General features: G+C 37.6%; 1 long non-coding RNA gene and 1 pseudogene across 2 annotated transcripts; one reads left to right on the top strand and one right to left on the bottom strand.

Moving 5' to 3' along the window:
• The first annotated feature begins 35346 nt into the window (after positions 1-35346).
• Positions 35347-40416, top strand: LOC132302918 (uncharacterized). Of its 2 annotated transcripts, XR_009480984.1 has the most exons (3): positions 35347-38531; positions 38612-39462; positions 39566-40416. It is a non-coding gene; the product is annotated as an uncharacterized LOC132302918 (long non-coding RNA). The 2 variants fall into 2 exon arrangements; XR_009480983.1 differs by having other exon boundaries at positions 38612-40416.
• A 23067-nt stretch (positions 40417-63483) lies between these two features.
• LOC132305752 (small nucleolar RNA R71) lies at positions 63484-63581 on the bottom strand (annotated as a pseudogene).
• Between the last annotated feature and the right edge of the window lie 8508 nt (positions 63582-72089).

Raw genomic sequence — 72089 nt, 5'->3', positions numbered from 1 at the left:
TCCCTTAATTTCTGATTTCCTTCTTTATGAGTTGGTTGGTGTTGTTCTTTTGGAGCAGTAGCCTCAGTTTTTGAAGGGTTTGGTAGACATCTTGTCTAGAAAAAGAAGAGAGGGAGCTTGTATACCATATGTCATATATTTTTGCAAGATTTGGGGGAAAAGAAGGAGGAGAGGATAGAGTTTTGTGTGGCTACAAAGTGGAGCTCGAAAATAGGAGTTTCCTCCAAGCTTCTTCCTTCTTCTAGGGCATCCATGGGTAACTAACTCTTCCTCTAGGGAGGTGATGAAGCCCTCCCTTGTAAGCATGTTCTAGCTTAGTTCTATTTTGGGGATTATAATGTATAATCTATGGTATTTTCATGATCTAGAGCACTTCATTTCTTGTAATGGATCTAAATGTATATAAATGATTTATTTGAATTAATTATCTGTATCAGATAGCTCTTTCTTCTAATCATATTGCTTGCACTCTCATAGTCACAATGGTAGTGAGATCATGGAATGGTTTTATTGGCATAAAGTTGCAGGGCCTTGATAGTCCATGGCTTAGGTTCTCCCTTTGATGGTCTATTCTTGATCTCTAGCTTTGTGTGCTTTCTTCATTTAATTTAGGGCTTGATATCCTTGACTTCGTAAGCATGTTTTAGACTACACCTTAGTTTAGGTAGCTGAATATGTGAGCCTTTGATGGTTTATTCTTGCCTTTTTATTTAATGAATCTCTTGAGAATATTGTAGCAACCAAGTGTTGCTACATATCATGGCCATTTCATATGATGTTTTCCCTTCAATTAGTTCTAATCTAGCATGTGTATAGGGGTGAAAGCAGATTCACTTCCCTAGTCCTCTTTACTCGTATTTTATCTCTTTTAATTCTCGCAAGCTTTTATTTTATGAACTTCACATTCTTAGTTTTAGTGACAATCCAACAAATCCTCTATAAACCCCCTTATCATTCTAAAAAAAAGATTTTAGACACTTAGGTTGCCATAGACTAGCAGTCCTAGTGGTTTAACCTACCCGACCAATAACCCTATTTTACAATGATTTGTGCTATTGCAAAGGTTGATGTATGATTGACAACCGATCAATTTTTGGCGCCATTGCCGGGGAATGCAAACGGTTTAGCAATAGAAGTTCTAGGGTTAACTTTGGTTTAATTGTTAATATTGTGATTTGTGAATATTTCTTGTGTGGTTTTGACCATCTTTGTGTTATAAGTTATTTGTGAGATTATAGGGACTTGATGCTCGCCGAGGGAACGCTAACAAATTTGTAAGTCTAGAGGACTCCAGGTAAGTCTCTTGACCTTCTAGTTTTGAAATTGTGAATATCTCGCATGTGTTTAACTTAGTGTTACTTAGTTGTGAAGCCCTTGTTGAGGCTATTGTCTTGTTTATTTTCAATTGCAAAGCATCGGTCCTTATCGTGGCCATTTAATTTCTGTCTTGATAATTGAGGAGAAAGGGACCATCATATGTGGAGTTGATGATGATGAATTGTTGTGTTGATTGCATTACGTGTTGTTGATGTTTAGCTGTAGATCACTTTCCCTACCCACAATTGACTCGCTCATTGACATAAATTCACTTGAAAGAACTCTTAAACGAAACCTTAGGGAATCTTCTCATATAAGAGAACTTGAAATTGAATTTAATACAATGGTGGATACTGAAAGAAATCCGGGGAATGTGGGGGTTAATAATGATAGGGCTGGAATTCCAAATGTAGAGCCAATGACCCTCAGAGACCATTTTATCCCTACCACCTATGCTTCACCCTCATACATAGTGATGCCAAACATAGATGCGGCTCAATATGAGATCAAATCTAGTACCATTCAAATGCTTCTATCCTTCCATGGATTTGATAATGAAGATCCATATAAACATCTTAATGAGTTCCTTGAGATCTGTTCAACCATCAGGTTGCGAGGTTTCCCTAAAAATGCACTCCATTTGCATCTTTTCCCATTTTACTTAAAAGATAGGGCAAAGTATTGGTTGAACTCCCTTGCTGCAAATTCCATCACTTCTTGGGCTCAATTACAGCAAGAATTCCTCAAGAAGTACTATCCAGTGAGTAAAACCAACCAAATAAGGCGTTCCATTCTCAGCTTTTCTCAAATTGATGGAGAACAACTCCATGAGACTTGGGAAAGGTTACAAGATCTTCTTAGGAAATGTCCGCATCATCTGATTCCAAAATGGCAATTGGTGCAAGCTTTCTATGCCAGTTTAACTGAACCACATGGTTGACTCATCGTGTAGAGGGATGTTCATGTCTAAGAATGCGGATGAGGCTTGGACCCTACTTGAGAATTTAAGTGAAAATTCATTACAACATAATTCTCGTAGGGCGCCGACCTCAACCAATGCAAAGAACCCCACTTCCTGTCAACCAAAAACATTGAGGGAAGAATCATCTCAAGTGGATGCCATAGCTCATAAATTTTATCAGTTGATGGCACCACATCTCTCCCCCTCTTTGTCTCAAAATTCGGCAAATGCGGTTTGCGCATCATGTACTAGTCCATTCCATCTCTTGGAAGATTGCCCCACACTAGAGTAACTTTCTAATCCTAATCAAGAGCAAGCAAATGCGATGTTCTCGAGACCCGGGAATAATCCATATTCCAATACTTACAATCCGGGATGGAGAGATCATCCAAATTTCTCGTGGAGGCAACAAGCCCCACAAAATTCTCAATTCCAAAATCTGGGGCTTCAAAATCAGCCCCCTTCTCAATTTCAAAATAGGCAATTCCCAGCCTCTTCAAGTTACCGTCCTCCGTATAATCCAAATGTCTCTAATCAACCTACTGTGTTTCCAACCGATGAAATCTTGGCTGCAAACAAGCAAATGATGGAATCTTTAAATAAGCAAATGATGGATTCCAATAAGCAACTCTTGACATCTTTGCAGCCCACTCTCCAGATGGTTCACTCTCATACTCAGTCCATAGCTAAGCTTGAAAATCAAGTAAGTAATAGCTAACTCCATGAATCAATTGCTCCAAAAGGATAAGGGTAAGCTTCCCACTCAACCATTTGAAAATCCTAGAGGGATGCATATGATTGATGAATCCCCTCCTCCGAGTGGGCCGAGTCATGAACATGTTCAAGCAATCACCACCCTTAGGAGTGGTCGAGTTGTTGACAACGAGGTTAATGGAAACAAGGATGAGAAAAATTCTTCTTCAAAAAATCCAAATCCAAGTACCAACTCTTCTAATCCAAATCCTACTCATAAAAATCCCAAGCTTGTCACCCTAAATGTGGGAACTTCTTATGAGCCAAAAGCTCCGTTTCCTCAACGTCTCCAAGAGTCAACACATTTTGGGAACAAGAATTGTAAAATTAATGATATGTGGGAAATTTTCAAGCAAGTGAAGATCAACTTGCCTCTCTTGGATGTTATCAAGCAAATCCATCCCTATGCAAAATTTCTTAAGGATTTGTGCACTCAAAAGTGCACTTCCAAAAATCATTTGCCAAAGAAAGTGAGGTTAACTGAGAATGTTAGTGCTATCATTCAGCACAGCACTCCTCCTAAGTATAAGGATCTGGGTGCCCCGACAATCTCGTGTGTCATTGGTGATAACAAGATAGAGAGGGCCCTCCTTGACTTAGGAGCTAGTGTGAATTTAATTCCATACTCGGTTTACTTACAGCTTGGTTTGGGAGATCTTAAGCCAACTTCTGTGGTCTTGTAACTTGCCGATAGATCGGTCAAGCATCCACGAGGCATTCTTGAGGATGTCATAATCAAAGTGGACAAATTCTACTTCCCGGTAGACTTTGTGGTTCTTGACACGGAACCGGTCCATGACCCAAAGAAGCATATTCCCGTAATCCTCGGTAGGCCATTCTTAGCTACGGCTAATGCTTCCATTAATTGCCGAACTCGGGTGATGGACATTGCCTTTGGGAACATGCAAGTCAAACTCCATATCTTTCATGCAACACAACATCCCTCCAACGAGGATGATTGTTTTCTTGTTGATGTCATCGATGAAGTGGTTGAAGAATCTCTCCCCTTTATCCTAACCAAGGATACCCTTGAAACTTGCATGTCTCATTTTGACTTCTCAAACTTTGATATTGATCAATCCATCCAAGAAGTCAATTCTTTACTTGATGTTAGTGCTATCATAGATACTCCTCCTTGGAAAATTCCAAAAGAACCGCTTCCTTAAATCTCCACTACTCCTTCGGTCCTGTCATTGAAATCTTCTCCACAACTTGAGCTAAAGCCACTCCTGCCTCACCTTAAGTATGTGTTTCTTGGTACAAATCAAATTCTTCCAGTCATCATTGCCTCGAATCTTCTTAAGGACCAAGAAACCAACCTTTTAGCAGTACTTCAAGAGCATAAAGAAGCTATTGGCTGGGCAGTGGTTGATTTGAAAGGAATCGACCCCTCTATTTGTATGCATCGCATTCATATGGAGGATGACGCAAAGCCTACTAGAGAGGTTCAGCGCTGGTTGAATCCTAATATGAAGGAAATGGTCATGAAAGAAGTGATCAAATTACTAGATGCAGGAATCATCTACCCTATCTCCGATAGCAAGTGGGTAAGCCCCACGCAAATTATCCCCAAGAAATCCGACCTCACCGTTGTTGAAAATTCAGCGGGTGAGCTCGTGCCGCAACGAACCACCACTGGGTGGCGTGTGTGCATTGACTACCGAAAACTCAACTCTTCAACTAGGAAGGATCATTTTCCACTCCCATTCATTGATCAAATCCTAGAATTGCTAGCCGGCCAAAGCTACTATTGTTTTCTTGACGGTTATTCCGGCTATAACCAAGTGGCAATCGCTCCCCAAGATCAAGAGAAAACAACCTTCACATGTCCCTTTGGAACTTTTGCTTATCGATGCATGCCTTTTGGGCTATGCAATGCTCCGGCAACATTTCAAAGGTGCATGATGTCCATATTTTCTGATATGGTTGAAAACTTCTTGGAAGTTTTCATGGACGATTTCTCCGTCTTTGGCTCCTCCTTCGACTCATGCCTTCATAATTTATCTCTTGTACTCCAAAGATACAAAGAGACAAATCTCATTCTAAGTTGGGAGAAAAGCCATTTTATGGTCCAAGACATGTCATTTCTAGGACATGTCATTTCTAAAAGGGGAATTGAGGTAGACAAGGCCAAAGTAGAGTTGATCTCTAATCTTCCTCTTCCGAATTCCGTCCGTCAAGGCCGCTCCTTCCTTGGCCATGCCGGATACTAACGTCGCTTCATAAAAGATTTTAGCAAAATTTCTTGGCCCTTGTGTAATCTTCTTGCCAAGGATGTTCCATTCAATTTTGATGAAGCCTGCATGGAAGCTTTCATTAAACTCCGCACTCTCCTCTCATCCACCCCAATCATGAGACCGTCAAATTGGTCTCTTCCTTTTGAGATCATGTGTAATACATCCAATTATGCATTAGGCGCGGTTTTGGGCCAACGTGTGGAAAAACTTCCATACGTCATCTATTATGCTAGCAAGACTCTCTCCGATGCTCAGTTAAATTACACTACCACTGAAAAAGAATTGCTAGCTGTGGTGTATGCCTTGGATAAATTTCGCTCCTATCTTCTTGGCTTCAAGGTCATAGTCTTTTCGGATCATGCCGCTCTTAGGCACTTGCTCATGAAAAAAGAGACCAAACCCTGCCTAATTCGATGGATACTCCTACTTCAAGAGTTTGACATTGAAATCCGAGACAAAAAGGGGACTGACAATGTTTTCGCAGACCATCTTTCTCGCTTACTCATTAAAAAATCTTCTGAATTTGAGGCAGTCCATGATTCCTTTCCTGATGAGTAACTTTTTCAGATTTCTCATTTAAGTCTCCCATGGTTTGCGGACATTATGAACTGCCTAGCGGTAGGAAAAATTCTGTCCAATTGGTCTAAATAAGAGAAAGACCGGTTCTTTTCCCAAGTTAAGCATTTCTTTTGGGAAGATCCGAAATTATTCAAATATTGCCCGGACCAAATCATCCAGCGATACATCCCCAAAATTGAAACCACAAGTGTTCTAAATTTCTGCCATACTCTTGCTTGTGGAGGACACTTTAGTGCCAAAAAGACCGCTGACAAAGTCCTTCAAAGCGGATTTTATTGGACTTCCTTGTTTCAGAATGCATACAATTTCTGTAAATCATGTGAGCGATGTCAAAGGCTCGGATCCATGTCTCGAAGAGACATGATGCCCCTCACTCCTATCTTAATCATAGAAATTTTTTATGTGTGGGGGATCGACTTCATAGGACTATTTCCATCTTCTTATGGCTATGAGTACATCCTTGTAGCGGTGGATTCTGTTTCCAAGTGGGTTGAAGCCGAAGCTACCAAAACCAGTGATCATAAAGTAGTGATCAACTTCATTTAGTCCAATATTTTTAGTCGTTTTGGCACGCCTCGAGCAATCATTAGTGACGGTGGATCTCATTTCCGAAATCATTACCTTAAATCCGTCCTCTCCAAGTACTCCGTCCTTCACAAGGTTGCCACACCTTACCATCCTCAAATGAGTGGTTAAGTGGAAGTATCTATTCAGGAGATTAAGCACATCTTGGAAAAAACGGTTCGACCGGACCACAAAGGTTGGTCATTAAGACTAAACGATGCGCTTTAGGCTTACCGGATGGCTTACAAGACGCCCATTGGCATGTCGCCATATCGGCTTGTCTTTGGAAAAGCTTGTCATCTCCCAGTCGAATTAGAACACCATGCTTTTTGGGCCATAAAAAGGCTAAACTTTGATCTCAAACAAGCCGGTGCTACTCGTAAATTGCAGCTTAACGAACTTGAGGAAATTCAAAATGATGCATATGAAAGAGCCAAAATCTATAAGGCAAAGACTAAAGCTTTTTATGACAAGCACATTGTCAACAAGTCTTTCACCCCTGGACAAAAAGTTTGGTTTTTCAATTCTAGATTGAGACTCTTTCCCGGTAAACTCCGTTCGCGGTGGGATGGTCCTTATATCATCACATCCGTCTTTCTTCATGGTGCAGTTGAGCTCCAAGATCCTACTGATGGATTTCTCTCTAAGGTTAATGGCCAATGGCTTAAGCCTTACATTGACGGCATAGTCCCAATCCGCAAAGTCGAGAAATTCCTCTTGACGGACCCAATTTACGAGGATTAATGCATGATCTTGCTTCGCCTAGCTACGGACTTTAAATTTAGCAACCAAGGGAAGAAATTCTTTCTATTTCCATGCTTCCCTAATTTTCAATTGCCTGAGCCTTGAAATTTTCTGGGAAATGGCTAAGGAAAGCCAAAAACTTAACCTTGTCCGGAACTTTCTTAAATTATGTTCCCAAAAATTCAAACTAGATTTTCTTAGGCTTTCTGAAATTCTTGCTTTCATCTCCGGAAATTTTTAGCTCTATCCGGCAATTTCCTTAGAACTTCGAAATGGTACTCTTATGTATAAGCTTTTATTTCCAGAATGCACTGGTTGTTCGTGGTTTCCCAAGTCTATCCTAACATTTAAGTCCTACATTGGCACACTCTCTAACCTCGTTGCCATTACCGTGCAGCAAAGATTACAATCCAAGTACTCATAGGACTTAGAAAAGTTTTGTACTGTAGTTCGAGCGCTCGCGATTTTTCTTTGAGCGCTAGAAAGTTCCAAAATGCTCACTGCCAAGTCTTCGAGCGCTCGAAACATTGTCTTCGAGCGCTCGTTGATCCATATTCTACTACTGTCCATTCTTCGAGCACTCGTATGAATAATTGAGCGCTCGTGTGTTGAACTCAAGGCTTTCTCGCCCTCCCAGAAGCCACATGAGCACTCGTGAAGTAGTCTTTGAGTGCTCGTGACTACTGATTCCCTCATTGGGCCATCTTCGAGCGCTCGGAGAGTCTCCTTCGAGCGCTCGTGCCTTGCATCTCACGTCCCAAAGCCTTTTGCCCGGTCTTCGAGCACTCGAAGTCCCTTCTTCGAGCGCTCGTGCTAATTCATCCCCCTTTAAAACCAACTTTCCCTCTCCTAGTTTTTCAATTTCACTCATTCACTCCCCTTACCCCCTCGACCTCACTCTTTCATTCCTCTCCTAACCTTCCCTCTCCCCCATTCATGCACCCATCCCCTATAAATACCCACTACTTCCATTCTCCCTCTTCATTCCTCACATCCTTCATTCTCCCTCTTCATTCCTCACATCCTTCATTATCTCCATTCTCTTCTCAAGGTACATTTCTCCCTTCTTTTCTTTTCCTTTTTGCTTTTTATTGTTTTCATTTTGAGGAGTTTAGGCATTGAATTTTTGGAGGTTTGGATCTTGATTGATGTTGTTGCTCTAGGCTAGAGAGCATTTTTGTCCAAAACTTTTTGAGTTTTGTCATGCATTACTCTCACTCTCACCCTCCCTCTCTATTGGTGCCCGCCAGGTGCTCGATGAAATTCCCTATCCACGTCCGCCTCTCCAAATGTCTCATGCCGAACCTTCTCGCCGTCCTAGGCCCTCTGCGGATCCCCCCGCTGTTAATCGTGAGCAACCCCGAGAACCTTGGCTCACGAAAAAGATCAACTATGAGCTTCTCTTTCCACTCATGGATGTCTTTGCCACTCTTCCCACCACTTCTTGGGCTGTCGCGGAATTAGCTAACCGGCGCATTCAACACATTTGCAAGCCCGTTGCAAAGATTGCCTATCCCCGTATGATGCGACTCTTCTACCAGAATCTCACTTGTCATGAAGAGCTGCCCATCTCTCTCACCACATCCATTGATGGTCTCCCTTATTCCTTTACCTTGGCTGATATTGTGGAGGTCTCTGGCTGTCCTCTGGAGTGCCCCGATAATATTGTGAATCATGAGAATCTTCCTTTATATGAGGAGCCTGATAATCTAACCGTGGAGCAAGTTGTTGCCGCCATTTGTAACGTGGATGATCCTTATCGACCCCGGAGCTATACACTAAAATCCACCATCCCTGAGCGCATGTGGTTCTTTGACTCCGTACATAAGCACAATATCTGCCCCTTGGTGTACAGCACTGAGCGTTGAGGTTTGATGTTACAGGCTTTGTATGCCCTGGACCAAGGCTAATGGATCTCTATTCCGGAGCTCATTTGGTGCCAATTTATGCGGTTCTGGGACGACTGCCTTAACGCACAGTATCAACGAGGTCAAGCTTTGGCTTTGCCATTGCTTTTCTTCATCACTAAGCTTCTGAAGCACAAAGGCTTCATTGTTCCTCCCCATGAAGAAAAGGGAAAAAAGATTCAAACTTTTACCATCCGACATTAGAACAATGTTCTTGGCCATTCTCGGCCCCATTAGCCCGCTGCTCCTCCATTCCCCCACTCTCCATCTCCTCCTTTTTCATAGGATAATCCCATGGCTGAGGATTCTGACTGGGAAGCACCCCCTATTGACTCTCAGTAGGACCCTGCTTTTTTGCGCACTGGCATTGCCGATATCCATACTCAGATGGATCGTTTTGAGCATACCTTGGTGGACTACACTAGGACAGTCCGAGAGGACTACTTGCGTATGGAGGAAGACCGTCATGTTGCAACTGAGGACCATCGTGTGGCATAGGATGAAAGGCGTGAAACTCAATCCCTCCTCAATGCCATCCTTGCCCGTTTCCCCCTGGCCCGTAGCTAGTTTCCCGTTCGTGATTTGTCTTTTGTTTCACATGTTTATGTTTCTATTTTCTGTTTCTGTTCTAATTTTTAAACATGGGAATGTGTTATGCATTAGTTGATCTGGTTAGACATGATAGAATTTCAGTTCCTTTTGTAATCATGTCCACCTGCTTTTGAATGAAAATTCCCTCTTTTCTTTTATTGTTTGTTAATTATTTTCTTTTAATGTTTCATTATTATTTCTGTCTTTTGTATTCCCATCTGTTTTTCTCAGTATTCCCTTGCAGGTTGCACCATTCAAGTTTGGGGGCCTGTTTTTGTTGGACTTCACATGGGAGCTTTTTGTCACCTCGCCATGCGCTGTCCTCCTTTTCTTGGTATTTTTGTTCTTGTTATTCTCTTTAATTTTCAGTAGATGTTAGTTGTTGTCCCACATTGAGGACAATGTGTTATTCAAGTTTTGGGGTGCAATATTGCATTTTTGGTAGTACATTTTTGTAAAGCAATGATAGTGTAATTTGAAACTTGTCGGAGATGAAGCTCATGTTTAATACCTTGTGTATAGAGCAATTGTTGAGTTTGGAAAATAAAGAAAATTTGAAATGATCATGTGGATGCAATTTAGTCTGTATAAATGTTTCAATTAGATTCTCGTTGGATTTTATACTCTTTTATGCTTCACAATGCACAGATGCACACCGAAAACTTAACTGTGAGGCATGCAACTTGATTGACCTTGATCTTGACCTAGTTAAACTGATTTGATGAACCTAATAGATGGATACCTTTGGCATGATATATATATATATATATGTGTGTAAAGAAAAAAAAAAGAAAAAAAAAAAAGAGAAGAAGATAGTGACCAGTTTGAGTTTGTAGCCTTTCCAACTTGAGTTATTAAGCCCAAGGAATGTCTCTACACTTAGCACCCTAAAGCCATCTGGTTTGGGAGTTGTTGGCCTAATGTTTGCTACATGGGTTAGTTAGAAAGCTTAAAAGACTTAGGCATTGCACGGTCATTTAAAAAATATAATAAACATGGTCCGTTGGAGTTCGTAGCCTTGCCAATTTAAGCTATTAAGCCCTAAGAGTGTTTCTACACTCAACACCCTAAAGCCATCTGGTTTGGGAGTTGTTGGCCTAACGTTTGTTACATGGGTTGGTTAGAAAGCTTAAGGGACTTCGTCATTGCACAACCATAATATGTATCATTTTGAGTTTTAATAAATTTTCAGCAAGGAACAAAAGTTGTATTGTAAATAAATTCATGCCTTAGTGACTTCATTTAAAAGGGAATTCGATGATGTGAAGACTTGTGTCTTGAAATTGGAAAGAGAAGGTTAAAGCCACATGTTGGGAAATCCGGTTCACTTTCACTGAAGCTAAAGTTGATTTCTAATCAAGAGATAGCAATTGAGTTATTTATATAGACTATGATGCTGTTGCATGGATTTTTAAGCATGTTTAACCATTTATTTTTGTACTAAGGCTTCATATATGCAAGGTAGTTTGCCTAATGATCCCATCTCCGGTCTTTTGTCTGTTTCAAGTTATATTTGAGCTATGCATGTTTTCCATTTCACCATAGTTGATATTTTTGGGAAGCAATCCAATGGTTGTCATTCGTTGAGTTTGTCATTTTGGTTTTTGCTATGGGACTAGCAAAATGTAAGTTTGGGGGTGTGATAAGCGCCGAATATTGCATATTCAAGCGCCTTTATTTGTATTAGTTAAATCCATTTATGGTTTATATGTATAGATTTTCTCCAAGTTCTGTGTTTCTATGAATTTTCAGATTGTATTCCAATTTGGAAATAAAATGGAAGTTTTGAGGCCTTATGTAAAGAGCAATCCTGGCTTTTGCATCCGGAGATTTCCAAGAAGAATCCGCAAAAATAGGTCCATGAAGCCCTTCTACAATGAAAAAAGAGCAAGTGATTCTCAATAGGCCAATGATAAATCCATATAGAAGAAGTTCAAAGCGGAAGTAAGAGAAGATGCAATCTGAGGCATCTTCGAGCGCTCGAAACATCACCTTCAAGCGCTCGTGCCGCACATATGAGAAATCCACGTGAGCTACTCCATGTCATACGAGCGCTCGAAGTATCTTCGAGTGCTCCAAATTGAGACAGAATGTTCCATGTTACCTTCGAGCGCTCGTACTGCAATCTTCGAGCGCTCAAAGGAACATTGCAGACCCACTTGTGCCTTGATTCCCTCTTTTATGAGTTGGTTAGAGTTGTTCTTTTGGAGCAGTATCCTCGATTTTTGAAGGGTTTGGTAGACATCTTGTCTAAAAAGAGAAGAGATGGAGCTTGTAGACCATATGTTATATATTTTTGCAAGATTTGGGGGAAAAGAAGGAGGAGAGGATAGAGTTTTGTGTGGCTACAAAGTGGAGCTCGAAAATGGGAGTTTCCTCCAAGCTTCTTCTTTCCTCTAGGGCATCCATGGGTAACTAACTCTTCCTTTAGGGGGGTAATAAAGCCCTCCCTTGTAAGTATATTCTAGCTTAGTTCTATTTTGGGGATTACAATATATAATCTATAGTTTTTTCATGGTCTAGAGCACTTCATTTCTTGTAATGGATCTAAATGTATATAAATGATTTATTTGAATTAATTATCTGTATCAGATGGCTCTTTCTTCTAATCATATTGCTTGCACTCTCATAGTAACAATGGTAGTGAGATCATGGAATGGTTTTATTGGCATAAAGTTATAGGGCCTTGATAGTCCATGGCTTAGGTTCTCCCTTTGATCATCTATTCTTCATCTCTAGCCTTGTGTGCTTTCTTCATTTAATTTAGGGCTTGATAATCCTTGACTTTGTGAGCATGTTTTAGACTACACCTTAGTTTAGGTAGCTGAATATGTGAGCCTTTGATGGTTTATTCTTGCCTTTCTATTTAATGAATCTCTTGAGAATATTGTAGCAACCAAGTGTTGTTACATATCATGGTCATTTCATATGATGTTTTCCCCTTAATTAGTTCTAATCTAGCATGTGTATAGGGGTGGAGGCAGATTCACTTCCCTAGTCCTCTTTACTCATATTTTATCTCTTTTAATTCTCGCAAGCTTTTATTTTATGTACTTCACATTCTTAGTTTTAGTGACAATCTCGCAAATCCTCTATAAACCCCCTTATCATTCTAAAAAAAAGATTCTAGACACTTAGGTTGCCATAGACTAGCAGTCCCAGTGGTTCGACCTACCCAACCAATAGCCCTATTTTACAATGATTTGTGCTATTGCAAAGGTTGATGTATGATTGATAACCGATCAAGCACTTGAATGGCATTGCGACCGAGAAGTGAGTCAGATACACTTAATGTGGTTCCTTGGCCTCTTCAACCATTTTTGCTCTCAAAGATAGTCATCTTTTGCTTTATAAAACACGTGAATACCACCATGATGGAACAACAAACAAAGTTTGAAGCTCGATCGATGTTGTTTGTGAGAAGGACTCAATCTTATACTTTGTAGAATTCTAAAAAAAAAAAAAAAAAAAAAAAAAAAAAAAAAAAAAAAAAGGAAAAAAAAAGAAAGACAAAGTGAAAAGGTAAAAATCAGAAAAGACAAAACAGAAAAAAGACAATATATATATATATATATACTGATTATTTGCTCGGGACAAGTCAGAGGCTACAATCTAATAAGTCTTCAGAGACTATTGGAATTGTTCTCAAACCCTATAACATTGGTGGTATATATAGGACACAAAATGCCTCCTATTTGTATTTGAATTTGTTTAATTCGATTCAAATTAGAAAGGGATTACAAAATACCTCCTATTTGTATTAGGATTTGTATAATTCGATTCAAATTGGAAAGGGATTACAAAATACCTCCTATTTGTATTAGAATTTGTAGAATTCAATTCAAATTGGAAAGGGAAATCTTACAATCCAAAGTTAGATAGAAAAGCAAAAGAGGAAATCTTACAATCTAAAGTTAGATAAAAAAGCGAAAGAGGAAATCTTACAATCCAAAGTTGGATGGGAAAGCAAAAAAAAAAAAAAAATTACAATTCAAAGACCAAGTTGGATACTTCAAGTCCCACAAATAAGAGACAAGTCCGGTCAAACGTGGAACTCGAAGTGGGGGCAATTTGTAGACACTAAATTTTTAATGGACTTTTGTTTTGACAAATTGACCCATCAAATATGGGTCTAATGTTTAATTAAATTATTTAATTGGCCCAAACTTGGTCCACTTAAATTATTAATTAGCCTAGCCCAGATGATTAAATGAAAATATAATTATTCCTAATAAAATATATTTGGAATAATTATTTTTATGGATAATTATCATAATATAGCCAGCCCAGCCCAGTTATGATTTTGTCCTTATCAGGAGAGGACACGTGTCATCATCCTATTAATCCAAAAAGCTTATAAATAGAGGCATGGAGAAAAGAGGAAGAGGGTCCAGAAATTGAGAGTCTCAGAAATCTAAAGGTTCAAAAATTAGAGAATCAAACATCCAAAGGTCTAGAAATTGAGAGAATCAGAAATCCAGAGGGAACAAAAATTAGGCATTCTAGAAATCTAGAATTCCAGAGTAAAATACAGAAGCTCTGCCAACATTCATCCCCAACACCCAATCCTTGAAGAAGAAGAGCAACAAGCAAAACCAAAGCCGTGCCGTTCTTCCACAAATTCAATATATTCTTTGACGACGAAGAACAACAAGCACATCCAATCCAAAGTCATGTCGTTCTTCCTCAAATTCAACAAAAAACAACAAGCACATCAAAACTGTGCCATTCTTTCTCAAATTCAACAAAGAATAACAAACACATCAAAATTGTGCCATTCTTTCCATGCGATTCAATAAGTTTGAAGAATCACCAAACAACACTGTTCAAGATCAAGCTTCTTCAGCTCTTGATCAGAAATCATCAGCGATCTTCCTCAACTACAAATACTTGAAAAAGATTGTCAACAACCCAATTCAAGATCAAGTTTTAACAGCAATCCAACCAACAAAGGAAATTGAATCAGATGATATTTTCTTTATTTTGTAAAGAATATCTCAGAGGATTATGCTTGAATTTTCATAAATTAATATATTATTGTTTGCGCCATCTTTCGTTCTTTATTTGCATACTGTGAAATTTGTATGTACAGAAGTAACTCCATCAATTCCTCTGGAAATACATCAAGGAATTCCTCAACAACTATCGGAAAAACATGACCCAAATTCCTATCTTCCTTGACTAATAAACTAGCTAAGCAAGACTTGTGGCAACTCCAGTTACCGAAGCAGTAAATAATCGTAGGGTGAGAATCACTCCGATCTCCAATAAAATGAAAACAATCTCTTTTGGGAATGCAAACAGACACCCTCCCTTGGAAGCAGTCGATCGTAGCCCAAAAGAATGACAACTAGTCCATCTCGAGAATGACATCAAAAACCGTCATATCGAGAAGGATGAAATCGAACTCCAAAGTCTGCCCAGCTATCTGAATAGAACAACCCCGACAAACTATATCCAAAGAAATTGGACCTCCAACTGGCGTGTCAACACAAAAGGAACTGTCCCAAAAGGTAACCTCCAAACCCAATGAATATGCAAATGATGATGAAATGAAAGAATGAGATACACCCTTGTCAATCAAAACTCTAGCCCAAGAACTTAACACTGAAAAGATACCTCGAACAACCTAAGTCCCCGTGGAACCATCCTTCTGTGGAAGAGTATAGACTCGACCCTGAGCCCCTGAACTCTGTTATACACTGCCCTGATGGCTTGACTGGTGAGTGGAAGTGCTAGGAGTACAGCCTCTGGCTGGATACGTGCTAATTGAAACAACTGGCTGTGGTGTCTAAGGAACTCTAAATCCTAATTGTACCACTGTGGATTATGCTGGTACTATCTGAGAACCTGTGCCACTAGCTGTCTTACACTGTAATTGTGGACACTCTCTCTTGATGCGGCCTCGTTGTTTATAGTAATGGCAAACTCCCTGTCCGCCCCTCGAGGAAGCTAAAAGTTGACTGGCCTAAGGATGGAGTTGTGGACAACAAGGCTTGATATGCCCTGCTGCTGGCAATGGTGACAAACCACTCCCCAAGCAAACCCCGAAGATAAGGGAACCGTAGGTGCAGAACAAATCTGTTGTTGCAGACCCTATGGGTGATTATTGTCTCCGCCTCTAGCCTTCTTCGATGGACCCCATATAAAGAAGCCTCACCACAAAATGGTCTTCCCGTACCTCTGATCCTCAACTAGTCCCTATCCTCTACCTCCACTAGCATAGCCCGTTGAATAACTTCTCTGTAAGTCCTCAAGTCCAGAAGTGAAACTCGTGGCCTGATATTAAGATGTAAACCATCCTGAAACTTCATAGCCCTTGTTTCGTCTGTCGCTACCATGTCCTTGGCGTAACGAGAAAGAGAAGTAAGCTGTGTCTCATAGTCAATGACACTTATGGTGCCCTGGTAGAGACCTGCAAACTGAATCCTCATCTCTTGCCTCATAGGCCTCGAAAAGAAATGCTTGAAGAAGGGTCCTCTGAACTCAGTGTAACAACCGGAACCCTAGGGTCCGAACCGCTAACCGGGTCCTTACCTGAACCCGAGGTCATCTAAGGGCATTACCGTACATTCCTACGTTAATACATAACCTGTATCTCATCCCAAGGTTCACAACACTCTAAACTCCAACTTCACAGGGGAAACACAAGTGTAGATGGAAAGGATAGAGTTGGCAGGCTGACAGCCATATGTCCGCTGGCTGAAACTGTATGGTCGGTTGGTTGACTAAAATGGTCAATCGGCCGAAACGATGGGGAAAAATGCACATTGTCGGTCAGCTGACAGAACTTGCCTGCCGACCGACGGGCCCTAAAATGCTACTATCTATAGACTAAAACCTCAACCAATCGGACTCGTTGTAAGCCAAACCTGATATACCACCTGTCCCTAATTCACGGCAAACAATATATAAAATTCCATAATCAACATTATTAACAAACTTTTCAAAATCATCTATCATCATCCTATGCATTCCCAAATATATACAAACATAGCTAATACATGTATCAATGGCCATCAACTTACCATGATTCATGATTACAATTACAGGCCACAAATATACAAAGTTGTATACGTCTTAGTAAGGTTATACAAAACATGAGACTTAAATATAAAAGGAGACAAAATGATCATCTAAAATTTATCTAAGCCTATGGTGGAACATCATTCGCCACTTCCTTTCCGAGACCTAAAAAATATAATAATATGATGGGGTAAACATAACCGCTTAGTAGGAGGTATCTAAGACACACCTCTTAATGACCCCATGAAACCACATAAAATATAGAATAAAGAGAGTACGGGATCATGCCATAGGGGAAAACACAACAACAACAACAATAACAACAACTACAATATAGGCCATCCAACCATATAAATACAATGCATGCCAATGTAATACAATGACATGCTAATGTCGCTCCCCATTTTTAAAACATTTTCATTTCACCATTCCAAACCGTTAATGCAACCCGACCTATAGCAGCTCTATGGTGCCACTAGAAAAGGATTGGCTAGCTATCCCCGACCACATGGCATCTCCAAGGCGTTGTTTCAGGCGTAGGTAGCTCAACCACGCTAGGGTCTCTCCCTAGTTCCCTCTAGTTCACATTAACGCTATAGACCACTAGACAATTCCTAGGCGCCCAAGTTTTCGCAAACCACTTTTTAAAATATTTTTCCAAAATGATTTTTCATTTCATTTCAAAACAAATTTCATTTTTTCTTGCCTAATGCAATGCACAAATACTTCATGTTTTCAATATCATGCCAATAATAAATTTTTACCCATTACATTCGATTCAACAATATAGCATGCTTGTATAAAATATTCTAAAGGGCACATTATACTTTCACATAATTATAATTCAGCATTTTAAACACGTAAGGCAAGAAATAAACTCACATAACATGCTTCTTCACATTTTAACAATTAGCACATAGGTATTCTCAACATATTAATACGTTGAAAATTATATAACATAAAATTCATATTAAATAAAATTCCAACACAATCAAGCATGCTTATACATCATAGTCAAGAAATAATTCACATTGGCACATAAAACCCTCACTACCATAAGCAAAATAATAAAATCAAGGATGCTTAGAATCAATTTAAAGAGAGAAATTCATTAAAATCAAAGAAATTTTGTATTAGAACACCCCTACCTTAATTATAGAAGAAAAATCCCAAAATAGCTCCAAAATCGAAAATTCAAAGTGGTCCAAACAGGACTTTGTTTCGATCAAAATGAAGTCCTCTTCGTGCTAGTCGACTTTGCCTTCAGTGGCAAAGTCAAATTCCTAATGGTTAAGACTAGATCTAAGCTTGTTTGTGTGAGGAAAAGAAAAAGAAAAAAGGAAAAAAGGAAAATAAAAAGGGAAATAAAATTACAGGAAAGAGAAAGAGATTATGGCTCCATCAGATATAGTGATGATATATATATATATATATATATATATATATATATATATACACACACACACACACACACATACATATTAACTTATTACAAGTGGGGTCTACCAAATTAAAAAAATCACCTTTTTATTTTTTATATACATACACTTAACACACCACAACCACATGTCTAAACATATAGTCACATGAACATGCATCAACTGCGGGAGGTCCTAGGTAGACATTAAATCAGATAGTGCTTTCTTTGACTGAGATACTTAGTTATCGTAAAGTGAGGTCAAGATGCCCTGGTTGGCTTTCATTACTTACGTCAAGTACATCAAATGCCCAGACAATGCTCTAGCTACTATGAGCTTACTAGATCATCCAACCCTAGTCTAGTATAGGCAAGCCAGCCAAGACTAACCTTTGAATGTTTGACTAGTAGGTGCAAATAATGTTGCTGCCAATCAAGTCTAACACCAACCAGTGACCGATGCATCCACTTATCTTTAAATACATCATCTCCTTTTTCTAACTTTCTTAAAACACATTAGTCAACATTTGACCTTCATGTCTCATTTAAATTGATAATTAGAACTTAAATTAAGTTCCCCCAAAACTTTGGGTGATTAGCACACTTGCTCCACTATTGGGGGCAATATGATTGAATCTCACCTTTAAAGGAAAGAAAACAATGAAGTAAGGTGCCAATTATGGCCTTATGCACATAAATATTATGACGACCCTAGATTTTTCAACCCAGTGTGTCCTGTGATGAACCAAAAGAATGACCCAATAACGGATCCGAAATGTGGAAACGAAGGAAACTAAGTGGCCACTAGAGATGTACGTCATCCCTAAGGCATCAAAATGACTCCCCATGGCATGATCAAATTGCATTATATGCTATTGTGTGATGATGTGAACATACACGCAAGTGTAAAATAGTATTTTAAACATGCTACAATGGCCCATGGCCTTATTACAACTCATTTACAACATTTGACATGTCAGACCTCCAAGTTAGAAAAATTACATTTCGTAGACAAATCATGAACATGCTAACACTTGCATGTGAACAAGAATGTTTCTAAAGAAGCTCAACTCAGCAAATCACCCAAGCAATTGCAATCTCCAATCTTGTATCATGTACCTGAAATATACCCCAGTATCGTAGGGGTGAGTAACATAAAGCTACTCGTAGGAAATGAGCATGCATCGACCTACGTTTTACAAGTGTACATGATTTAATCATTGTGGTTCATTCCACCTAACGTCTATGTTAAAGGTGAGACTCAGGGAGCATCTTAGCTACCTAAGATCATTTCTAGCATAAAACACATCCTTTATGCAATTTCAACAACACAAGAGCATGCTACACATAGCAACAAGATATAACATGCTTACACAAAGCAACCAGATAGAAACATACTTACACAAAGCAACTAGATATAGATTCTCAAAGTTATCAACTTGAAATCTAAATGCTAAATCAACTAAATATAGCAATTTAGTATGGATGTACTTAACAATATCAAATCGCCAATAGCCAAAACTACAGTCACAATATAAACATGATTGATAACTTGGAATTGAATGCGAAAACAAATAGTGGAAGACTTGGACATCATGTCTCGGATTAAACCAAGAACAAATTGGTTATTCCGGGCATTAACCCGTTGGGAAGACCACCCTAGTGTGCATGATCTCAATTGGAGAGAGCTCATACCTCCCGCACTAAAGCCGAACTTTAGCCATATCATAGTAACAATGTCTCAAGACTCCAAAATAATCAAATAAGTTCACAACTTATATGTAATTTGTATAATGCAATAAGTCACCTTCCATGCACAAGTAGATTGTATCCACACAACACATGCTCTAAATTCACAACTACTATAGGATGACAATATCGAATCTTCAAAGTGCGATTCGTTACACGCTATAACAATATAATCCAATATTGAAAACATAAACTCAGAAATTCATTATAAGTCAAAAGTCATGCTTTAAACATACTATCAATGTCAAATACATGAGTTAATCAATAATACCATAGAAACGAAATTTAATCTATAAACTAATTAAATTCCCTAGATTTCAAATCTCAATCAAATGGCCTCCAATTAATACATGATAAACAATATAGCATGGTCATTACATACACCACATCAAAACTCGATTAAGCCATAAGAACAATAAAGTGGAATTTAATTAAATCATGATAATCAAATCCCTAACTTCTAATGCAACATCAAATGGTTCCAAATTAACATATGCTAGAACATAAGTAATAGTTATCACAAATATCAAGTTAAACACTTAATTAGGCCAATGGAACCTTAATTAGATTTTAATTAATCATTTTAATTAAAATCTCTAGATTTTCATACTTGTCCAAATGCTCTCAAATTAAAGTATGTTAAACAACATGCCAAGACATAATTTAAAAGTATATCACAAGTCAATTTCATGCAAGGTACGGCCATGGGATTTAATCTTTCACAAAAGATAAATATTAAATAAAATATGCAATTTTTATTCAATCAATACCAATTTAATATATGTTAACAAACATATTAAAACATGATTTTCTAGCATGCCACAATTCAAATCAAAGTTATATATCATCATGAATTTTAAATTTTATACAAAGAAATAAAAATTACCAACTTTCTAAATTTGATACAAGGCATACATATAAGTTGTATAATCATGAGAAACACTCAATACAATACATATAAATCCTAAAACATTTTCTACCTCAATTGGAATGAAAATCCCAATTACCACCGAAATGAAATCGTCCTAAATTTTTGGTCCGCAAAACAGATATTTCAACTTGTTACCTTCAACTTGGGAAATTCATAAAAAATTCAATTCTAATCCAAATTGAATGAATCCAAAGCCCAATGAAAGCTTAAACACTATAATTTGATAATATCAATTTAGTTTAACAAAATATTTTCCCAATTGAAACACTTTTGACCCACAACTTTGAAACAAATTCTACCCAGAAAATACATTTTCAGCCTGTAGCTTCCAACTTTGAAAATTCATGAAAAATTCATTTGACATCCAAATTGGGCAAACCTAATTTATTTTAGAAGTAAACATATGAGAGTGTAAAACTGGAAATTTAAGCCATGATCCAATGTCAAAAGGTTAGTGAAATAAATCATCTAAAATTATGTTTTCCAGCTACAATAAAAACATGGACAACAGATAGTCTCAGATTTTTAAAACAATTTAGAAATGCTATAAAATTGTGAAAAAATTCTGAGTAGTGTAAAATCCATGGGGAAAGTTTCAGTAAAAATTTTAAGGTAATTGAAGCACCATAGCTTCGTATAAAAATTTGTTTCCGGACCAAATAAGAAAAGATTTAAATTTTCAACAACTAGCTTGCAATTTTAAAAATTCATAACTAATTCATTTTAAATCCAAATTATATGAAACCAAAACTAAATGGAAGCTAATTGATTATATTTTCATGTTATATATTTTATTTGACAAGATTTATTTCAAGTTAAAACAGTTTAAGGGCAGAATACAAGTCATTCTCTTCTATGCATGTAAAACACTCAATAATGACATAAAAATACTTCAAAATAATATATCAATACCTCACTAGAGAATTAAATCCCTAGATACCAAAGCAAAACTAGGAGTTAGGCTAGATCCTTCAAGGGTTTTGAAGAGGAGGATGAGGGGAACAAAAAGTATTCCAAGCTTTATGGTCTAAAGTAAGTGGAAGGGCCTCAAAGATCAAGGTCAATGCCTAAAACTTCAAGCTTCATCCATAGAGGCTAGGGTTTTGTGATGAGGAAGAAAGAGATGAAATGTGAAAATGTGTGAGTGGAGGAAATAGAAATCCTCCACTCACTATGTGATCCTACACCATGGTCAACACACACATCTATGGTCAATTACACAAAAACCCTCCTTTAAAACCATAATCCCAAAGTGATCCAAAGATATTTACAAAACTAAATTGTGAACCTACACTTGTCACCAATCCATGGCCCCTTCCTAGGCTTAATCCCACACCTACAATTGTCAACTATCCAAGCCAACAAGTGCACCAATCCTAGGCCAACAAGTGGGTGAATCCTCACCCTCCAAATGTCATCATCCAATGCATCAAAGTGTTTCCACACAAATGTCAACAAGTGGACCAATAAGAGTATGACACTTGTCACACTTTTCAAAAATTGCAAAAAGGTCCTTTTTGAAAATATCTTCCAAATTTAATTGCAAAATGGTCCCCAAGATGAAAAATAATTACTTTATTTAATTACACTAAAACCCCACAAGTTAAGAAGAATTACACTAAAGTATGCATTAATGCCCCTTTATGAAGGAAGTAAGCAATCAACATGCTTTTCTAGAAAAGTAAAAATACCACTATCATGGAAATCAAATATCATGAATGCATGCAAAGCCGAAATCAAATCCGAGCACAAAAAGCGAAGTTGTGAAAGGAAAAAGGATAAACGAGAAAAAGACAAAATATGAATAGTGTTCGGAAAAATAAAATATGAAAATGACACAATTCCCAAAGGAAGTTGTCAATCCAAGGAAAAGAGTCTCGAAAATCATTCCAGAGCACTCGAGATGACATCAAGTGATGAAAAACCGAACCTAAAAAGGAAAAGATAACAGAAAAAAATTATCCGTGAAAATCCGGATTATTACAAATAATTTGGTAGGTTTACGGTCGCTTAATTAATGTGATTAAGTAATGTTTAATTTTTTAATTTAAATTAAATTAATAAAGCACAACTCATGTTTTTTCCTTTAAAACACCCGTGAACTAAAATCACTCCATAACTCCACAGTCTTCTTCACCGAAAATCCCTAAAAATTAAGCATATATTGTGTCAATTTTCTATCAACTATCAGAACACATAACTTGTTCCTCTTAATCTCCAGATTCTCCACAACCAAAAAATACAATATTTTAGCACACCCAACCCTAACTTCTTGACTTATATATTTTATCTCTAGTCTCTCTTTAAGAAACGGGTAAAATGAAGAGTCTAGCGCAGAGCTGGGAGAGAGATGGATGAAGGAGAGGGGGCACCTAGATTGCATAATTTAAACTTCACTGAATTTCTTGATACTCATGAGCTAAGATTGACTTTGTATATCTCCCCATTTATGGTGTTGCTAAAAATGGTCTCTACTCATTTTAGCTTTATAGCTTATGGTTTCATGCTTCACAAGGAAAATACTAGCTCAAATGGCTACTTATTTATGTATAGCAACTGAACTAAAAGGAAAACCCAATAAATGAACTCACTTTTGGTCGGAGAGAGAAGTGGAGAAGGGAGAGAGGAAGATGATGATGAACTTGAAGCTTGGAGGTTCGAAACCTAGAGATTAGACTATACCAGAGGTAGAGAAGATGAAGGGAATTTCAAAGTGGAGAGAGAGAGCTCTGGATCGATCTAAAGAACGTAAAAAATGACCCTTGTGTGCGGGGGAGAATGTGTGCTTTAAATTTGCTAATTTTTACTTTGATGTGCTTGAAACAATTTCCGGTAGGTAGGGTGGTGCAATCGCAAAGAAGGCATTATAAGTTTAGGTGTCAAAAATTATGTGCTTTAATTTGTTAATTTTTACTTAAACAATATATACGTGAAAGAGAGTATGAATCCATCGTTCTGTTTCATAGATAAAGGTAGATGGTTGAAGAATGTTTCTATAATAGTTGATCTCAAACACAAATGCCTAAAGATGGCAGGTATATTTTCTAAACAACGTTTTATACATTGGAACCATGTATTTTATTATCGTTGAATTGCTTACATGTGGTATCAGAGCTAGACTATGATGAACATGTTATCTTTTTTTTTTTCTTTTTTTTTCGACGACATTTTATTTTTTTTTTTATTTTATTCGTTGCCTTAGGGTTTTGGGTACTCGAGGTAGGGTTTGGTGTCCAAGGAAATTAAGTCCTCAACTCCCTTTTGAGAAATACTTCTCATAATTGAGCTTCTTGAACGCGTTATAAGTCATAGTGTTCACATCGTGTGTATGGGAAATGGTTTTCCACCAAATCTCCGATAAAGAGGTTACATCCCTTTTGAGATTTGCTCCGGAAATATAGAATGATGAAGAATAGAAAACGTTGAAGTTTGTGGGTGGTCTTGACTCTACTATTAGGTCAGCAGTGGCCACCGCCGAATTGACAGAGTATGCACAGGCAGTGAGGAAGGCATTAGTGGTTGAGGCAGAGAGTAAGGACAGACGAGTTGTACAAGAGTCTTATAGGCAGGGCAGGACTATGGGTGCTACTTACGAGAGTCAGTCACGGAAGTGGCACATGAACAAGCCACCAGGGTTTTAGGGACAGCACACTACTGGGTCCGTTCCAGCAGCTACAGCTTCTATGGGGTCTTCTAGGGCAGATGCCATATGTTCCAAGTGTAAGAAGCCCAGGCACTTCAAGGTACAATGTCCATAGATTCAGCCAGCTCAGCTCAGGGAGGATGCTTTGGGTCACCTTAGCCCATGAATGGGATACCAAATAATAAAATAAGTTACCAATTAAAATAAATCTTATAAGTTACCAATTAAAATAAATCATATTATGCTAAATTATCAATTAAAATTAAATAGGTTATTGTTTAATTGAAATTCAATTTAATATAATAATTTACCAAATAATAAAATAAATTACCAATTAAAATTAAATAGGTAATTATTTAATTGAAATTCAATCAAGATATTTCAAGTCATTATTAAAACAACTAAAACGTATTAAAATAAAATAGGTAATTATTTAATAAAATAATCTACGAAATAATAAAAAAAATTACCAATTAAAATTAAAAAGGTAATTATTTAATTGAAATTCAATCAAGATGTTTCAAATCATTAAATAAATTACCAATTAAAATTAAATAGGTAATTGTTTATTTGAAATCCAATCAATAAATAAATTACCAATTAAAATTAAATAGTTAATTTTTTAATTAAAATTCAATCAAGATATTTTTAATCATTTAGAGATAAAATAATAAAATAATTTACTAAATAATAAAATAAGTTATCAATTAAAATAAATCCTATAAGTTACCAATTAAAATAAATCGTATTATGCTCGAAATTCTTTAAGGCTAAAACAATTTTTTTTTTTTTTCTATTTTATTCTATTTCTAACTCTTTAATAAATATAAATATAGATCTAAATCTTTCCAAATAATAAAAGAAATTACTAATTAAAATTAGGTAATTGTTTAATTGAATGATTTATTTAATGATTTGAAACATCTTGATAAAATAAATGACGATTAATAAATTACCAATCAAGATGTTTCACATTATTGTAGCTAAAATAAAAAAATAATTTACCAAATAATAACATGAGTTACCAATTAAAATAAAAAAGTTATGTATTAAAATTAAATAGGTAATTATTTAATAAAATAATTTACCAAGTAATAAAATAAATTAACAATTAAAATTAAATAGGTAATTATTAAATTGAAAATTAATTAAGACGGTTCAAATAATTAAATAAATTACCAATTAAAATTAAATAGGTAATTTTTTAATTAAAATTCAAATCATAAAATAATTTACCACATAATTATATAAGTTATCAATTAAAATAAATCCAGTAAGTTACCAATTAAAATAATTCCTATTATGCTCGGAATTCTTCAAGGTTAAAACAACTTTACTTTTTCTATTTTATTCTATTTCTAACTCTTTCCTACATTTCACTTCATAAATATTTAAAATTTTAATTACTAAAAAAAAGTTACTAATCAATTATTTGAAAAAGTGCATTTATTTTGATAATTTTTATATAATTTTTTTTAATTAAGATTATAAAATAACTTTTCATCACATGTGTGTTTTACTAGTATATTATAAGTTTATAATCATTTAAAAATATATATTATTTTTTTATATTAATGAATATAGAGATTTAATAGTGGGTTAAAAATTTTCTAACCTTTTCTCAAAATAGAGGTAATTCTAATTGAGGTGTCCATAGAAGCAGGGAATTTATAAATTTTATTACCAAAAAAAAATAAAAATTAAGTACATGAATTTTTTATTTTTTTATTTTTTTATCAATGAGCACTTGAACCTATTCACTTAAAACGTCAAGATAATATAAGGAAATCATAAAAATAAATTCTATGAGTTGCTTTATGTTAGGTTTTGGAGTAACATTACAGCTCAAGTCTTGTCAAACATAGAATTTATTAACTGATGGATGTATAATTTAAATATCCATAATTAAGAGAAGATTACTAAATTAACGCACTATTGAGATAGGCTCTGCAGATTACGATAAGGATTACAAATTGAGATAAGCTTTACAGATTACGATAAATATTAAAGATTGTGATAAGGATTAAATATTACGATGAGGATTAAGTCTACAGATTACAATAAGATAATTCTACGTGACATCTTAACCTAAGCCCTATAAAAAAGGCGGGGGAATCAACGTTTTGAGGTACGCAATAAACCCTAACTCAATTTCTCGATTTCTTGAGGGAGATTATCATTCACACTGACTTGTTCGTCGGAGCCTACTCCACCGGTAACACACCGGTGTTCGTAGGATCACTTTTTCTTCTCTTTATTCAGGAAGTCAGATCAGATCCAGGTTGCGCAGAATCCATCATCAACAGTTGGCGCCGTCTGTGGGAACGATTTTAGTTCTCTAAATAAAGTATGGTTCGATTGCGATCTGGTCTGGTTGCTGGCGAATACGAAGCGTTGCAAACTTCTGATCAAAGGGACTCGACGAGGCAACCCCCCGCCGTCCCAAACGATCAGGAACGCGTTACAGCGTTAGAACAATAGGTTTAAACCTTAAATAAGGGAATGAACCAATTAGTCCAGAAAAATTCAATAATTCTACACCGCTTAGCCGACCTTAATGAGGTGGAGAATAATGAAGTACCCAATAATGACTCTCGTAGGATTGACAACGACGCTGAGCTTAGTCAAATAGGGGGTCAACAGAGAAGCCATCACCATCGGTCTCTTGAACGGAATAATACCAGGCTCCGTGCAGGTACCTCTGGTTGTGTTGGTGACAAGACTGAAGACGTCACTTATTTCAATCTGTAGATGCAAGATCTGAGAACTAGGTCAAAGACATCATGCAAGCAATGAAAGGGAAGGGCCAGGCCACAGTGAACGATCTGGTACAGAAGACCAACCTAGCATTTAGCCTCGCTGTTATGTTATGAGTTGTCCTCTACCTAGCAAATTTAAGATGCCAACTCTTGAGAGCTTCGATGGGACGCGGGACCCTCTCGATCATTTGGAGACCTACAGCCAACTCTTGAGAGCTTCGATGGGACGCGGGACCCTCTCGATCATTTGGAGACCTACAAAGCTCTTATGTATTTGCAAGTCGTACCGGATGAGATTATGTGCAGGGCTTTCCCTACCACGCTAAAGGGTTTGGCTCATCCTTGGTTCAATAAATTAAAGCCAGGCTCCATTGAAATCTTTAATGAGTTGAGCAAACAATTCATTGGACACTTCATCGCTGGGCAGAGGCATAGGAGACAGCAACACACTTATTGAATGTGAAACAGCAGAAGGGAAAGCCTCTCCGTGGTTACATAAGTCGTTTTAACGCTGATATGCTGCAGGTAGAAGAGGTGGACGACAAGGTTGCCCTCACAACCTTTATGGGAGGACTACAGACTTCTAAGTTCCTATTTTCCTTATCAAAAGAAGCCCCTACAAGCATGACAGAGTTGATGGTTAGAGCATGGAAGCACATGAACGCTGAGAATGCTATGAATGCACGAAAAAAACAAAGATGGTGAAGATAAGAGATCAGAGAAGAAGAGGCCAGCACCTAACACTAGGGAGGAAAAGGAATCGAAGTACAAGAAATTCTCAAACAACCAGGCTGACAGATCGTCTCGCCGCCCAGTGAGCCCAGGTAGGTATAATAACTATACCCCCTAAATACATCTGTAGATTAAGTCTTTCTGCAGATTCAAGATGACGCATCATTGAAATGGCCGCCAAAGCTAAAAGTTGATCCAACAAAGAGGTCTCTAGGTAAATACTGTAGGTTTCACCGGGACCATGGACATAACACAGAAGATTGTTTCGACCTCAAAAACCAGATCGAGAACCTTGTTCGTAAAGGTCATTTACGCAAATTCACAACTGGAAATGGAAAGGAGGCTCCAACCCAGCCCGAGAGGGCCGAGATGATCGCCCTCCTCAACACCAACCAATAGGTGAGATCAAAGTTATATCGGGTGGCTTTGCTGGTGGTGGTGAGACGAGTTCGGCTCGGAGGGCTTATACTAGGAGTATTCGGAGTTTTTCAGAGGTGAATGAAGTTGGAATGACAAGTCCTCCAACAAAATTACCTCGAGTTGAGGAGCCGGTCATAACCTTTTCTGAAGAAGATGACAAGGGAATTCACCAGCCCCATGATGACCCCCTGGGCATACAAGAAATTGAAAATTGGCCGAGAGAAGCTCCGACCCATGAAATCACCACTGGTGGGATTTTCAAGCGATAAAGTACATCCACTGAGGGCAGTTACCCTTCCAGTTACTGCAGGAGCCAATCCAAAGCAGGTCACTGTAATGGTGGACTTTGTAGTGGTGGACTGCCCATCATCATACAATATTATCCTGGGGAGGACAACATTGAATGCCATGAAAGCAATCACGTCCACTTACCATCTCCTGATGCGCTTCCCAACTGAATATGGTATGGGAGAGCTAAAAGGGGACCAAACAATGGCTCGCGAATGTTATGTCGCCTCTCTTAGAAAAACAAAATCGTAAGAGGCATTTACGATTGAAGGGCTGGAAGGGAAAGATAGACCAGACTTTCATAGAGCGGAACCTATAGAGGAGCTAGAAGAGGTCATCCTTGGTGACGGTGAGCCCGAGAAAAAAGTGAGTATAGGGTCTTTACTCCCCCCAGGTATCAAAGATAAACTTACTCAATTCCTCAGGAAGAATCGAGACGTATTTACATGGGTCCATGAAGACATGCCGGGTATAGACCCTACTATCATGGAGCACCGCTTAAATGTAAATCCTGACTTTAAACCTGTCAGACAAAAGAGGAGGACTTTCGTTCCAGAAAGGAATCAGGCTATATCAGAAGAGGTGGAAAAGCTCTTAAAAGTCGACTTTATTCAAGAGGTGTACTACCCCGACTGGCTGGAAAATGTGGTCTTAGTGAAGAAGGCAAATGGAAAGTGGAGGCTATGTGTGGATTTCACCGACCTTAACAAAGCTTGCCCGAATGATAGCTTTCCTCTCCCAAGAATCGATATGCTCGTTGAGGGAACGGCTGGACACGAACTATTAAGTTTCATGGATGCATATTCTGGATACAACCAGATATCTATGTACACCTCAGATAGAGAAAAAATGGCCTTCATCACTGATAGAGGTTTGTACTGTTACAAAGTAATGCTGTTTGGGCTCAAGAACGCTGGTGCAACATACCAAAGGCTAGTGAATGCAATGTTTAAGCATCAAATTGGTAGAAACATGGAGGTATATGTTGATGACATGTTAGTGAAAAGCTTAAAAGCTGAAGACCATTTGACTGACCTGCAGGAGACCTTCGAGGTACTTAGGAGGCATAAGATGAAACTCAACCCCAGCAAGTGTGCCTTTGGGGTTTCCTTAGGAAAGTTCTTGGGATATATGGTAAGCAGAAGAGGAATTGAGGCCAATCCAGAGAAGATCCGAGCAGTCATTGACATGAGATCGACAAGATTAACCAAGGATCTACAATGACTAACAGGGAAGATTCCTGCCTTGAGTAGGCTAATCTCTCGGTCAACTGACAGGTGTCTACCTTTCTTTCGTGTGCTAAGGAATGCATTTGAATGGACCCCAGAGTGTGAGCAGGCGTTCAAAGAACTAAAGCAATACTTTAGTTCTCCCCCACTACTGTCTCGAACCATACCGGGAGAGGAACTATACATATACCTTGCAATCTCCACGACAGCTGTCAGTTCAGCTCTGATACGAGAAGAAGAAGGGGTCCAAAGGCCAGTATACTTCGTGAGCAGAGCATTTAAGGGTGCGGAGGAAAGATATCCAAGGATGAAACAGTTGGCCTTTGCTTTAATTGTGTCCGCCAGGAAACTGAGACCATACTTTCAAGCGCATACGATAGTGGTCCTAACAGATCAACCCCTTCGACAGGTCCTACACAAGCCAGAAAGCTCTGGTCGACTGATGAAGTGGTCAGTAGAGTTAGAAGAGTTCGACATTCAGTATAAGCCAAGAACAGCAGTAAAGGCTTAGGTGTTGGCTGATTTCTTAACTGAGTTTACCCCTCCAGAAGAGGAGAAACAACCCCAATTTTTGACAGAACTAGGTTTAAGTGAGCAGATGGGCCCAGAAGTAGTCTGGGACTTGTTCGTGGATGGATCATCTAATGTTCAGGTTAGCGGAGCCGGGCTTGTTCTTGTCTCCCCAGAGGGAGAAAGTATACAGTACACACTTCGGTTTGGTTTTAACGCAACCAACAACAAAGTAGAGTACGAAGCCTTGATAGCAGGATTAAAAGTGGCAAATGCCCTAGGGGTTGAGCAATTATACCGACTCCGAGCTGGTCGTTGGACAAGTTCAAGCGGAATATGAGGCACGAGACGAGGAGATGAAGAGTTACCTACAAAAGGTGAAGGAATTAAAGAATCACTTCCAAAGATTCTCAATTCATCAAATACCACGAGAAGAGAATGGGAAAGCAGACGCTTTAGCCCGGCTAGCTACTGCATTAAACCTGAGATCAATAAGAATATACCACTGGAATATTTGGACGAACCATCTATATCTCAAGAGAGACAAATTGAAGTGCAACAAGCGATATTGAGTATGGAATGGGCAGATCCTATCATCAGATATATCAAGGATGGGGTGCTACCAACAAACCGAGCAGAAGCTCGAAAGGTCAAGATGCGGGCAGCTAGGTATACGCTTATCAAAGGGGTGCTCAACAAGAGAAACTTCTCCATGCCGTATTTACGATGCGTTTCTAGTGAGGAAGCTGACTACATTTTAAGGGAGATCCACCTAGGAGTTTGTGGAAACCATGCTGGGGGTAGGTCACTTGCTAACAAGGCCATCCGACTAGGATACTATTGGCCCACCATGAAGAAAGATGCACTTGACTTCGTTCAAAAGTGCGACAAGTGTCAACGATTTGCCAACATCTCGAGACAACCGTCAGAGGAGATGACTCCCATGTCAAGACCATACCTCTTTCCCCCTTAAAAGAATGAAGGGTCAGCTTCATCTTCTTCCCTCGATAAAAAGATGAGGGGTTAACTACTTCCCTTGTTAAAGGGTGAGCTGAGTGAAACTCATATTAATCTACTTCCCCTGTTAAAGGGTGACCTGGGTGAAGCTCGTATTAATCTACTTCCCTTGTTAAAGGGTGAGATAAGTGAAGCTCATAGTAATCTACTTCCCTCATAAAAAGATGAGGGGTTAACTACTTCCCTTGTTAAAGGGTGAGCTGAGTGAAGCTCATAGTAATCTACTTCCCTTGTAAAAAGATGAGGGGTTAACTACTTTCCTTGTTAAAGGGTGAGCTGAGTGAAGCTCATAGTAATCTACTTCCCCTGTTAAAGGGTGACCTGGGTGAAGCTCGTATTAATCTACTTCCCCTGTTAAAGGGTGACCTGGGTGAAGCTCGTATTAATCTACTTCCCTTGTTAAAGGGTGAGATGAGTGAAGCTCATTGTAATCTACTTCCCTCGTTAAAAGGTGAGCTGGGTGAAGCTCATAGTAATTTACTTCCCCTGTTAAAGGGTGAGCTGAGTAAAGCTCGTATTCATCTACTTACCTTATTACGAGTGACGTGAAACTCGTCCTAATCTACTTTCCTTATTAAAGGGATGAGCCGACTAAAGATGTCAATAAAATCAAGTATAAAATAACGGTAGCATGCCAGCAGGGCAGCTTGCCAAATAATGGGAGCATGCCAGCAGAGCAGCTTGCCAAATAACGGCAGCATGCCAATAGGACAGCTTACCAAATAAAAGCAGTATGCCAGCAGGGCAACTTGCCAAATAACGGCAGCATGCCAGTAGGACAGCTTACCAAATAAAAGCAGTATGCCAGCAGGGCAGCTTGCCAAATAAAGGCAGCATGCCAGCAGAGCAGCTTGCCAAATAACGGCAGCATGCTAGTAGGACAGCTAACCAAATAAAGACAGTATACCAGCAGGGCAGCTTGCTAAATAAAGGCAGCATGCTAGCAGAGCAGCTTGCCAAATAACGGCAGCATGCCAGTAGGATAGCTTACCAAATAAAGGCAACATGCCAGCAGGGCAGTTTGCCAAATAAAGGCAGCATGCCAGCAGGGCAGCTTGCCAAATAACGACAGCATGCTAGCATAATAGCTTGCCAAATAAAGGCAGCATGCCAGCAGGGCAGCTTGCCAAATAAAAGCAGCATGCCTGCCAAGGCAACTTGACAAATAACGGCAGCATGCCAGCAGGACAGCTTGCCACGGCAGCATGGCATGGCAGCTTGCCACATAACGGTAGACTACCAGCATGGCAGCTTGCCACATATACGAGCTGCCAATGTGGCACTACGACAAATATACAAGCTTGCCAATATACGACAAATATACGAGCTTGCCACATATACGAGCTGCCAATGTGATACTATGACCCCCGACTGTATTCGCGAAATGACAATATAAGTCAGGCTAATGGACAAGGCTCTGCAATTCTAACTATATGTTGTTGTGTGATATTTTGGAATTAACGTTCCGATGGTTTGACAAGCAATCCTCCGGAACGGGGGGCAACAGATGGATGTATAATTTAAATATCCATAATTAAGGGAAGATTACTAAATTAACGCACTATTGAGATAGGCTCTGCAGATTACGATAAGGATTACAGATTGAGATAGGCTTTACAGATTACGATAAGGATTAAAGATTGTGATAAGGATTAAAGATTACGATGAGGATTAAGTCTACAGATTACAATAAGGTAATTCTACGTGACATCTTAACCTAAGCCTTATAAAAAAGGTGGGGGAATCAATGTTTTGAGATACGCAATAAACCCTAACTCAATTTCTCGATTTCTCGAGGGAGATTATCATTCACATTGACTTGTTCGTCGGAGCCTACTCCACCGGTAACACACCGATGTTCGTTGGATCACTTTTTCTTCTCTTTATTCAGGAAGTCAGATCAGATCCAGGTTGCGCAGAATCCATCATCAACATTAACAAAATACAACTCTAAAATAGAAACCTAACATGTCAAACACTTCGAGCATTAAACTCAATTTTTGATAAATTAAACTAAAAGCCTAAGTCAGCTTAGAGAAAGTACTTTTTATTTTTCCATTTGGTACCGTACATGATTCCCATGTTTGAAAGAAAATTAACCCAACTAGAAATTTTTATTAGAACCTTATTCCCTTCATTCCAAAATAAATGTTTAAAGTATTGTAAGTCGCAATTCTTAAAGTGAACGTCTATTTTGGAATGGGGGACAGACGGAGTAACATAAATCATGTATAAAAATTATTGAAAATTTACACGTAATAGTATGAAAGTATCTTATTATTAAATACTCCATTCTTTGCTTTGAATGAAGGAAAGAAATAATATAAAGAGATGAAAAGGTTAAAAGAATAAAAAAGAGAACATGTAGTGAAAAAATCCAAAGACATGTTTAGTTCAGTTTTGTCAAAAAGTTTGTATAAAATTTTGAAAAAACCAAAATTAATTTACACAGTATTTTGTATTCGTATCCTTTCTAACTTCGTTTGTAGTAAACTTTTTAAAGAAACTATCAACTAAACAAAATTTTGAATTTTTTTTTTTATTCTAGTTTTTTTTGAACAAAATGCTAATTTTAGAAGAAAGAAAAGAAAAGAAGGAAACTGCCTACTGCAAAATTGAAGAACTTTAAAAGTATTCATTTGTACCTTTACTATCTAATTTTAGAGGCAGATGAAATATCACTATGTCACAAAATCTGAGTTTATTTTAGTATTGTAATAACAATTTTTTACTACTATATTTTGTTGCAGATTACCCCTTTGGTGAAATTCCGTTCATAACTAACCGTTGGCACATAATATATTATTAAAGGGCCGTAATACCATTATGAGAATGAAAAGACTCTAATGGCCCTTGTTGCCACAATTACACTCATATCTATTATTACACCTAAACACACCCCTTACGACTGAAGGCCTTCTGTCTATCTGTGTGTGTGTATATATATATACATATATATAGTTATAAATTACTCTGATATATATACTGTTCATATATACTGTTCATCGATATTCTTCATGCTTTTAATATAATATATAATATATATACATATATATATATATATATATAAACAGGAGGGAGATAAACAGGAGGGAGAGACTCTCTTCTCATCTCTCCCTCCTGTTTATATATATATATATATATATATATCCTTCATGTGTTGTGTCCGAACAATAGAAGAATTTCCAAAAAAAAGTGTTTGCCGAAGAAGAAATAGTTGGCGGCATCGGATTCGGCAAAAACGATAGTTGTTGTAGCCACAATCACAGTACTACCTGGTATTCGGCTGATACCTTAATTGTTCGTCGTCGGCATCGCTGTGTCTAGTGCTTGTGGATTTTGACCCACCCGAGACACAACCCAACTGGATTGCAGAGGGTTCAACCTTGACAATTTTGTAGAGTTCTCTGTGATGAAGAGAATTCCCAAATTAAATTGCCCCTTTTGTAAACTCAACTAATTAGGGTAAGAGGTTTCCGGGCTTTGTAGCAAGAGAGATCGCTATGATTTCACAGCTAGGGTTTTAGTGGTTGCGAGAAAGATTTATAGAGCTCTCCAATGGAGCAGGTACGGTTTACAACGCCGTGAACCAAGGGTTGGGTCGGTTATGTGTCAGGAAAATACATAGTGTGCTGTCACTCTCTAATTGGGTCTTCATAATATACTTTACACGTCAGAAATTTAAGTATTAAACATTGAAATCGTGTCCTTTATTTAAAGTTAAAGTTGTCTTTTTGTTTTTGGGGCATCAGAAGGTGACGTGACCGGCTAAAATGCAATAAAAACTTAGCTGAGGGTTTTCTTTTTTTTGTAATTCAAGAGGGCTTCTTGCCATACTTCAATAATTTAAGGGGTTTTATTCCAATTTACCCTACAGTAGTTCAAAATTTTCGTATTGTACGTCATGTGTTTAAAAACTCCAAAAAAATATTATTATCACTGTATCATAATCGAATCAACCAAATCCTATATAGTACCAAACTAGATTTTTGACCGATGAGGTCACCATTTGACTGGTGGGTTGTTTTTAGGCAAATAATTTCAGCCTCCCCAATCGCCTCCATCTATATTCTTGTTCTCAACTCTGAACTTGCCCTCTCTCTCTCTCTCTCTCTCTCTCTCTCTCTATCTCCAACTTCAAACTACAAAATCTACAAGAATCAGAAGTTCAAAACCCATTTATTTCAGTTTATCTATCTGAATCAAAAGTTCAAACCCTATTACCAATATCAAAACCCATATCGGCATTGTTATGAATTTGTCAAAGTTGTCTTTCAAGTTGTCCTGTTTTTTAGGCATTTTGTTAGTTTATTTTATTGTTGTAGATCATGTGTTAGTGGTCTAGAGTTTGTTGCTATTTTTCAGTCTAGTTCAGTTGATGTATTGCCTATTTAAAGGCCATTAGTTAATTGAATAATATGTGCTCAAAATATATCTTTTCTCTAATTTGATTACTTTGATTCTAAATTGTTTTTTGGTCTTTGTACTTATCTGATTAGCCTTCGATTTGTAACAGTGGTATCAGAGCCACCGAGAATGAAAAAGTGAGTTTGAGAGTGCAGCAGCAACAAATTCATTTATTGCAGTAGCAGTTCTTTCATGGCTTCTGAAAGCTTTGTGAAACCAAGTATTCCACGCTTTGATGGTCACTATGACCATTGGAGCATGCTAATGGAGAATTTCATGCGCTCTAAAGAGTATTGGCAGGTGATTATTTCTGGAGTAGCAGAATCAGCAGCCGGTACAGTGTTGACGGATGCGCAGAAGACAGAGGTTGAAGCACTGAAGCTGAAGGATTTGAAGGCAAAGAACTATTTTTTTTTAGGTAATTGATCGTTCTATCTTGGAGACAATTCTTTGCAAAGACACTTCTAAGCAGATTTGGGACTCCATGAAAAAGAAGTACCACGGGACAACAAAGGCAAAGCGAGCACAACTCCAAGCTCTTCGTGCTGATTTTGAGACTTTACACATGAAGACTGGAGAGTCGGTGGCAGATTACTTCTCGAAGACTTTGGCAATCGCAAATAAGATGCGGATTCATGGCGAAAAGTTAGAAGACATCACTATCAGTGAGAAGATTCTTCATTCAATGACAGCTAAATTCAACTATGTTGTTTGTTCGATTAAAGAATCTAATGATACAACAGGACTTTCCATTGATGAATTGCAGAGTTCTTTGTTAGTTCATGAGCAGAAAATTAATCGGCAAGATAAGGAGGAACAAGCTTTACAAGCCTCATCTAATAATTCTTTCTTGACATCAAAAGGAGGTGGTTGAGGAAGAGGAAGGGGCAGAAACAACAATGATGGTAGATACTCACATCAGAGATTTGAAGATAATCAGTTTTCTAACTCTCAAGGAAGAGGAAGAGGTTATGACAACAATGATGGTAGATACTCACATCAAAGATTTGAAGATAATCAGTTTTCTAACTCTCAAGGAAAAAGAAAAGGTCATGACACTAATCATTCAACTTCTTTCAAGCCAAAATTGTTAGATAAATCAAAAGTCGAATGCTTCAGGTGTCATAGGTATGACCATTACAAGTCTGAATGTCGAACTAATTTAAATAGAAATGGTGGTGTAAAATCTAATTTTGCAGAAAGGAAGAAAAAGTGTCTTTATTGATGGCTTGTCATGTGAAGGAGGAAAACCAGAAGAATTTGTGGTACTTAGACACAGGTTGCAGCAACCATATGTGCGGAGACAAGTCTGTCTTCTCTGATTTGGATGAATTTTTTCGTGATTCTGTGAAGTTTGGTGATAATTCTAGAGTATCTGTCATGGGCAAAGGAAATGTAAAAATCCACACCAAAGAAAACTCCAATCAGATTATTTCTAACATTTTCTTTATTCCAGATTTGAAACACAACTTGCTAAGTATTGGTCAGATCCAAGAGAAGGGATATGAGATTTCTATCAAAGATGGAGTCTGTCGCATTCAAGATGAAAAGTTGGGCTTAATTGCTTAAGTCAACATGACGACAAACCGGATGTTTCCGTTGTATCTTGATAACACCACCCAGTCATGTTTTTCTATGAGATTGAAGAACGAGGCATGGCTAGGGAATTTTCACTATGGACATCTGAATTTTGGTGGTTTAAAGACACTACATCAGAAGAACATGGTGATGGGCCTTCCGCAACTTCAGCACCTTTCTCAAATTTGTGAAGAATGTGTTGTTGGTAAACAACATTGTGATCATTTTCCGAAAGGAAAATCATGGAGAGCGAAAAAGGTGTTGGAGCTGGTACATTCTGATATATGCGGACCCATTAATCCGACATCGAATGGTGGTAAATGTTGTTTTATAACATTCATTGATGATTATAGTCGAAAAACATGGGCTTATTTTTTATAGGAGAAGTTTGAAACATTTTCAGCTTTCAAAAATTTCAAGGCACTGGTCGAAAAAGAAGCGGGCTTGTCTATAAAGATTCTTTATAGCGATCGTGGTGGAGAATACAACTCACAAGAATTTGTAAATTTTTGTGAGGCTCATGGAATTCAAAAGCAACTGGCAGCGGCTTATACACCACAGCAAAATGGTGTTTCAGAGAGGAAGAATCGTACAATCTTGAACATGGTGTGGACTATTTTGGCAAGAAGCAGGATCCTAAGATGTTTCTGGCCCGAAGCTGTCAATTGGAGCATTCATGTATTGAATAGGAGCCCCACGCTTGCTGTTCAAAATGTGACGCCTAAAAAAGCTTGGAATGGATGAAGACCAAGTGTTGAACATTTCAGAATTTTTGGGTGTATTGCATATGCTCATGTTCCAGATGAAAAGAGAAAAAAGTTAGATGACAAAGGCGAAAAATGCATTTTTCTTGGTATTAGTGATCATTCAAAAGCTTACAAATTGTATAATCCTATCACCAAGAAAATTGTCATTAGCAGCGATGTCGTATTTGATGAAGATAAAATTTGGTCTTGGAGCAGAAATGGCGTTGGACAGTCAATACAAACAGACTTTGATGGTGAAAATGAAGAGGAAACACAACAGCCTCATCAACAACAAGCTCCAGTAATTACTCTTAAAGATACTCAAAACGAAGTTTCTACAGTATCTGAAACTACATCAGCAACAGCAGAACATGATGAACAGGTTGATGCTATAGTAGGTTCACATTATCAACGTGTTAGACGAAGGTCAGCATGGATGTCAAACTATGAGGTAATATGAATTGATTATTCTGAGGATACACTTACCTATTTTGTCCTGTTTTCAGACTGTGATCCAGCAACTTTCGAAGAGGCTATCAAAGAATCAAAGCGGCAAAAAGCTATGGACACTGAAATTATGGCCATCGAAAGAAACAACACTTGGGAGTTGACGAAGCTTCCAAAAGGGTTAAAGACCATTGGTGTGAAGTGGGTGTACAAGACAAAACTGAAGGAGAATGGTGAAGTTGACAAATACAAGGCATGCTTGGTAGCCAAGGGCTACAAGCAAGAGTTCGGCATCGACTATAAAGAGGTTTCTGCACCAGTTGCATGACATGACACAATCAGATTGGTGATTGCATTGGCAGCTCAAAACTCATGGCCTATCTTCCAGTTGGATGTGAAATCAGCATTTCTACATGGAGACTTACAAGAAGAGATATTTGTTGATCAACCTCCTAGTTATGTGAAGCTAGGTAATGAGCATAAGGTATATAAGTTGAAAAAGGCTCTATATGGGCTGAAACAAGCTCCGAGAGCTTGGTATAGCCGTATAGATGCTTATTTTCTGAAGGAAGGTTTTAGAAGATGTCCGTATAAGCATACACTTTTATTAAAATTGAAGATAGAGGAAAGATGCTTTTTATGTGCTTATATGTAGATAATTTAATTTACACTGGCAATGATAGGGCTATGTTTGAAAAATTTAAGAAATCCATGATGGTTGAATTTGATATGTCTAATTTTGGAATGTTGCATTATTTTCTTAGCATTGAAGTGGTTCAATCTGCTGCTGAAATTTTTATTTCTCAAAAGAAATATGTGGAAGAAATTTTAGATAGGTTTCAGATGAAGAATTGCAATTCAGTGAGTACACCAACTGAGTTTGGTTTGAAGCTAAATAAAGATCATGAAGGTAAGAAGGTCGATAGCACTCTTTGCAAGCATATTGTGGGAAGTTTAATGTATTTAACTTCAACAAGGCTAGATATAATGTATTCCGTGACTCTCATCAACAGGTACATGGAGAATCCCACAGAGATACATCTTCTCGCTGCCAAGAGGATACTTCGGTACTTGCAAGGTACTATGGAATTTGGGTTGTTTTACAAGAAGGGAGAAAAGTCAGACTTGATTGGCTTTACTGACAGCGATTATGCAGGGGATCAAGATGATAAAAGAAGCACTTCAGGCTATGTTTTTATCCTTGGTTCAGGGGCTATTTCATGGTCATCAAAGAAGCAGCCAATCGTCACTTTATCAACCACTGAAGCTGAATTTGTTGCTACAACCTCATGTGCATGCCAAGCTATATGGTTGAAGAAAATTCTTGAAGAGCTTAATTTCAAGAGATAAGGGCCTACTGCAATTTTTTGTGACAACAACTCAGCAATCAAACTCTCAAAAAATCCTGTTTTGCATGGAAGAAGTAAGCACATAGATGTGAAGTTTCATTTTTTAAGAGATCTCACAAAGGATGGAACAATTGAGCTCATTTACTGCAGAAGTGAAGATCAGGTTGTAGACATATTCACAAAGCCCCTCAAATTGCCATCATTTCTGAAGTTAAGAGATTTAATGGGTGTTTGTATGCTAGATATTTGAGGGAGCTAATTTTTTTTTTTTACCTGTGTATTAAATGGAATGATTGAAAACATCAGTTTAAGGGAGGGTTTGTTATGAATTTGTCAAAGTTGTCTTTCAAGTTGTCCTGTTTTTTAGGCATTTTGTTAGTTTATTTTATTATTGCAGATCATGTGTTAGTGGTCTAGAGTTTGTTGCGATTTTTCAGTCTAGTTCAGTTGATGTATTGCCTATTTAAAGGCCATTAGTTAATTTAATAATATGTGCTCAAAATATATCTTTTCTCTACTTGGATTACTTTGATTCTAAATTGTTTTTTGGTCTTTGTACTTATCTGATTAGCCTTCAATTTGTAACATGCATATCATTTCAGATTGTTCAAAACCCATATCTTTCAGTTTCCATCGTCTGCTGCTCCAGTTTGGGTTCGCCGTTCGCAAGCTTTAGCAGCTGGCCCACTGTCTCTCAACTCTCTTGCCCCTCCCCGCTGGCTCGCTGTCTCTCTATTCTCATTCACAGTTCGCTAGTCTCTATCTCTATCTTCGCCATATTTCCAGCGATCTCGCACCTCTCCATTTGGATGACTGAACGAGAAGTGAATTCTGATGGTGGAGGTTAGTGGCAATTTATTGTTCTAGGTTTGAATTTATGATTATATATAATATGAATGTTCGTGCATATACACACGAAATATCTTGTTTTATATATATGTGTGTATGTGTGAATGTACACATTTCACACACAAAATCTTTTCCTCTGAGGTTGTTTACCTAATCGAGCGGAGCTCTGACATTCATGGGGAAGCTGGAGCCGGGCTCGGACATTTTTGTGAACCAACCCCTGCTATGAGCACCTATACATGGCCAGTCAAGACTGACCATTTGTCTACAAAGTGTGTTACTGTCAATCAAGTCTAACACCAACCAGTCACGAGTGCATTCACTTGAGAGTTAAAGCAATTTGACAACGCCCCTTTTCTATCTGTTGTATTTGTTCTTCTTTGCCCTGTTCATTAATGTTCTCGTTTATACTATGAAGCAAACATTCACACATGCACAAGTCTTTGTTCAATTTGTCACTCCCAACAAGGGCAAGTTTGAGCTGATCCGTGGATTGCATGTGAAGTGTGCATGCATATGTGCCACTTCTAACAGAACCTCCCATGAGAAGGCCTTATTTGAGAACTCTAACTGCAACTACAGTAGGTTCTCTTTCTCACTTTATATGTCTTTATGTTCAAATATTAATTTTGTTTCCCAATCTTTAACTGTAGATTTGTCTGTTATCAATAATTAGATTTTTAGTCACATAGTGACCGTGTTTTATATATGTAGATTCGGGATAGTGTAGCTTTGGCCATCGACACCAAATCTCATTCAACATTTTGACATGCACATGTCTTTGTTCAATTTGTCACTCCCAACAAGGGCAAGTTTGAGCTGATCCGTGGATTGCATGTGAAGTGTGCATGCATATGTGCCACTTCTAACAGAACCTCCCATGAGAAGGCCTTATTGAGAACTCTAAATGCAATTTCAATAGGAGTCCAAAAGAAGGGTAGTTGTAAGGGTTCTCACGTTATCCCCAAAAAAAAAAGAAAAGAAAAAAAAAACAATTAGTTCAATGCCGCAATATGAGGTTACACTGTATGGTGAGGAAACTAGAAAGTGCGCAATAATTGAAGATTATTGGAAAATTGGTTGTAGACAAGAATGGGAGTGTCTGTTGTTGGTTCCTCTTAGCCCATATTACATCGAGCGTAAATTTAATGATTATTTTACCTGGGGGTTGTAGTTTGTAATTAAATCCCAGGCATCGATGCAACGCAAACATAGTGGAAGCCTTTTGTCTAAGTTAAACTTGGTGCCTATTTGGATTAGCTTCCAAAATGCCGCCCTTTGCTCCTTGGACTCAAAAGCCATTTTTCTTTTGTCCTTTAGCGTAGTTATAGTTGTTTTTCTATTTCATTTTTTGTTAGTTTTTTTCATTTCTTTTATTTTTAATGTTTTCCTTTTGTCCTTTATCGTAATTAGTTCATTTTATTTCTTTATTTCTATTTTTTAAAATCATTTTTGTCTTTTTTTTTTTTTTTTTATAATATATTTTAGGCTCCCTCGTCTTCTTCTTTGGAGGTAGCTCACTCCAATCTGGAGGTAGCTCTTGGGGTGGCAACTGCCACCCTTTTAGGCTCTCCTTGTCTTCTTGTTCCAGTCATGTGTGTTTCAATTAATTGAAACCACAATCACAATGAGGGTATTGAGTTCTTAATATTCATTAAATTCATATTACTGAGTAGAATATAAATTGTTTAACTCAATTGGTATGATTTGCAGGCGATGGATGAACCATCCGAGACGGATCCTCATGATCCGAATACTCCTCCGGATCCTTCTCAGGGTCCGAATACTCGGCGGATCCTCCTCATCTGAATACTCCTCCAGCAGATCTAATGACCGTTCCTGCTCCTGTGGCAGATCTAACGACCGTTCCTGCTCTTCTTCCGGCAGATCTGACGACCGCTCCTCCTCCTCTGGATCCCGCCAGGTATGAGTCCCTTGGAGGAGAGGAATTTTTGTAGGTTCTTAATCGTCTTTTACCACAAACCACCCAGTTACAAGGGTCGTTTGACCCCAAAACCCTAAGTATCACGTTTGGACTCATTTTCACTTTCAAGTGGAAGTAGCAGTTGGTTCTTCTTATGTCAAATGTAGGTAATTTTTGTTAAATCAAAGAAACGGGGTCTGTTGGTATGCATTTGAATAGTAGGTGTGTTCAAATTTATTGAATATTGTTAGAGAAAAAAAAAAAAAAAAAAAAAAAAAAAATTGCTAAATGCGGGATGTTGAAATTAAAATTATTTAATATTAGGTTTGATGTTATGTTAGAAACTTGTACAAAAGATGATGTTATGTTAAAAATATTAATATGTTGCAATTAAAATTATTTAAAATTAGGTTTGATGTTACGTTAGAAACTTGGTTTCACGGTATTAAAGGGATTGGGAAAAAAATTTACTCCGTATATGTCACCTTGAAAACTTGGTTGGGGGTATTAGTTCTCAAATATAATATTGTTAGCATATGATTTTTTTGGACCAAATTTGTCAGAATTCGACACAACGTGATTTTTGTTCATTTCTTTAAGATGTGCCATGTCAGCTTTCAAAAAAGTACGATTGGTCAAGAATCTATGCTTAAAATTCACTTCAGTTTCTTCAAATTTTCAAAAATAAAAAATACACAAAATTAAGAAGAAATTACACAAAATTAAGAAGAAATTGAGAATTTTGCAGGTCTTCCCTTGCACTCTCAACACCCCAAAAATGCAAGGTTACAGCCAGAGTTGGTTTGCATTTAATGCAAACTCAAGCAACTCGAATCAATTTTGACAAAAATTTATGAACTAAAATTCTTAAAAAGAAATGTTAAAATTGTTTTCTTTCTTCCCAATTTAAAACACAAATTAGGAGAATAAGCAAGGTCATAATAATGGAAATAACTATAGAATAATCTTAAATCAAGACAACCGGTTAAGGGTTAATTGAAAATCAATAATTATTCCAAGTTTACGACACAAATCTTTAACCACAGAGGATATCAATACCTCATCTCCAATGTCGTTCATGTAAAGGTTCAGTGATAACAAAGTCTTGCTTCTCTTGATGTATTCAGCAACATGGAAAGCACCTTTGGAGCTAATTGCGTTATTGCGAATGTCTAGAAGAATGCGTTTCCCTGGAAGAGCATGCATGCATGTTAAATTAACTGCAATACAAGGAAATGCAGTGTCCTTGCCCTGGTTTGGACATTGGTGTGCATGTATTATTAAGTAAACGCATTACTATTCAAACAAACGTGCGTGCACACACATATATACATGGCCCCATACATATAGAAGTTCAAACAATAAAGCATAGAATAGAAGCGTAACAACTACAATAACAGATTTAGCAAAAAGCAAACCTTTATGCGAAGATAAACCAGACATCAAAGCATGACTTCCTTCATCTCCAATAGAATTTCCATGCAAATGAAGTTCCTGAACACATAATTTAACTATAAGTCGCACAACCTATCAAAGGGAACAACAAAGTTTTATCTATTGCAAACACATCACTATACAAAATATCATTCTGTGACAGACAAGTAACATAAAAGATAAATGTATGTTTTATCTCTAGTTAGCCACAATGTCTATCACGCTTTATGAAGCCCCAATACTTAATAATGAAGAACATTTCTACTCACTAAAGAGGTTATTATTAAATATTCAGTTCTTCATCAAAACCTCCATGCAGTTTCATTTTTTTTTTTTTTTTTTCCCTAATTGCACACAGTTTCTTCACTTGCTAAAAACTGTCATAAGTTATCATTGAGGGAGGAGAAGGAAGCGGGAAGGTGTATTGTGAATGCAAATCGAAGCAGAAAGTAGAACTGAAGGGCAACAATTTCTTGCAGAAGAAAGATACTTGGTGGGCTCCACTGATCGGGGGCCTTAGAAAGTTCAGCAAAATCCTTCTTAATGATATTTTCTATTCTTCTCATATGTCATTTGCATCACGTATTTTAAATCAATCCGATTCTAGGACTGAAGCTCATATTCTGAAGATTTATATTGTCATACCAATAAAGAAATCACCAAAAAGCACAAGGAGGCCCAAGCAGGATAAGGGCAGTGTACAAGTAATTAAGATGCGCTCATTCTGAGTTAATTGAATTCTAGCTGCAATGGCTAATGAAATATGAAGATTCAAAAGTACTTAGGCACTTGTCCTCAAAAGTACTTTGGCAACAATAAAGATAAAGCCTTAAGTGATTAAAACTTCCTTGGGAGTTAAGACTCGTGAACCTTATAAAAGAGCCAAGAATATTAACAAATATTTCCCCATCATTCCTCAAAACAACACTAATTCTTATCCTAAAGACACCATAATAAAGATCTGATCAAAATGTATCAGCCTTGTAAGCCAAAGAAGGAAATAATAGTGGAGTATAACAAACAGGACATGAAGTGGTGATAGGAGAAAGTATTGAAATTTTAAAAGTTGACAATTCAAATATCCATCTTGATGTAATTGTTTACACCCTATTTTTTAGCCAATGACTAGTTGACACGTGGCGAGTTTTACATAAAACTTATCATATATCAATTCTATTTACACCATGATTATCAGCTACTTTCCAGTGGAAGATTGCCCTGGTCGATTCTAATGGAAAGGTATTATGATGTTCCAGTGGAAATCACTATCTTCTAAAGACTTTGGCTTCGATTACTTTCCAATGGAAAGTTGTTATGGCCGATTCCAATGGAAGGGTGATATGCAAATGTGGGTGTAATCATAAAGCAACACGTGGATTCATCTAAGAAAGCCATCTGGTAAAGCAACCACCTTGGAAAAGTTATGGGATACATGGCAGACAAGGAAACGAATGGTTACATGCAAGTGAAATGTCATGGGACACATGATAGCCAAGGAAGCTAGGTAGCGATTACATGTAAGTGGAAAGTCATGTGACACATGGCAGCTAAGGAAGCTAGCGAGCGATTACATACAAGTGGAAAGTCATGAGACACATGGCAGCCAAGGAAGCTAGTGAGCGATTACATGCAAGTGGAAAGTCATGAGACACGTGGTAGCCTAGGAAGCGAGCGATTACATACAAGTGGAAAGTCATGGGACACATGGCAGCCTAGGAAGTGACTGGTTACATGCAAGTGGAAAGTCATAGAACATATGGCAGCCTAGGAAGCGAGTGGTTACATCCAATTAAGCGGAAAGTCATGGGACACATGGCAGCCTAGGAAGTGAGCGGTTACATGTAAGTGGAAAGTCATGGGACACATGGCAGCCTAGGAAGCAAACAGTTACATGCTAACTACCATTACTAAATTCTATAAATAGGGTATGCTATTGTTACTTAGAAGGCATGTCAAACACACAACACATACAATATTTTCAATACAAATTCTCTTTTTATTACATTGCATTTTCAACATGTTTAGCTTAAGTCCCGTACTTTACTTTACATTAGATAATTTTACATTCCAGCCAATTACTTTCATAAGTAGTTCTTTTCTTCCTAGCCAAATAGCAGTCCCGAAGTCATTTTTCAAAGGCAAAAAGAACCCTGAGGTGTTCATTTCAGACCTCATCACAATCGCCTGTTCTTGCAATCTTCCATCCGGAATATTGTTTGGATCTCTCTTCGGAACTACAGCAGTTCCTGGCATGCCCATCCAGTTCCATCGGAACCGACCATTTTTAGAGGCCAAACATATTGGCACACTTGGTCGGACAACCGGTAAAAGATCTTTCTTATGGGATATCTGAGTTTTGAACCTGAAGAGTATTGCCTAAGGAAGCCTGAAGAACGTGACATGTACTACCTAGAGATGGCCAAAGAATGTGAAGGGCGCTACCAAAGGTACCTGAGGGTGGAAGAAAAATGTAAGCAATATTCCCAAGAATGCAAGGAAAAATTCCGACAATGGAAAAAGGTGCCAACAACGTGTACAAACCCTTTCACGAGCTCAGCAACAATCACCACCCGTGGTGTCGATTCCACTAGCAGTGAAGTCGATTCCACCACCAGTTCAAGTTCCACTTCAAGTGGAACCTCAAGTGCATAACCTTCCACTAGTAGTAGCTCAACCACTTCCATTGCAGGTGCAGGTTCTACCTGAGGTGCAGAACCCTCTCCACCAGCAGTAGTTCAAAAACTTCAATTTTAGGTCTAATAGAATGTTCCACTGTCGAACATTCAACAACCTACAAACACACCACCAAGGCCACTATTGGCCTTTCCAATGGCATTCGAAACGTAACGCCCTCCAAAGAAACCTCTTGATTAAGGAGTAAATCCAATCCGTCGAAGGAATATTCTTTTAGCAGACCCAAAACCTATTCCAGTGGTGTTTACCCAAAGGTTGGCAAAAAAAAAAAAAAAAATACAAATTCATTACCCCCAACCTATGGCATCGATTCTAGCAATAGTGAAGTTGATTCCACCTATAATAGTTCAGGTTCCATTTCAGATGGAATTTTCAATGCAGAATCTTCCATCAAAAGTAATTCATTCCATGAGAAAGGTCGACAAACCTTTCCATAGGAAGTTGTTACCACTTCTTCCATTGGATGAAGATTTTCTATAGTCAGATTTTTTCTTCAAAAATGGCACAATCTTCTCAATCGTTGTTCGTCACGTGGAAAGTCATGGGACACATGGCATCCTAGGAAGCGAGCGATTACATGCAAGTGGAAAGTCATAGGACACATGACAGCCTAGGAAGCAAGCGGTTACATGCTAACTACCATTACTAAATTCTATAAATAGGGCATGCAATTGTTACTTAGAAGGCCTGTCAAACACACAACACATAGAACATTTTAAATACAAATTCTCCTTTTATTACAATGCATTTTCAACATGTTTAGCCTAAGTCCCGTACTTTACTTTACATTAGATAATTTTAAATTCCAGCCAATTACTTTCATAAGTAGTTCTTTCCTTTTTAGCCAAATAGCAGTCCTGAAGTCCTTTTTCAAAGTGGTGTAGCAACTTGTCGAGTACCAAAGTAACAAATATAGTGTAGTGTGGCCAAGTTTGAATTTATAAAATGCCACTACCACTACTAACTAATAAAGTAGCTAGAGTGAGTAGGGATTGTCCCAAGAGAAAGGAATCGTGCTTTGGAATCAATTATAGAGTAGTACGTCGAATGATCAAAAGAGAGATTGGATTTGATTAAACTAAAGTTTAATTAAAAATAATGCAATTATCAATCTAGAAATTAAAGGAAAAGATATATGAGAGAGAGATCTTGGGGCTTAGAGTTCACCACTAAGCTTCACTTCACCAAACACTAGCAATTGTAAATTAATGGGGACATTTAAGTTGTAAAATATGTATGTGTGTGTCACTAATTGAAAACTAAGCATGGATGGCAAATAAGCATAGATTGTCTAGTCAATCTAATGAATAACACAACCTATCAAATGAGACCAAAACTCATTAAATTAAACCATAATTAGAACATACATAATAATCTAGAGAAATGGACTCTTTGCATTCATAAGTATGGAACATCAAGAAACAAGAATGGATTGTCCACTTATCTAAGAAATTAAAGCAATTACACTATAATTAGGCTAGAGATATGAAAATTAAACTAATTAAACTAGAGGTGTGGCACAATCCATCAAGAAACAAGTGTGAACCATCAAATAAATCACAAGAGTGTTCAATTAAGCACTATGTTTTGACCATCACTAGATTAACAACATCAATACACATAGACATGCATTAATTTCATTAAATCTAGAGAATAGCACATGAACATTCATTATAGCATACATAGACATACGGATAGAAATAAATGATCGATTGAAAGCATTAATCCATAAAAATCAAGTAGAAATCACAAGATCTATATTTATTCAAGATCAAAACATTTATTACAACTAAAATTCCCAAAAAATGTACAAAATACTAGGTCTACGAAGCAAACTTAGGGGGCTATCTCTAGCCTCAAGTGAAGGATTTGGCGACTCATTGTAGTGGTCATGGAACTCTCAAGGGCTAGCTTGGAGGTTGGCATCATCATTTTCATCCTTGTTTTTTTTTTTTTTCCCAAAACCCTAGTTCTAAAGAGAAATTTATGTAAAAATAAATTATCTACTCTATGAATATTATAAGATAGATTGATAGATGTTCAATTAATTCATTACATTCCTCTTTTGAGTAGCCTCCAAGTTAGAAAAATTGCTTGTGATTAGAGGAAATTTGCAGCTATACAAATTAGGTAGAAATCGGCGCGCTCGGGAATTAGACAGCACAATGCCAGCAGGCACTTCGAACGATCGAAGATCTTCGATCAATCAAACACTTAACTTCGATCGATCGAAGGTGACGTGGCTCAAAAATATCTTCTTTGGCCTTATCCACTTGGCTGAGCTGGCACCGCCTAACTTCGATTGATTTTGGCTCCCTTCAATCGATTGAAGTTCCTCAGAGACCATTTCCTTGGCCTCTCGATTAAACACTTAACTTCAATCGATCGAAGGTGACGTGGCTCAAAAATATTTTCTTTGGCCTTATCCACTTAGCTGAGCTGGCACCGTCTAACTTTGATTGATCGGGGCACCCTTCAGTCGATTGAAGTTCCTCAGAGACCATTTCCTTGGCTTCTTTCCAACTTTGGGCTAAATGGCTCTTGTTAGCCTGTTTGAACTTTATTAACCTGAAATAGGCAATAACACAAATAAGTACTTAAGATATGAAAGTAAGATAGATGAATAGACTAAAATACCCTAACTTAGGTACTAAAATGTGTCACATTTGAGCACTTATCACACCCCCAAACTTAGATATTGCTAGTCCCTAGTAATGAACTACAAGAAAAAGAGAGGAATAAATAACTAAGTAACTATGAACTAGAAAATAATAAAATGATAACACCACTTTCGTAGGGAACACGATTGTATTTAGCGGATGCAACAAGCCTTTTAAACCCCTAGGTTACCTCTAGTGGACGAGTGAAATCTCGTGAGGGTTTCGAAAAATGATACCCACAAACATTGAGCTCTTTCTCACAAGAGAGGAAACAATATACAAAACAAGCATTGGGAGAAAACTATCTCAAGTATGTAATTTTTCAACTATTTCTAAGCAATCTCCCAAAATTCCAACATCAAGAAAATGATCATGCAAATTAAAACAACTCTAGAATCCTTTTTAAGTGAACCGGTATCAAATATGTTGCTATTTAAGCCAACTAAAGAAATAATCACATACAGCCTCAAACTAGCACACAAATCTAATACTGATCATCAAAACAAAGAATAGACCTTTTATTAAAGCCTTATTAAACTAGGTGTGCTTATTCTTTTCACTTTTTTGTTTTTTTTTTTTTTTTTTTTTTTTTTTTTTTTGTTTTTTTTTTTTTTTACTAACCTAGAGGATCAAAGATGGAAATATGGTGCAATATAGTGATCTATTCAGCTTTCTAGCAATCCACGAGGTCGAGCGTTAGGTCAATGACTCCCAAACCGGACGGCTTTAGGGTATTATGCGTTTAAACACCCCTAAGGACTTACAAACTCAAATCGACTAGGTTACAAATTAAAACTACCTCCATCTAATCATTTCTCACTTCTCACCTTTGGGGAGAAGTCCTCACTTTTCTTTCTTCTTCTTCTTCATTTTTTTTTTTTTTTTAACCTAGAGTTTGGGCTATCCACATTTCGGCGCAAGAAATTCAGTCATTGATGAGGCTAGAATCCCGGCTACTTAATGAAAAGGGATTGTTATCCACTTTTGTCAAGATGAAAGCTCTTAATGCACTACTAGCTCAACTGGGATGTAACCAAATCAATAATCAACAAAGCATGTACACCCACAAATGAATGCTAGTGTGCGCCTATGCTAGTGTGGAATCCTTGAGTGAATTTTAAAACAATCACAGGATCAAGATGATGTGGACCACAAATGCAAGCAAGATATCAATCTTTCGAAAAATATACTCCTAAATGGCATCCACAAGGCATACAAGGAGTATTGGACTCTCAAGTTAAACAATTTTTAAATTCTAAGTATCATGGTCCTCAAAAGATCAAAATCATAGCCCGGGACTATCAAATCATACCACATGCATAGAAAGTAAGTGTGACATGTAAAATATGCTAACAAACCCCCAAACTTAATCTGTGCATTATCCTCAATGTGCAAAGAAGCATCAGATAATGGAAATAGTATACCAAATGGGTGAAGCAAAAGAGACCTGATAACGAAAGCTCAGCTTTGGAAGGCGCACCCCCAAACTTAGATTCCGAAAACCTGTCTGAAAATGGTCACAATAACAACTGTTAAAGCATATGCATCAATGATATAAATGAGAGGTGAAACTGAGAACTGGGCAACAAACAAGGAATCTAGCAATGTAAGGCTAAAAATATCCAAAACTGATATCAAAAATCCAAAAATCCATATATAGCAAATAAATATAAAATCTAATATCCAGAAATCAATCTATTAGGGCAAAATAAGAAATAATATCCCAAAAAGAAAAAATATCTAAAAATATCCAAAACCCAGTGCAAGTATCAAGATAATGCAGAAATATCTCAGCAATAACAGTGTAAATATTAGATAATGAGGAGGAGAGAAAATGGTTGAATCAGATAGTATAATCTAGAGTAATCATGTCTGCAATATGCTGGAGCATGGTAGATAGCTCAGTGCTATGGCGAGTGAGAGAATCTGTAAGGTCAGTCCGCAGTGCGCCAAGCTCACCTCTCACTGCAGCTACATTTGCTCACAACTCCTCATGTCTCCTTAACAACTCATTATGTTGCCTCACCAGATCATCGTGCAGCCTTGTGACATCCTCATGCCACCCGGTCATATCAGCTTTTAAGGAAATAAAGTCTGTGCATAGCTGAGTGACCTTTGATATGTAACCAGTATCAATGCTAGCAAATCTGGAACGAGTGTCGGTTTGCGCTATCTGCTCTATGGGAGGGACAAGAGATGGATTGGTCTGCTGAGATGAAGAAGGGATATCTGGCTGAGTGCTAGAGGCTACAGTGGTAATGCGACGCCTACACCAGGGAGGAGATTTATCTGTTGTATCATCCTCTGGAGCATCGTCTGCTGCGGCTGTCTGTGCTACTACTTTCTACTGCTGCACCTGTAGTCATTTCATATCTCTATTTTCCCTATTCTTATGGCATCTTCGTCCACCTCGCCTGATCATATGCTCTCCTCGCTCTCTCTGTATCACACTCTGGAATCTCTTCGGGGTCAAATTGATACCCCTAATCTAGTAGCAGTTAAGTAATCAAATGGCCAAAAGGTGAGCTCCCATATAAGTGCAGGAATAGAAATCCAGTACCCCTGGTCTAAACAATATAGGGCCTGAAAGATCCCCTGTCGCCGTTGAGTGCCATGGTTTGTCGGGAATGCATTAAGGTGCAGCACTGAATCAAAGAACCAATACCGGGGATCAACCTCTACCCAGTCTGCAACGGTGCCCCTCAAATGCAGCATGAGGAGATAGTGTAGCCACCATGGTCAGCTCAGTGGGAAAAGGTAGATGTGTAGGGTACAGAGGCTCCTGAGAATCATCAGCCAATGGAGAAGTGTGGGGACAGCGACTGGCAGTAGCTATGGCTGGAATAGAAATATTAATCCCCTAGCTACCAATGGTGGTATGGAGAAGAAGTCAGCCATCCTCATCCATCTGGAGGTGCTGGTAAAACAGAGCAACCAACGGGGGATAGACGACTGTGTCTGCTGGAGTCATAATGGCATCACTGCCTTACCGCACAAGCTCATCATAGGACCACTTAGCCTGGTCCAAGGTAGAGAATAGATCTCTATCAAAGTTATACTCGGGAACTCGCATCTTAATGGCGTAAGACTCAGTAGGGACCTCTCGGATAATAGCATGCCCAGTGTCCATGGAGGATGGATCAGACTAGACTGATGCAGAGGATGAAGAACAAGAAGACTCTGTCATTGGAGATTGAGGAGCTCTATGTACTCTTTTCCTAGAACAAGTCATTCATCTACGCTGCATCTGTAAAAGTAAGAAGTATAAATCAGTGCACAGGTATAGGATAAGGTAAGCAACTAATAAGAAAACACAAAGCATGCCTGAATCAAGTAGAAATAAAGAGAATATAAAAATAGGATCATGCTTGTGCAAGAAATAAATAAGAAGGCTTCAAAATTAGCATTCAACATGCTTCAACTAGACAGGATATGTCAAAACACAATCAGCAATGGCAATAAAGCAATGATGGCATAGGGGGCAGAAAAGTCACATATAAAACATTGTGAGCAAAAAGATGATCTACAGGATAAACATAGGCTGTGATGTGCATAAAGGATGCAACGTGCATTCACAAACCTAAAACTGAAGTGGATGTTGCAATGACATGATAAGTAGACTCTAAGATGACATCGTATCAATACCTAGTAAGAATGTCTACAAGTGCAACAGTTAAGTAAGCCGGATAACATGGAGCATATAATCATGGCAAATGTCAACCTAGGACTTAAGAAGTATGCATGTCATGTAATAGAGACTAAGTGAATTGCACGGTTGCAAAATTCTATTGAAGCTCTAGAAGTGATTCTAAGGCCAAAGAACAGAAACAATCATCCAAATCATGCATTTTAAACTCCAAAGTCTATAACACACCCCCAAACTTAGTCAGAAATTAATTCCAAGAAGTCAAGTCCACAATATGTACTGAAGCTTTCAGGGTCAATAAACAACAAAGGAATCAATTGACTTCAAAAAGTTTGGTTGGAATGCAATTAATCTCATTTTTACAAGAGAAGATCAAAATCATGATAAGGAAGGTCAAAAGACATCAAACCTGTGCCCTAGCATGGCAAAAATCAAGGATAGAATCATTGTAAGTTCAAAGGCACTTAGTACGTGAAAATAGAAGGAAATCAATCAAATAAAACAATTTCAACTCAAATAAGGGCATTTTGGTCAACTTTGGAATTACTCAACACTTTTGGGGCAAAATTGGAATTTTTGAAAACCTTGGAGTCAAAACATTCAATTGCATTGTATAAAAGTATCTGACAAGAATCATGCAATGAATGAACATCAAAAGAAGGAAGTAGACTACTCGACTTCTCATTTTGAAAATAAAATTCAAAAATTTCCTTTTAATCATTTGAAACCCAACAAGTGTGATCACAAAGCATTTTAACATTCAAAAGATCATTTTACCAAAACAATGCACTTCAATCATGACAAGAGGCAATTGGAAGTTAAAACTTTTCAAAGAAGTTCATTTGAAACACTTTTGAGCATTTAAGACAAGACTTTGCAAATTCAAGTTTAAATGTACAATTCAAGTCAAGTCATGCTTTCAAGTAATTAAGGCAATTTAAATCACATCCATGCATTTTGTATTCAAGACAAACAAATGAGATAAGTCGGGACTATGCTCACAACATTTCTACTTTTCAACGCCATTTCAAGAAAGATTTGCAAAGATGTTTCAAGTTTAAAGAAAATTTTCCTTTCAAGTTTAAATCTCAAGACACAAAGTTCATTTTGACATTCAAAGTTTGCAATTCAAATCAACACACAAAATAATTTGGATTAAAAATAATGCATGTCAAAACAAATTGGATTTTCAAAACAACTTCAAAAATTTTCTTTCCTTGCAATCCAAATACAATGTTTTAACTTTAAAGTCCTTTTCAAATTCTATCAAGATAAAAAAAAAAAGCCATATGCCTTTTGGAAATTTAAAATCAAAGTTCAAAAATTTTACAAAAATCCGGCATGGTTTCCCCTTAAAAATGGACTTTTTTCAAACATAAAAATTTCATGCAAATCACAATTACAATCAAGAATATGTTCAATTCAAATCAATCCAATCAATTCAACAACAAGGGACACTGCCCATAAACAATCCACAAATCCAAGAAAATTTGCACATTCTCCTTCTAAACTACAATTCAACAACCACAAACCAATCTCCCATGTGTCAAAGTAATCCCATCACCATTCAAGCAAAATTCAGAATCAAATTCAAAGGAGAGTTTTAATTTTTTATTTTAAGTTTTCATTTCCATTTTTTATTTATTATATATATTTTTAGTTGTTTTTTATTTATTTTTTCTTTTTTTGTTTTATATTTACAAACACATAAACAATTGACAATAATGAAAAATACAAAAAAAAAAAAAAATAAAAAATAAACAAAATAAACAAAAACAAATCAAATAAAACTAAAAATAATAGAAAAAGAAAAAGAAGTTACTCAATCTAAGAAAGAGAAGGGGAAGTGAAACAGAGAGATTCGGGCAAAAATGGAGGTGTTCCGGCCTCAATGGAGTCGGAAAAGACGACCGGAGACTCGCCCGAATCTTCAGAAGCTCGCCGAAGCTTGGACCTGAAATCTCCTTGGCCTTAATGGGTCGGAGATGATGGAGATGATAGAACCTAAGCGAGATTGAGAGGAAAGGGCCAAAAGCTTTGCCGACTTCAATGGAGGTCGACGGCTACTTGGGCCGCTTGGGGTTTGGGTCGCCGGTAGTGAGAGGAAGGTGGGTGGGTGGTGTTTTGTGATGTGAGGGAGAGAGTGTGAGATAGAGTGAGATAGAGGTGGAATCCGGAAAGAGAGAGTGAGGGAGTTAGGATTTGGGGTGAGAAAGAAGAGAGAATGAGAGGGAGGAAGAAAGAGAAAAAGAAAAAAGAAAAGGAAAAAGAAAAATAAAAAGGAGGGAAGAAAAAGGGGGAAAAAAAAAAAGAAAAGAAATTTTTTTTAAAGGAATTGAACGGCTAAAGAAGTTTCTGAAAATTTCAAATGACGCATTTTCGATCGATTGAACACTTAACTTTGATCGATCCAAAATGGATTTCGATCGATTGAGTTGGACTTTGATCGATCGAAATGGAATTTGAAAGGTCCTCAACCTAGGTGGTTCGATCGATCGAAGTGGAGTTTCGATTGATCGATCAAAACCTCTCTAGAAGTGTACAAGATACAGGAAATTGCCCAGAAGTCGGATTTTTCAATTCAACTCATATCTAGACGACGCAGAAAACATAAAAACCAGAAATGAGGGAGGAATAGGGTTGGCAAACCCTACGAAATGCACTAGTCTTTAACATCTCTAACAAGATGTTGGGCTCTTTTAGCCCGGATCAAAGATCTTGGTATGCATCCCTTCCTTGGCGGGGTGAATGGAATTTTGAATCCCACCCAACAATCCATTCCCGAAGGAACTTGTTGGATTTGATTCAAAAGAATTTGAAGGTCCTTTGTCAACAAGACTCTTGGGCTTTCATGCCCTTTCAACACTTGGTTTAAAAGCACTTTTCTTTGAAATCTTTTTGGAAGATGTATCTTTTGAAGTTCCAACATCAAGCAAAAAATCATGTTTTTGAAATTCACTTTCAATGCATTTTTCAACAACACATACTTCTTCATGCTTATCCATTAAACTCGGGGTTGGATTGAAAATGTTCAACTTCACTTTCATGTGGCCAAATGAAATTTTCATTATCCCAGTCCTACAATTTATGTTGGCATTTGCGGTAGCTAGGAAAGGACGGCCAAGGATAACAGGAATTTGACTCTTAGGATTTGGAACCGGTTTCGTGTTAATGATAACGAAATCAATCGGGAAGAAGAACTTGTCAATTTTAATTAAAACATCCTCAATGATACACCAGGGCTTTTTGATGGATCAGTCGTCAAGTTGCAAGACTATCAACGTCAGTTTTAAATCACCTAAGCCCAATTGAACATAAATCGAATATGGAAGAAGGTTCACACATGCTCCTAAATCAAGAAGAGCCCAATTAATAACATGATCACCAATGGTGCAAGAAATAGTAGGTGAACCGGGGTCTTTGAATTTTGGGAGAGTGTTGTGTTGTAAAATGGAGTTCACTTGCTCAGTCAAAATAACTTTCTTTGGTGCTTGTCTTTTGTTCTTCCTCTTAAGGGTGCAAAGATCCTTCAAAAATTTGGCATAAACTGAAATTTGTTTAATTGCATCCAAGAGAGGAAGATTGATTTTCACTTGCCTAAACACATCAATTATTTTATTTGCTTTGCTTTTTTGCTTTTCAAGAGAATTGGATCCTTTCAAGGCATCTGGAAATGGAGCCTTTGGCTCAAAAACTTTCCAAAATCATTTTTGGAAGCATTTTCCACAATGGATTCATTCACATGCAATGAAGGAGGAATAAAATGTAAGATGAGACGAGTGTTAATTTTTGGTTGCATTGGTTCACTCTCTTCATTGGAAACACCTACTTAATTGTCAACCACTCTTCCACTTCATAAAGTGGTCACCGCATTCACATGTTCAAGGGTAGGACCTTTTAAAGAGGAATTGGTCTCCACAATAAATTGTTGCTTTGGCGGTGGATTTAAAGGCATTTTCCCTTTCTTTCTAGCATTCAAGGTGCTAGCTATTTGCCCAACTTGGGTTTCTAGCTTTGCAATCAATTGAGAATAAGAATGAAGCAATTGGGTATTTGCCTCTAAAATACCCAAAGCAGTAAAAACTTTTTCCTTAAATGCGGGACTCCTTGAATTCCCTTGAGAATATGAAGATTGGTTTGGAAAATGAGAGTTAGAAAATTGGTTTCAATGTGATGTTTGATAAGATGAATGGTAATCTTGGGAACCTTGGCCTTGCATCGGGGGCGGAACATACTTGCCTTGAAAACCACTTTGGGGAGGGTTTGAGCCTTCCCCTTAGCTTTTCCAAGAGAAGTTTGGATGGTTCCTCCACCCGGCATTATAATGAGTGCCATAGGGATTATTCCCTTGGTTAACAAAAGTGACATTTACTTATTCATGGTGTTTAATTTGCACATGTCCATGCAGACTGATGAGCACTGAAAAGTGCACATTTAAACCCCTTAAGCTTAGGTATTCTAGGACCTTTATCTATCTTATTTTCCCGCTTTGTATTAATTTCGTGTTATTTCCATTTTTAGGCACTTATCCCCAAAATAAGCTAACTCAGCTAAATAAGAGCAGAAATGAAGCAATTCTGGGATGCATCAAAGAAATGAGCAAAGTGGAAACAAAAGGAAGCGAAATGAAGAAAGGGTGGAATTTCAGCAACTCCGATCAATCTCAGGAAAAGTTCGATCAATCCAACATAGATCGATCTCAGCACTTCAAGATAGATCCAAGCCAATGTTTGTCCCTATTCAGAGATCCTAAAGTTTGATCGATCTAACTTATTCTCTGATCGATCGAACATTCTTGTCCTTATCCACATTCTTGATCTTATCCAGTTGTACTATCCTGCCAACCACTTTTGTCCTTTTCCCAAAAATATCTCCCAAAATATCTCAGATTTGTCTTTATCCACAAAGGTGCTGCCAACGTGGATCGATCCAGCCAAATTCGATAGATCTTAGCTATGTTCGATCGATCGAACTTCCTTCAGTGATAAAAAGTCCAAATTCCTGCTCATAAAAAGTTATCTCTTATTTAATCATTGAGAGAATATTGGTGTACGTGCCAGATCATTTTTGGGTGTCACTTGACCTACCTATATAAGGATTGGAGCTACTTTTTACATATATCTTGTTACATATCTTTAGAGATCATCTTAGAGAATTCTTATTGAGGAAGCAAAGGAGGAGAGGAGGCTAGAGACACCATTGGAGGTTCTTCATCAACCAAAGAGCAGATTTCTTCCATGGAGCTTGCCCTTGAGGGTTGGAGGAGCACATCCATGAGTGGCTAGACATCCTATTGGGGCTAGAGTTAGCCCTAAGCATGCTTTCTACATCTTGATTTATGTATTTTTGAGGGATTTGTGTTGTAATACATGTTTTGACATTTATATATACATAGATCTTGTTTATTCAATGATTTGTGTGGTTTAATGCTTCCAATTGATCATCTCATTCTATCCATATGTCTATGTATGCTAGAATGGATGCTCATGTGCTTGTTTCTAGATTTTGTGTTATTGATGCATGTTTATGTGTGTTGATGCTATGAATCTATAGATTGTCAAAACATAGTGCTTAATGGAATGCTCTTGTTATTTACTTGATGGTTCATACTTATTTCTTGATGGATTGTGCCTTTCCCTTAGTTTAATTAGTTTAATTTCATGTTAGTAGCTTAATTGTAGTGTTGTTATAGTGTAATTGCCTTAGTTACATAGATGGGAGGACAATCCATGCTTGTTATTTGATGTTCCATGCTTATGAATGCAAGTAGCATATGTCTCTAACCTTGTGATGTGTTCGGATTGTGAGCTTAATGAAAGGATTAATGGCTTACTTTGATATATTATGCTTTTCACTATGTTGCTTAGACAATATATGCTAATTTGTCATCCTTGCTAATTGAAACAACCAAACACACACACACCAATATTGCAACACATGTTTCCCTCATTAATCATTTATTAAGGGTGTAGAAAAGCTATGCTTAGTGGTGATCTCTAAACCCCAAGATTTCTCTCTCTCTTACTTACTTTCTATTGCATTCAATTATTTACTTAGTTTAATTTGCTCTCTAGTTTAATCCAACCAACCAATTCTTCTTTGATCATTCGATCTACTAACCCTAATTGTGATTCCACAACCTAATACGACCCACCAATCCCTTAGGATGATCCCTACTTACCCTAACTATATTTTTAGTGAAGGTAATAGTGGCGATTATAAATGTAAAACTTGGCCCTCACCTTAATTTACACTCTTAAGCTATGTACTAGTGCGATGCACCAATAGTTTTTGGCACCGTTGCCGATGATTGATTGAAGGCAACATCGGATTTGTGGAATCAATTATGAATTAATACTCTTTTGATCGTGTCTTTACTCTATTTTCATTTTCTTTTTAGTTACTTATTATTTGGTTCTTGTTTGACTTGGTACATTGGGCTAAGAAGGTGAGCAAATGAGCTAAGCAAAGCAAAGGAAAAAGCTAAAAATCCAAAAATTTGCAAAGCTAAAACTGGAAAATAAATTGAAGTGCTAAAGGAGCCTTTATGAGCTCTTTCTTAACTCAACCCTTAGTTAAATCATCAGTGTGATACCCCTCGTTTCTAGAGCCACGGGTGATCAAGTCCGAGCACAGATCTGAGGGATACCAAACAATCAATATGTAAACAAGCAGAAACAAAAATTGAATTAAAATTAAAATAACAAAACGCTGAAAAAATTCTAAAATAAAAATCCTCAACTTAAGATAATAAAATATAATTTAAAACTGTACAACTCGGGAATCCACCTAGTGGACCCCTAATCCCAAATCCTTGAATAAATTTACAGAATTAAAATCCAAAATTAAAATAGAAAGAAAATCCTATGTAACCGGAAGAGTGAGTGTCTGTATCTACATCAACACGATCAAGCTCTATGCCAGGTACTGTCAAACACCTGAAAAATAATAGAGTGGGTCAGGCCCACATGCAAGTCCTGATCTACTACGATCCAAACAGGAATCTAATACGCAGATACATCTTAGATAGACTCAACAATATCTAGAGTAGTCCATATATGTATATATTACACACTATAGGACGCTCACTAGTCCAATAGGTATGTCTCAGCCTGAGTAGAGATACCATGCAAATTGCACGTAATGTGGTCATGTGTATCTAGACCTATCAGGGAACAAAACCACTATCCAGTTATCCATCCTAGGCGATATACGCACCCTAACCATGGTCCTGAGACTCAAACTCATACCATGGCACCATAACATAAATATATAAAGTCCGTTCAACGTGTGTCACTCAAAAAGTTTATTGACCTGACAAATAGTTATAAGTAGGACTTAACTTTTGTAGTTAATCCATCTTATTTCAGAGTAGGTAGGTCTTAGTATTTGAATTAAGCCATCCCTAATATGCCACCATCCCATACCGGTGCATATACATCCATATAAGTAGAACTTAACTTTTATAGTTAATCCAACTTATTCCAAAATAAGTAGGAGTTAGTATTTTAACTAATCCGTTCCTAGTATGCCACCGTCCCATATCGGTGCATACAATCCTCCCAAGAGCACAGTTTATAAAATAACATTATGCATTCAACAACCATTCTCCAAAATATGCATCAATATAATTTAACACATATATATGAATATTAGGCTTTCACTATAGGGCCTAAAAATAACCTTCCAATAATATAAATTGCTAAAATAATCTAAGCATTTACATTCTCCAACTTGCCTATAAATTGATGCAGTTAAATAACAAACATATATCTATTTTTAATCCAAACCAAGCATAGATAATTTCAGGTAAATCTCTACACTTATAACTCCACCTAAATATGATTTACAGTATTAAGTCATAAATAAAACAATCTCCAAGTACAGTAAATAGGTTTCTTAACCACAACAGTGCACCACCAACAGGTTTTCCCCCAAATTCAACTTACTCCATCCTTAGTCCAATTATGAATTGATGTTTCCCTATTGTTTAATACAATTGGAGTACCAATTAAATCTATACTAAGTATAGTTGATTTAATTAATTCACCATTCTTATAGCACTATGGAAAACATGATTATATCTATAATTAAATCATATTTAAAAGCCTTGATAAGTTCCAATATATAAACCTAGCAAAAAAAAATTGCAATACTGCAAGGTTTCTTAAACTGAATGCTACTCCATCTCCTAATACCATACTGTACCAATGTTTTCCAATAGTTTTATAAGTTCCTGGTAATTAATTACATCCAAGAAAATCAATTAAACCATTTAAGAAAAGTCTGTACAACCCAAAATAGTCCCTAAAACTCGTTCCTGTGCGTTTTAAGAAGGAGCAGGCTCTCAAAATTGGGAGCCTGCTCTACTTTTCATCTAGAGCCGGCTCTAGGCTCTTAGAGCCGGCTCCAAGAACACCAAGAGCCGGCTCCCCCCTTTGGGAGCCGTTTCTAAGAGGTTTGGGAGCCCTCTTTCCCTCATCTTAGCAGCTTCTGTTCGTTTCACCTTCCTCCTCTCCGATCTTGATGATCACCAGTCCTCTGTAGTAGTTTTTAATACATGTTTTAAAGTCCACCTAGATTGGTCACAGAACAAGAACATACAACCAAAACTTGAATTTAAACACAAGTTGTTACACAACAGCAGCAAGGTTTCAAGTTAACATTGTAAAGCAAACTAAGAACAGATTTATTTCATGAATTTAAATACAAATTAAACATGCATAAGAGATGTAATTAAGACTTAATTTAATCCCTGGAGGCTATCTAAGCATGCACAGAACATAAATTCTTGGGAAAGAGAAGATCAGAAACTTGCCTTTGAAACTCAAACTTGCAAAGCTAATCCCACGTCTCTGAGTGTTAAACCACCCTTGCTGCTCCTATTGTAGTCTAGTAACACACACCAAACTTCCCTCCATGATTCTGTTTTGTGAACCACTCAACCTCCCACTCCGGTTCTCCCTGTATCTCTCTGGTTTTCACTACCAATTTAGGGCTCTGTTTGTGGTTTACAGAACGTAATTTATTTTGTTCTTCAAACCCTAAACCATATCTTGCTTTATATTTATAGGTGTATATGAATACCCTAGTCCACGAATAATCAGAGACTAAGCCCTAATCCCCATCCTAATCGGCCCATGAACTATCTCAGTTCTAATCTACGGCGGCTCACTATACAACCTTCTTAACCCTACTGTTTAACTAACGTATTATTTTAAAACAATTCATTCACTTAATTTCCATAATTAAATAACTACATCAAATAACTTAAGTCAAATAAAACGAAGATGCAACTAAACCAAAAAGAAGCCAATTAATTTAAATAAAACAATTAACTCAATCAAATTATTCAAGTAGTTAATTAAAACAAATTTAAGTAAATCATTTATTTAAAAATAAATACACATGTAATCAATTAAACAAACTAAAACACATAGCTCACATATTAAAAATGCAATAAAACTCAAAATTATCAAAATTAAATTCCCATTATATCCTTTTGGAAACTAGGGGTATTACAATCAGCCCGCGTGGAGGCTTGTTTTTCAATTCTTAGATAAATCGTGAGCCCGCGTGGAGGCAATTTTGTTGTTCTTTGCATATTATTGATGATTGTTGGTTGTTTGTTGCTTGTTGAGTTTTGTTGTGCATGCATGGTCGTAGATCATTGAAACCTACTTTTGTCCCTCTTAATTTTCATCTTGAATCCATAGTTCGTAATCCTAGGGGAAGAGGTGGTTCAAGTCAATCTATTTCATCAATGGAAGTGCATAATGAAGACCATGTGGAGGACCTTGGTCACATAGACCAACAAGGTATCCTCCACCCTAATGTGCATCATAAAAACATGCAAGTACCACTAGGTATGCCTAGGCCATTCATTCACCAACAACAACAACAAGGCCAAGTTCCATTGGGAATGCCAAGGCCAATGTGTGCTCCACAACCTCCCATCATCTAAGGAAATCAAGGTGCCCATGCTGCACCTCCAATTGTTAATCTTCCTCTTACTTTAAGAGATCACTATGTGCCTAATGAATATAATACACCCATATGCTTTCAATTGCCACCATTTAGAGCCTACCACTATGAAATCAAGCCACAAACCATTCAAATGCTTTCTAACTATCATGGACTTCCAAGTGAAGAACCCTACAAGCATTTGGATGGGTTTCTTGAAGTATGTTCCACTGTAAAACATACGGACATGTCCGAAGAGGTCTTAAGGCTTAAAATTTTTCCATTTACCCTCAAAGACAAGGCAAAATATTGGTTCGACAATCTTAGGCCTTTTCCAATAACTTATTGGGCAGAAATACAACAAGAGTTCTTGAAGAAGTACTACCTGGTTTCTAAGACCAATGCTATGAGAACTTCCATTAGAGAGTTTACGCATGGGGATGGGGAAACATTTCATGAGGCATGGGAGCGCTTCAATGAATTGCTTAAGAAGTGTCCACATCATGACATGCCTTAATGGCAATTAGTGCAATATTTCTTTGAAAGTTTATCAGACAACTATAAGAGCATGGTTGATGCTTCCATAGGTTGCTCTTACATTGATAGGCATGAGGATGACGTGTGGCATCTTTATGAGAGCATGAGTGAGAACTCTTTGCATCGAACTTCATCTTCAAAGAATGGTAGAAATTCAAGTGGTAGGAAGAGTGTTGGCTTACATCAAGTCGACCACTCCAATGAAATTACTACTGAGATGAAATCTTTATCTCAAAGGTTTGATCAATTCTTGATCAACCAAAACGCGACGAATCAAGTATCTTCATTCCCCAACCATTCTCATCGTGCATCTAATGAATCATGTATGACTTATTCAAGTGTTTTACATTCTACTTCCAATTGTCCCCATGGACATGTGCAAAGTGAGCATCATGAACAAGTCAATGCAACTTTTGTCAATCAAGGGAACAATCCTTATGGCAACCATTATTATCCTAGTTGGAGAAATCACCTGAACTTCTCTTGGAAAAGCCAAGGGGAAGGCTCAAACCCTTCCCAATGTGGTTTTAAAGGGAAGTACATTCCACCTCCACTACAAGGCCAAGGATTTTAAGGATATAGACCGTACCAATCACAAGGAACCAATTTTCTAACTCTCATTTTCCCAATCCCTCTTATTCCCAAGGAAATTCTAGAAGTCCCGCCTTTGAAGAAAAAGTTTTGACTGCTTTGGGCACTTTAGAGGCTAACACACAACTGCTTCATTCTCACTCTCAATCCATTGCAAAGCTAGAAATCCAAGTAGGGCAAATGGCTAGCACATTAAATGCAAGAGAAAAGGGAAAAATGCCTATGAATGCCCTTACCAAAGCAACAATGCGTTGTGGAGACTCATTCCTCATCGGAAGGGCATACAATAGAGTATGTCAATGCGGTGACCACCTTGAGAAGTGGAAAGATAGTGGACAACCAAGTGGGTGTGTCCAATGAAGAGAGTGAACCGGTGCGACCACAAGTTAACACCCGTCCCATTTCATATCCTATTCCTCCTTCATTGCATATGCATGACCATTTGAATGAGAAAGCTTTGAAAAGTGATTTGAAAAATGATTTATTGAAAAATGATTTTAAACAAAATGAGTTGACAACTTCTTGCGTTGAAGAGACTCTAAAGAAAATTTCTGAAAAGGTTTTTGAACCAAAAGCTCCATTTCCGGATGCCATGAAATGATCTATTTCAAATGACAAGCAAAAGGCCAAGATTAATGAAATTATGGAAGTGTTTAGGCAAGTGAAAGTCAATCTTCCACTTTTGGATGCAATCAAGCAAATTCCGACTAATGCCAAGTTTTTAAATGATCTTTGCACCCAAAAGAGGAAGAATAAGAGCCAAGCACCTAGGAAAGTGGTCTGAGCTCAGTTTTGTAGCATAACACTCTCCCAAAGTTTAAGGACCCTGGTTCACCTACCACTTCATGCATCATTGGTGATCATCACATTAATCGGGCTCTCCTTGACTTAGGAGCAAGTGTTAACCTTCTTCCTTACTCGGTATATGTCAAATTTAGCTTAGGACAATTGAAACCGATGTCGGTGGTTTTGCAACTTGCCGACCGATTCATCAAAAAGTCTAGGGGTATCATTGAGGATATTTTGATTAAGATTGATAAATTCTTCTTCCCCATTGATTTTTTTGTTATTGACACAGAACCAGTCCCAAATCCTAAGAGCCAAATCCCCTTTATCCTTGGTCGTCCTTTCTTAGCAACCGCGAATACCAACATTAATTGTAGGATGGGGATAATGAAAATCTCATTTGGCCACATAAAGGTGAAGTTAAATATCTTTAATCCAACCCCCAACTCATTTGACAAGTATGAAGAAGTGAATGCTGTAGAAAAATGTCATGATTTTAAATGTGAAGGAATTGAGTTTTTGTGTGAGACCGAAGTTTCAAAAGGTTCATCTTCAACCCTACATTCTAAAAAAAATTGTTTTAAAATCTTATTGTGAAAGGGCATGGAAGCCCAAAGATTGTTTTGACCAAGGACCAAAGACTTCTTTTGAGCTTAATCCAACAAGTTCCTTAGGGAACCATTTGTTGGGTGGAGTTCAAAGCACTTATCACCCCATTAAGGAGGGGATACATTACAAGATGTTTGATCTGGGCTAAAAGAGCCTAACCTCTTGCTAGAGACGTTAAAGACTAGCAAAAGCATTTTGTAGGGTGTCACAACTCTATTCCTCCCTCATTTCTATCTTAAATTTCATTTCTTGCGAAGTCTATATATCGGCTTTAGGTTCATATGTATTGCTAAGAACTGTAACTAGGATTGCATGCACTTTCATGTCAAAAGTGAGCATTTTTCATAAGTTCGATCGATCTCCAACAAGGTTCGATCAATAGAACTGTTCACCTGCATCAAACCTACATCCAAATCACCTCTTTGTCCCATCCATCTAAAAAAACCTGCATATTTTAGCTCTCTATTCCATCAATCGAAGACTTTCCTAGATCGATCTTTAGTTCTTCGATCGATCCAACTTCACCATTGGATCAATCTGCAGTGTCCAACACTTAGAAAAATTTTTGAACCCAAAAACCTGCATCTTTTTTTGCTTTCTGTCAAATCGATCGAACATTTTGTTCAGATCGATCTCTGTTCTTCATCTCACTATCCTTAACTTTGCTTTGACTTTAATTTAATTTATAACTTTTCTAAACTTTAAAAATCTCGAAAAGATTTTATTTTATTTTATTTTATTTTTCAAAAATCCAAAAAGATTTTTAATTTTCAATTTTTAATTTTTAATTTTTAGTTTTTCCAAATGCTAAAAAAAAAAAAAAAAAAATCTCAAAAATTCCAAAAATAATTTTAAGGAGAGATCAATGCTAGTTCGATCGATTTGAGGTCTCAATTCGATCGATCAAACAGGTTCGGGAAAGTTTTTAAAAATAGAAACCTAGGGTTATTAGATCGATTCCAAAGATCGATCTAAATCCCTAGCCCTTATCCTTCCGCCGCTGCAACTACATCCCATCTTCTATATCTCCAGCGAGACTCCGGCAAGCTTCATCTCATCCCGAATCTCTCTCTCCTCTCGAATCTTAGATCTCATCTTCATCTCATCTTCTCTCTCGATTCCGATAAGATCCGAGATCTAATATGTGATGTCAAGCTTCAATTGATGTATCCATGTTCTTCATGTTAAATCTATGATATTTTGATGATGATTATTGCCATATCTAAATATTTAAAGCTTTGTATATATGTGTATATATATATATGTATATATATATATATGTATATATATGGTTTTATATGTTTTTGATTTTTGGTTTGATTTTCGGAGTTATGGGCCGAATCCAGTGACTGTAGTTGATGCTTTGTTGTGTAGATGGGCCCACGACCATGTTCGTGAAGGCCCCGTACCATCCACGTCACAGATCTATGACTTTTTGAGTTTCACCTTACAGTTCGATCGATTGAATATCTTTCTCAGATCGATCTGAGTGAGATCAATCTCACTCATTTTTAAGATCGATCGAACTTAGATCGATCTCACAATTTTTGCGATCGATAGAATTTCACAGATTTCTTACACACATTCCTTGCATCTCATCTTGTGTTCCATGCTATCTCATATATGCCCAATGCCTGTGATTTTCCATATTGGATGCATTTCATACTTATACTGCTTAGCATGCCTCACATCCTGTCACTTGCATAAATTCATATTCCTTATCTGTTTTGTCTATCTTACTTGGCATACATGTTTCTATATTGTGCTTAAATTCCTTATATCGGCACTGACTTCCCTTATAAGTTTTTCTTTTCTTTTACAGACCATGACTCGGTACAAAACGGTTGCCAAGCGGCAATGTGGCCCATAGAAGAGGCAGAGGAGCCAGTAGAGCCCTCACATGTTCAGGAGGACCCAGTATAGGCCACTCAGTCTCCACTTTCAGACAACAGATTACATTCCTCTGCTGAGGCATCACCTTCTCATCTAATTGAGGCTGAGCACTCACTATCACCATCACCTCCACCAACTCAGCCAGTTCATGAGCTCGACTGGCCATTGCCTAGATATACACGGCTTTTAGTGGCGCACGAGTCGTTCTTCGACATCGATTACTTTTCCCGGTTGGTACTTACCCAATCCGCTTATGATGATATCTTTCGGAGGGGCATTTCAGCTATTCTCGCCCCTGTCACTTACCCTGTGTACCCAAGGCTTGTACGGATGTTCTTCCAAAACCTCCGGCCTGTCCCGCGTAACCAGGCGGAGCTGCGGACCACCAAAGATGGCTATTCGATCACTATTACAGTGGATACCTTATCCAGATCTTGCCACTGTCCACATGCCTGCCCTCCAAATCTTCAGGACATATATCCCACTCTCTACAGGCCATCATATGCAGACATGGCCATTACTCTCACAGGTCATTATGCCGCTGGCGAGACTTTCGCCACCCGTACCTATCTTCCAGACGACCTGTGGTTCTTTGACTCTATCTTGTTCCGCAACATCTTCATGGCTGGCCATAAGATACAGAGGCGCGGTAACTTTCTGACAGCTCTATATGCATTCTATACAGGGCATTGGCTATTTATCCCAGCGCTCATCTGGAGCATGATGAGGAAGATGTATGATAAGCACATTAGCAAGGAGAAGCCCAAACGGGCTAAGTTTCTCCCATTTGGCCACCTCATCACCCAGATTATGCGAGACCAGCGCTATCCCTTCCAGCCATGGGAGCGCACTGAGAGAGGATCCTGTTCCTTCATGAAGAAGGACCGGGATAAGAGCTACAATGCTATTATCAAGAGATTATAGGAGGATGTTGCACAGGCAGTAGAGGAGATAGAGGTTGAGGAGGCAGCAGCAGACCCGGCAGCGAATGACGTAGCAGTCGATCCGGCTGCCGTGCACATGGATATTGATTTAGAGCAGCCAGCAAAGGACTTAGAGCATCACTCTCCAATTGGGTCGCCCATTCACGATGAGGAGCAGGCTTAGGATCATCATTCTCCTGATTAAGACGCACCTGAGGCTTCTATTTAAACCCCCAGCTTTGGAGAGTGTCTTCAGGCCCTAGAGGATGCAGTGGTTGCTATCCGAGTAGATACTGCCTCCATCCAAGCTGATGCTGTTGCCGTTAGAGCTGATATTGCTACACTACGCACGGATGTCATGATTGTATTTCGTGACTTATCTAGGGACATCCGCGGAGCACGCCCTACCCGTCCTGCCTCATCTACCTGATCTCTCCAGTCCTTTTTCTTCTCATACTATACCTGTGATTTTTGACTGCTACATTTTTATCATTGTATATTATTTTTGTAGTTGGTCTGCCGGTTTTCGATACTATGATGTACCAAGAACTCTATCCTGCTTTATATATGCTTTCTTTTTGGATGTCATACTCTTATATTGATATATCTATCTGTCTGATACCCCTCGGATCCAAGACGCGGGTTGATCAGGTCCGAGCCTAAACCCGGGGGATATCGAACAATTAAAGTATTTTAAAATGAACACAGAATACAAGGTGAATAAGAAATAAAATAATAATATCCGGAAGAAACTAATAATAGAAAACCTCAAATATAAGTTAAAGAATCCAATAAACCAAATCCTCCAGTGGACCCCTTAGTAAAATCTCAAACTGAAACTGAACAACTGAAAAAGAGTTTAACGCTAATAAGGAAGTATTCCTACGTAGTTGGTGGAATGGAAGTCCGTATTTACTTTGCACAATCAACCTTTAACTCTGGAACTGCCGAACACCTGAAAAATAAAGGAGTGGGTCAGGCCCACATGCAAGTCTTGATCTACTACGATCCAAACAGTAATCCGATACGTAGATACATTCTAAGAAGACTCAACAATATCTAGAGTAGTCTATATATGTATATATAGTACACACTATAGGACGCTCGCTAGTCCAGTAGGTCTGTCACAGCCTGAATAGAAGGCAACATGCAAATATGCACCCGAGGGTGGGCATGAGTACCTAGACCTACCAGGGACGAACACTTATGTCCAGTTATCCATCCCAGGCGATATACGCACCCTAACCATGATCCTGAGACTCAAGCTCAAACCTGGCACATAACATAAATATTTAAAGTCCGTACTCCTATCACAAAATATCAGTTATCTATGTAGTGGTCTGATATATGCAAACACTCCATCCTAGAACCATATTAGGTTATTCAATTTATTTGATTGACATGACCTAAGTAGGTAATGGACTTAACCTTTATAGTTAATCCATACCTTAATCCAATTTGGGTAGGACTTAGTGTTTTGAACTAATCCATTCCCAATATAGGTAGGTCTTAGTGTTTTGAACTAAGCCACCCCTAATATGACACCATCCCATACCGGTTCATATACATCCATATAAGTAGGACTTAACCTTTTTATGGTTAATCCATTCCAAATTAGGTAGGATTTAGTGCTTGAACTAATCCTTACTTAGTATGTCACCGTCCCATACCGGTACATACAATCCTCCAGTTAACATAGTTGACAAATCAATATTAAATAATCATCAACCATTATCCATAATATGGACAAGATAAGTTAATTCATGTACATAAATATTAGACATTCAATGCAGAGCCCATGTCCAACTCCAATAATGTAAATTGCTACATAATTTGCATACATTTACATTCTCTAACATAATCCCTGAATTGATACAATTTAGTACCATTTAAGTATCAAATAAATCCAAATTAAGCATAAGGAAAATCAGTTAATTCACAATACTTCAAATACTATAGAAATATGATTTATATGTATATTTAAATCATACATAACAACCTTGCCAAGCTCCGGCATATAAAACTAGCAAATCCTCCAATATAATCCACGAATTGATACAGTTAATAGAAATTTGAGTATCAATTAAACCCAACCTAAGTAGAGTTGATTTCTAATTAATTCACCATATTTAACACTATGGAAAAATATAATTTTACCCAATTAAATCATCCATACGACTTGTTAAGTTCCAGTGGATACAACAGTATACACTACACTAAGTTTCCCTTAGACTTTGTATTTCTCCCTCAATTAATCCCAATTTAGATTAATGTTCCTAAAGACTAAGTTTAGGTTTAAAATAGTTCCATACAGTGTTTAAAATAATTTAAACGAAGTCCTAATACACTGCACAGTCAAAACCACGCACAAAGTCACATAGTAATGCAATTTCTAGGCAAGAGCAGGCTCCAAAATTTGAGAGCCTGCTCTATTTAAAGGGAGAGCCGGCTCTAGGCTCCAATAGCTGGCTCCCCCATCCTTGGGAGCCAGCTCTAAGAGTAGGAGGAGCCTGCTCTTCCTCTCTTAGATGCTGTCGTCCGTTTCTGCGTTTTCTTCTCCAACTCCGGTGATTACAGAGCCTCTGTGGTATGTTCTAATTCTTATTCTAGGTTTAATTTTAGTCCTAAATAATTTTAAACCACTGAGATCTAACCCTAACATGTGTAGGAGCACAAGTTCTAAAGCAACAACTACAACACCTCTGTTAACCAATTTTAAGCAAGCTGCAACAGATTTAGTTCAGATTAATTTGATGCAATTAAATACTGTTCTAAGCACCTGTTCTAGAGTTCAAACTCAGTCCTAGATTAATTACTAGGCAACCATATGAATCGTTGATCTCAATTAAACAAGAAAATAAACATGTTACCGGAGAAACCAACTAACAGAAACTTAAAGAATTTTGGTATAACAGTTCCATTCAACGAAGTTAATTATCAGTTTAAACATGCATAATAGATTGTTTAAGCATTAGTTTAATCCCTAGAGTCTTCCTAAGCATGCACAGAACACGAATTAACAGGAAAGAATAGAACAGAACTTGCCTCTAATTTCCGGTTAGAAAACTGAAACTGTCGTCTCTAAGTTTTCCGTCAACGTTGTCGACTATTGTTCTAAACCTCCGGCACTCTTGGTTCAACCCAGAAACACCCCGTCCAACCTTCCTTGAACCTCCCTATATAATACTCAAGCTTACTCTCTCTTTCTCTGTCTCTATCTCTCACAACTCTTTGTAACGTGAAAAGATTTTTATGTATTTTCTAAAACCCTAAACCCACATAAGATTATATTAATAGGCTTAATACTCCAACCCTAATCCTTGTATAATTAGAGCCCTAGTGCAACTCTTAGTCGGCCCAAGAAAACCTAAATTATAATCTATGTCGACTAAGACGTGAATTTTAATTTAGTTATAACCGTAACTTAATTTACTAATTAAATCACATAATTCAATTAAAAAACAATAATACAATTAAATCAAGAAATTCAAGTAATCAATTAAACAAATAAAAATGCAATTAAATACACTAATTAAATTCTTCAATTAAAAACAAATAATACAATTAAATCAAATAATTCAAGAAATCAATTAAACAATTAAAAATGCAATTAAATATAATAATTAAATTCCAGACTTGTCCTTTTAAAATTAGGGGTATTACATTCTTCCCCCCTAAC

This window comes from Cornus florida, unplaced genomic scaffold (genome assembly GCF_030987335.1).
Source record: "Cornus florida cultivar Cherokee Brave unplaced genomic scaffold, ASM3098733v1 CherokeeBrave_3.0.0_Hap2_Chr04, whole genome shotgun sequence".
NCBI lineage: Eukaryota > Viridiplantae > Streptophyta > Magnoliopsida > Cornales > Cornaceae > Cornus > Cornus florida.
Note: the sequence above shows the minus strand (reverse complement) of the source record. Positions and strands in the feature narration are given on the sequence as shown.